At 54.0% G+C, this 68,876-nt stretch overlaps 2 protein-coding genes and 2 long non-coding RNA genes across 6 annotated transcripts; 1 reads left to right on the plus strand and 3 right to left on the minus strand.

Moving 5' to 3' along the window:
* Positions 1–7,940: 7,940 nt before the first annotated feature.
* LY6E (lymphocyte antigen 6 family member E) lies at positions 7,941–11,670 on the minus strand. Its single transcript, XM_047074259.1, has 4 exons — positions 11,567–11,670; positions 9,618–9,730; positions 9,070–9,189; positions 7,941–8,914 (listed from the first exon to the last, which is right to left on the minus strand). The coding sequence occupies exons 2-4, from the start codon at positions 9,667–9,669 to the stop codon at positions 8,694–8,696; spliced, it is 393 nt and encodes a 130-aa protein (XP_046930215.1). The 5' UTR covers positions 9,670–9,730; positions 11,567–11,670; the 3' UTR covers positions 7,941–8,693.
* Positions 11,671–13,984: 2,314 nt separating this feature from the next.
* On the minus strand, positions 13,985–17,913 carry LOC124507848 (uncharacterized). The gene is made up of 3 exons (XR_006961157.1): positions 17,423–17,913; positions 16,623–17,060; positions 13,985–15,426 (listed from the first exon to the last, which is right to left on the minus strand). It is a non-coding gene; the product is annotated as an uncharacterized LOC124507848 (long non-coding RNA).
* A 21,153-nt stretch (positions 17,914–39,066) lies between these two features.
* LOC124507850 (uncharacterized) lies at positions 39,067–60,216 on the plus strand. 3 transcript variants are annotated; one of them, XR_006961159.1, is made up of 6 exons: positions 39,067–39,200; positions 57,811–57,881; positions 58,362–58,556; positions 59,268–59,363; positions 59,956–60,051; positions 60,177–60,216. It is a non-coding gene; the product is annotated as an uncharacterized LOC124507850 (long non-coding RNA). The 3 variants fall into 3 exon arrangements; XR_006961160.1 differs by lacking the exon at positions 39,067–39,200 and adding an exon at positions 51,267–51,608; XR_006961158.1 differs by lacking the exon at positions 39,067–39,200 and having other exon boundaries at positions 56,731–57,881.
* LOC124507849 (lymphocyte antigen 6H-like) lies at positions 39,433–41,009 on the minus strand. Its single transcript, XM_047074260.1, has 4 exons — positions 40,899–41,009; positions 40,691–40,747; positions 40,357–40,476; positions 39,433–40,059 (listed from the first exon to the last, which is right to left on the minus strand). Exons 2-4 carry the CDS (start codon positions 40,740–40,742, stop codon positions 39,803–39,805), a joined length of 429 nt encoding a protein of 142 aa, XP_046930216.1. The 5' UTR covers positions 40,743–40,747; positions 40,899–41,009; the 3' UTR covers positions 39,433–39,802.
* Positions 60,217–68,876: the final 8,660 nt, after the last annotated feature.

Raw genomic sequence — 68,876 nt, forward strand, 5'->3', positions numbered from 1 at the left:
TGGCACCAGCCGCTCCGGACCCCGTGCGCTCACTGTGAGCTGCCCCCGCCTATGTCTCTCCAGAGGGCGGTGCTCACCCTTCCCCGAGCTCTGGCAGAGCCCGTGTCCTCCCTGCAAGATGTGGGCTGTTCGTACTGCCTGGGCTGGGGGAGACGGAGCTGGCGGTCGGGGGCCGAGCCCGGGTCCTGCCCTGCCCTCCCACGCCACAGCCTTACAGTCCTGGGCCCGGCTCGACCCCCGGCAGTCTCGAAAGCCTGCCAGACGCCTCTCCCTCCACCTGTGAGGGGAAGCCCTGTGACCATCACCGCCCTGTGGGCGCACACGTGGGCTCAGACGAGGAAGCCACTCGAACGTAGAGCCTGTGCTCGCTTTCTGGAGAGAGCACCACAAAGCCCCGAGGTGGGGGATGTATGAGCCGGGGGAGGTCCTGGTCACAAGGAGCCCAGCCCCTCAGCCCTCACAGCATCTCTGGGGACGCCCACCAGCCAGATGGAGGGGCAACTCTCCGGGACTCAAAAGCAATAGTAGGTCCAGTGACGACACCTGTGGGTGAATCAGGAAAAGGAAGAGGGGTGTGGGCAGGTCGGGGCTGGAAGCAGAACTGGGCGCTGGGGGCTTCTGGCAAGGCTTTTCCTCTGTGCGCCCTGTCTTCCCCCTCTGGGCAGCAGGTCAGGTCACAGCCCTCAGGATGGCAGCTAGGGTTCTGGGGGACCGGGGGACCCAGAGCGAGGACGTCCATTGGCTCAAGGGCCAAGCCAGCAGGAACAGAGGCGGCAGCCAGAGGAGGGGGTCCTCACCGCCAGCAAGGCAGGTGGGCCAGTCGTGTCCCCACCCGCCGGGGGCAGGCTGTCTGTGGCCTGGATCAGGCCAGCTCCTCTTGGTAGGGCCTCCCTCCAGCTGTGACTGGGCGGGGCAGTCCCAGCCCTCACTCCCTCCTGACTCGCTCCATCCAAGCCTGAGGTGAGGTCAGAGCAAGAAACGCTTCAGCCACAGCTGCCCAGGCCCTCCCTTCCCCGACCCCCTCACAGGCCTGCTCCTCCACCCCTCCCTTCACCCGGCGGGCATCCAAAACCAGTGGGAGAGTGGGACCCCGCTCGCCACCTGGGGTGTGATGTCTGCAGCATCACCATAACAAACAGCCCCGGCCGGCCTGAGACACAGAGACCCGGGCTCCAAAGGCCGAGAAGCTGCAGGGGCGGGGCGGGGCGCAGGCGCGCGCTGAGGCCTCTCCCTGGCGGGTGGACGCCTCCCCTCCCCGTGTCCTCACGTGGTCGCCCCCCCAACCCTCGTGCGTGTCTGCGTCCTGGCCTCCCCTTTTTGTGGGGACACCAGCCTGGATCAGGGCCCCCAGTGCCCTCCTGTACCTCAGTCACCTCCGCAAAGGCCCACCTCCGAGCACAGTCACCCTGCGGCCCTGGGGGTGGGACTCGGGTGTGGCTCCGGGGACGCGGTTCGTCCTGTGACTCAGGAGACGGCAAACATGGGACACGGCTGTTTGATGGCAGCTCTGTTTGTAACGTCCCCCCAAGTGGAAACACTCCAGACGCCCTCCACCAGGTGGGGGTTAAACAGCATGCCGCGGACCCACATCGGAAGCGGCTCCGCAGGAAAAGAACTGTGTCATGGGGGGCGGTTCTCCGGGGCGGCAGGCTGCGTGGAAAAAGCCACAGGCTCTGTGATTCCATTTCAGTAACACTGCCCTGCACCCCACGCTCACAGCAGTGTTATGCAATAGCCAAGACATGGGGGCCCCGGCGCGTCCCAGGATGGACGAATGAATAAAGAGCATGCGGTGTATGCCGGGGAGGCGGGGGGTGTTAACTGGGCCACGAAGAAGGGGAGCCTGCCATCGGTGAAGCGCGCGTGGGCCCGCTGACACAAGTCTGAGGACAGATGCTGTCACACACCGCGCGCTCTCACTTGTGTGTGGAATCTGAACCAAGAGGAGGAAGAGAGACGAGAAAAACCAAACTCGTGGAAAAGGCGCTCGGCTCTGTGGTTCCCGAGGCGGGGCTGGGGGAGGGGAGCGCGGCCTCAGGCGCCGAAGGTCAGGTGCGCGGCCCCCTGGGGCGGGAGCGCCCGCCCCGCCAGGAGGAGACACCGGTACCCGGGAGCCCGCGCGGCCGGCGATCGGCGGCACTTGTGAGTCAGGCCCGCACACCTGACGCCCGCGCCGCCTGCGCGTCAACCGCGTCCCCATAAAGCGGCCGGGGATACGCGACACCGGAAAACACGCCAACCACCGCGCCCGAAGTGACCCGTTTGCGGGGACGACGAACCGCCGAGAAGCTGCAGGGGCGGGGCGGGGCGCGCGCGCGCGCTGCACGGCGGCAGGGGCGAGGCCGGGCGGGTCACGCCGCGGGTCCTCGCGCACGAGGGCCTCTCCGGGCTCCGCAGTCTCCTGGGACTGCGGTCAAGTCAGAGTAAAACTTTCACAAGAAACAACAAAAATCCGAGCTTCCTGTGTTCTGTTTTTCCTGGCAATGTTTTTTATTAGCTCTAGATGAATGATTTACCTCTATCACTTTAAATGTTCAAATTTTTCTATTAAAGGTGAGAGCCAAATCCTTGTGTCATGTTTTAAACCTCTGTCCATACTGTCGTCGTCTGTTTGGGCTGCGGTGACAAAACACTACAGTTTGGGTGGTTTATGCACGTCCCCCCCCCCCCCGGGACTCTGAGGTCAGGCCACCCCCAAGTTCAGGGCCGGGCCACCTTCCGGGCTCAGAGCCCCCCTCCTGGAGGCGTCGGCACCTGGCCAAGGGCTCAGGGGGCCCTCTGCAACCTCTTTAAAAAGGACAGGAGTCCCCTCCTTGTGTGTCTGTCACTCTTAGGGCTCAGGCGCCCCCCCTCCCCTACCGCCCTGCAGACCCCGCCTCCTAACACTTTCGCTGGAGGGTCAGGCTCCGGACCCCTAGGGGATTGGAAGGAGACGCAGCCATTCAGACCACAGCCTGCCGGTTCTTCCCATTGCTGTATTGCCGTTTCCCCCTCTTTTTCCCCTGACCGGTCTCACCAGCGTTACACGCGTTGCCAGTGTTTCCCAATAAATAACTATTTTTGGTAAGCCTGCTTCCTGCATCCACGGCCTCTGTATCCTTCAGGTGTGCTCTTTATTTATTTTTCCTTCCTCTTTCCTATCTTCCTCCTTTCTTTCTCCTTTATTCTATTTTGGGGGATTTATTCTGCCTTCTTTCTATAACTTCTTTCGATGTATGCTTCATTCATTAACGCTGAATCTTTTCTTGTTTTTATTTATTTTTTTTAATTTTTTTCAACGTTTTTTATTTATTTTTGGGACAGAGAGAAACAGAGCATGAACAGGGGAGGGGCAGAGAGAGAGGGAGACACAGAATCGGAAACAGGCTCCAGGCTCCGAGCCGTCAGCCCAGAGCCTGACGCGGGGCTCGAACTCACAGACCGCGAGATCGTGACCTGGCTGAAGTCGGACGCTTAACCGACTGCGCCACCCAGGCGCCCCTCTTTTCTTGTTTTTAATACATGAAGGTAAACCCATAAGTTCTAAGCGTGGATCAGCTATTTCCATGGGTTCTGATATACAGTATATCTGTTACCATTTCGTTAAGGTGTGATATGATGCCCGTTTTGATTTCTTCTGTGACCCATGAGTTATTTAGAAGACATATCTTTCATTTTCAGACGCAGAATTTTCTGTATTCTTGTTAATAGTTTAAAGCACAATTGCATTGTGATTGGAGAACCTGGTTGGTATGATGTTTCATCTTTTGATCATGTAATTATATAAGATTTATCGTTTTTTTTGTTGTTGTTGTTGTTGTTTTAATTTAACGTTTATTTATTTTTGAGACAGAGAGAGACAGAGCATGAACGGGGGAGGGTCAGAGAGAGAGGGAGACACAGAATCTGAAACAGGCTCCAGGCTCTGAGCTGTCAGCACAGAGCCCAACGCGGGGCTCGAACCCACGGACCGCGAGATCATGACCTGAGCCGAAGTCGGCCACCTAACGGACTGAGCCACCCAGGCGCCCCAAGATGTATCGTTTTTTAAAAGATTTCATGAGTTGCCGTGATGGTCTGTTTTGCTCCAAACTATGTAGTCTCAGGTTCAAGTGTCTCTGTGGACAGCACATGCTGGGTGTTTTCAAAACTGCTCAACCTCTGTGCTTTCATTGGATCATTAAATCCATTTACATTTAATAAAATTACGGAGACACGTGGGTTTTAATCCACCATATTACTGTGATTTTTTTTAATGATCCCTCCTTGATGGATCTATGTTCCTTTCTTCTCTTTCTCTCTTTGCCTCTTTTCTTGGTGATTTTGGGTCTTTTTCAATTTTCCCTTTACTAGTTTGGAAGTTGAGATTCTCTTTCCAAGCGTGTGGTGCTGTTCTGGAGGCGGCACGCATGGAGATGTCCCCGACAGGAGGGACCCTCTCTGCACCCCCCGGGGCTCACTGTGCTGATGGGTGCTGCACAGCACTGACTATGTCGTGACTTTCAATTCTCCCTGTACAGACCTGTCTCCCATACGACACATTTATTAATCTTTTTACAAAATCAGTGTTCATTTAGACTTACCAGTGTCTTCCTCATTCCTGGGTCTAGGACTTACAAGTGGTATTTTCCTTCTGGCCCAGGAACATTTCTTACACTTTCTTCTAGTGCAAGGTGAGGGGAACTCTTGGTTTCGTTTGTCTGGCAATGGCTTTCCTTCAACTTTATTCTGATATTTTTGCTGCACAGAGAAATCTGGGTTACCATCTAGGTCCTTTATTCTGCTTCCATAGTTGCTGTCAAGAACTCAGGTGTTATTCTCAGTGTGACTCCTTAGTAGGTGATCTTTTTCTCCAACCCACTGAGAGATGCCAAGGACGGGGTGCGGGGCAGGAGGTGCAGTGCCCCGCCGGCCTGGACCACGGGCACCCCTGGAGGAGCACAGTGGGAGGAAGCCAGAGGACAGTCAGGATCCCCTCCACCTCCCAGGCCAGCAGGTGCAGACCCAGCAGCCAGGGAGGGGCAGCCCAGGGGGCAGGGGCCAGGCACACCCATGCACTCCCCAGAGAGCCCCCCTCTGTGGGCAGATGCAGGAAATCCGGGGTCAGAAGACAAAGCTGAATTTGGCTACCCAGAAACAGGGTGGGGAGGGGCATCCCCAGGCACCTGGGCGCTGAGATTGGGGAGCCTGGGCTCCTGGCCAGAGCGGTGCCTGGCCCGACAGCCCTCGCAGGGCTCCTCGCTGCAGCCTGGACAGATGCCAGGGCCCAGGAGAGCCTGGGGCAGGGCCACCCAGCAAGGTTCCTTTCCCCAGCCCCGCCCCTCCCCACCCTGCCTACCTTCCCCCAGCCTGCAGGAAATAGAAACTCAAAGCCCCAGGCTCCTCCTCCCATCCCCTCTGCACCTCACCCAGCCCCACCCTGCCTCCCTCTGCTCCCACACTCAGCCTGCCCCCCACCAGCCTCCCATCTCCCCAGGCAGGGGCAGCAGGAGCCAGGGGGGCCACCATTCTCTGACCCCAGCCCTACAGGGACTTGGCCCTTCGACCCAGAGCAGAAGGAGTGCTGGGCCTGAGGGCTGTCCACCCAGGAGGGCAAGTGGCTCCAATACCCAGCCCAGGGTATAATACTCTTACCAGGAACAGAGCACAGGGCAGATATCCCACCACTGCCCCCAGCGTCCAGTCCTGACCACGGTTTTCAGGTTTCAAGTCCACTTGCCAGCTCCCTCGTGCCCACCCCACCACTGCCCACCTATCTCAACTCAGCGTCCAGCTACTCCAGCAAGGTGGCCTGATTTACTGTTGAGTGAGCAACCCAGCGAACAGATTCTACCTGGGGACTCAGAGCTCCGGGGAATCGTCGTCTGTGACAACGGTTGCCAGTGTTTCTGGGGGACATTCTGATTTCAAGCTCCTTGAATTCTTTTCCTTGTTTTAAAATTTTTTATTTTTATTTAATTTTTTCAAACATTTATTCATTTTTTGAGAGACAGAGACAGAGAGCAAGTAGGGGAAGGGCCGAGAGACTGGGAGACACAGAATCCAAAGCAGACTCCAGGCTCTGAGCCGTCAGCACAGAGCCCGATGCGAGGCTCGCACTCACAAACCATGATATCGTGACCTGAGCCGAAGTCAGACGCTTAACCGACTGAGCCACCCAAGAGCCCCTAATTTCTTATTTTTTAAGTAATGTCTACCCCCAACATGGGGCTCAAACTCACAACCCCGAGATCGAGGGTCACATGCTCTACCGGCAAAGCCAGCCAGGTGCCCCTTCTTTCATTTTTAATGCCAGTCTGACCCACTCAGGTGAATCACATACTCCCTGCCCACTGAATCTCAATCAGGCTGCCCTGGTGGGCTTCTAGATCCTTCTGCAAGGCACTGGTTGGGACTGGGTCTTCTTCCTCTTGTTGCCCCACTGGGGCAGATCCCTCCTCCTGCCCTACTTGTCTGGGGCTTTCCCTCCCTTGGGCGCAATCGTCGCATTACCACTTGGCTGTGCATGTAGGTTGGCTGTCCCTTTCGGTGGCCATGAGGATGAGGACACATTTGTGCATTTCAGTGCCCATGGCCGATCTCCGGGATCCCTGGAGACGGGCCAGAATCCTGAGTCCCCACACTGACCACTGTCCCACCCTGCCAGACAGTGTTCCGGGCACACCAGGGTTCTGGCCAGCCTCGGGGCAACCTGGGTGGGGAGGCGGGTGTGAGACACGAAGTGAAGGGACTCCATGTTAGAAAGGCTCCATGTCCGTTTCTTTTCGGCCCCAGTTACTCATGCATGTGAGTCAAAGAAGCCACTCCCACTCCAAGGGAGAAGCAAGAAAATTAATCATTCTGAGTTTCGTCCTAGCCCCCAAACACCTGATAACGTCTGAAAGGACAGGATCCCAAACACATTCCAGAACATTAGCTTGGAACAAACCTGGGCTGACACCAGCCGTCAATACCCCCACCTTCAGAACTCTTGGAATAACAGCCGTCGCTCACCTGACACTGGCCTCTGATGGGACTCGACCCTGCATCCCTGAAGGAACACACACCCCGGACCCCTTTCCAATACGAACCCCTGACTCCCCGTGACGAGGAGACTCCCTCTCCTTCCCGAGTCCCTGAGCCCCCGGCCACTCCATCCCTCAGTTCCTCCTGGCTCCCGTTTGATTTCTATCCTGCATGAAACCTAGGACCCTCTCAGCTGGTCCCTCAGGGCCCCTCTGGGTCCTCAGACCCGGCCTGTCACATCGAGCGGACTCTGACCTGCCTCTCAGGGGCGTCCTGACCTGGCTTCAAGGCACCTTCGTCCTTATTTCCTGGCCAGCCACCCCCCTCCCCAGCCCCATCAAAGAAGCCCCAGGGGGTGACCATAGACCCTTCCCCAGGAGCAGACCCCGCAGACCCCAAACACATGGCCGGCAGAGGGTAAGTGAGCACGGGGCAGGGGTGGCCAGGGGTTTCAGGAACAGGTGTCTTGCTCACCCACTCACCAGGCCCCTGCCTGCCCAGCCAGGTTCTCCTGTGCCCACCTCGACCCGACCAGCCCTGGTATCCCATCCCCAAGTCCCAGAGACCCAGGTGCCGGTGCCCACCCCACGTGCCTGCTCCTACAGGCCCTCACCTTCCCTGTCCAGACCCATTCCTCCCTCTGGAGGGTGCTGCCTTCCTCCCAGAAGCAGACTGACCTCCCTCCCTGCTTCCTGTCCTAACCTGTCCCGACCTGTCCCGCCCGAGGATGAACTTCCCACACGGCCCTGCCTCGCCCAGCACAGGAAGAAGTGGAGGACGTGGGGTGGACGTTCCCTTCTCAGCCTGGAGGGCAGCCAGCTGTGAACTTGGGAGAGCCCTCTCCCTGCCGTGCACCTCAGGGTGGGGCCGTCCGGCAGGGAGCCCCCCCACACTAGGACCCTGCTGGGAGGGGGACTCCCAGACGAGCAGCCACAGGCTGTCACACCCAGGGCAGGAAGGGTTGGGAACACGCGTTTATTTGAGGCACCGAGGCAGCAGACAGACTCCAGTAGGGGGTGGAGGGAGGGGGTGGGGGCCGCGGCTGGAGTTGGGGGTGGGAACCGATTCCTGGGTCCAGCAGTCAAGCCCAGACGCACTGGAACCCCGTCTTCCAAAAGGCTCCCCTTAAAGTGGGGCGTAGAAATGCCAGAGAAAAGAAGTTCTGGTGTGGACTCGGGGGGCTCGGCGGCTGCTAATGCCGGACCCCTGGCACTTATCCCGCACACACACGGGCCCGGACACGGCCACACACTCGCACACACGCCACAGGGGCACCCGGCACACGCGTCCACACAGCTGAGTTTACACAGTCACCTGCGGCAACAGCACGCTTGCCCTTCTGGGACACAGTGGCAGAGAGCACATCTTCCACACCACCTGGGGGCAGACACAGCCTGGACGGGGCAGGGCCTGGGGCTTACGTGTGCCTCCTAGAGTGTCCCCAGGACTCAGTTCTGACTCTGGGACCCTCAGGCTCCAGCCCTCATCCCTTCCCAGGTTCCCCGAGGAAGGTCACGTCACTGCCTGAGAAATGAGGGCAGCCGGCCCCTCTTAGGGCAGGTGCAGGCCCGGGGGCCTGACCAGGGGGGGACCGAGGGCGGGGAGGGCTGGGAGAACTGGGATCAAGCAGGGTGACGAGTCAAAGGAAGAGGGGCCGGGCCTTCCTTCCTGAGCTGGGGGAGTCTGGGCCGGCTGCAGGGCCCCGGCGGTCAGGGCCCAAGCCGCTGCAGGGCGGACAGCAGACTGAGCAGGAGCCCGAGGCCCAACACGGCGGCACTGGCCCTCAGCCCCCCGCCGGCCGTGCTGATGTTGCACAGGAAACTCTGGCAGCAATAGGTGCCCACAGACGCCACGCCGAGGTTGATGCTGGGGCTGGGGCAGATCGGGGAGCAGCCCTTGTTCAGGGTATGGCCGAAGTCCACCAGGTTCCCTAGGCGGGAAGACAAGGCTGTGAGGGTAAGGGCAGAGGGCAAAGGCCCAGGAAGCGGGGAGAGGCCGGCCGCCGGCACTCACGGATGCCGGCGGAGGCAGGCACCGGGGCTCACCGATGCCCAGATCCCGGCAGAGGCAGGTACCGGCACTCACCGATGCCGGCGGAGGCAGATACGGTCACGCAGTAGTTGTCCGAGTCCGAGCAGATGGTTGGTTTTAGGCAGTAGAAATTACTGTTCTGATTCGTGCAAGAGAAGCACACCAGGGAGTGAGCTGCAGAAGAAGGGGGGCACGCTGTAGGTGACACCTGTCTCAAGCCGGGGAAACTTCCCTTCCAGTCCTGAGCCAACACCAACACCCGATCATTTGCCGATGCTAACAGAGCAATTATCACATTCCAGACTCTGGCTGGAGACCCAAAAAGACAGTGAATGACCGGGGACCCCGATCCTGAAGGGACTCCAGGGCCACCCAAGTGCACAGTGATAAGCGTGTTGGGGGCAGAACCCAGGCCTCCAGGGGGAGCAGGAAGCATGACCCCCCGCTTTGCTGGGGGAGAGGCTCTGCTAGGCCTCCTAGAACAGGTCCCACGGGAACTGGCCTGAAGGACCCCTGGGCACCGCTCAGGAGAGAAGGTGGAGAGAGAGTCCGGGAGGAAGGCCCAGCTCACCCACAGGCCTGGGGCCCCAAGGGCATCTCACCTTGCTCCACACCCAGAAGGGCAGCCAGCAGCACGGGCAGGAAGACCTTCATACTGGAGAAGACAGGTGTCCTGTCTGGGGGACTCTCACAAAGGCAAAGAAAGTGGCCCTGCCTGGAGAGACATCTGGTTGGAGGACCCGGGCTGCGTGCCCCACGAGCCCCTGGCCCTGGAGCCGGGCTGCCCCCGTTGTGCAGATGGCAGGGGGGGCCTGCCAGCTTCCAGCAGCAGAGCCAGCACACAAAGGGTCTTTCTGTTCCAGTCCTGACCCACCCCTCACTCGGTGCACAGTCCTCCTGGTTGGGAAGCCCCCCACCCCCAAGCCTGTGCTGCTTGCGGATGGGGCCAGCTGAGGGAGCTCATTAGTCTCAGGACCAAACAGAAAGGGAGGCCAAAAGAGTGGCCCCCTGGTCGTGGTCCTGGAGGAGAGGACATAGTGACCAGCGATATTAGCCAGGCTGCATCCAGAGCCTTCCATGAGCCAGCTCCATTCCTGACACGGGGTCTCAGGGGCCGGGTGGGTGCACGAGGCACACTTAGCTGAGCCCCCACCTCCAGCCGCTTCTGTGCTGAGGGCGCGGGGTGCTTTCCATTCTGTGTGTTATTCAGTGCTGAAGTCAGCGAGCCCACGAGTGTCTGCTCTTCCCCCATTCTGTGCCCAAAAAACAGGCTCAGAAGTCTGTGGGGGCTGCCCGGTGCCCTACACCAGGACCCTCTTGTGGGCAGGGACCAGAGGCAGTGGGTGGAGAAAGCACTCGGAAGGTGACCAGCTGGCGTTCTGGCTCTCCGTTCTGCAGGAGGCATGGTGTGGGAGGAGCTGCCTGGTGCCTTCTGCTGGGGACAGCCATGGGCGGGGGATGGGCATTCTAGGCCTGGGAGCTGGTTCCCAGGCACTGGGAGGAAGGAGAATATCAGAGAGAGAACAGCACCCCCCCCTCCCCCCAGCCTAGTCCTGGGTCTGGGCTGACATCTTGGGGTCAGGGACAGGAGCTGCAAATGCCCAGAAACGGTGTCATGCCCGGCGGGGGCTTGACCCCAGATCCAGACAGTTCAGGGAGGAAGGAGCCTCCCTCGTTCCCTCTTCTACAAAGTAGGGTTTGTGCATGGAGAAGCCCTGAGCTGTTCTCAAGGAAGCTCTGGAATGCCCGGCCACCGTCCCCACTGTCCACTGCCAGGCACCCAATCAAACAGGCCCCACTGGGCTGAGTCCAGGCACTGGCTGGAGTGGATGGACATTAGCAGGGTCCAGCAAAAGGAGCCCTGAGAATGACCAGTGGGCTTCTGGGACAGCGCCATCTGGGACCCAGACAGCCTCCCCCAGGCTCATGGGCTGATTTCTGACAAAGCCAGGCATCCCGTGACCGGGGGCCAGCAGAGGAGTAAGAGCTAGTCCTCGCCCCCAGCGACGGGAAGGGGTCAGGTGGATCAGCGTGGGGGGCGGAGGCTCCCGGGCACCTCACACGCTTGCATAATCTTTGGCAGACAAGAAGCTTTCACGCCTCCCCTGGGTAGGCTCCAGTTCCAGGGGTCCCCCCCCCCCCGGGGAGGCCAGTGCATTCTCCCCATCCCACCGGCCCGCCAAGATCCCAGCCCCCTTCCCAAGTCAGGAAGGCTGCCCCTCCCCAGTCCCCTCGGGAGCGATGGTGGGGAACCTGGAGCTGGGTGACGGGCCCCATGCCCGCGCAGCTCTGGGTCACCCAGCCAGGAAGGGCGCCGGGTGGCGGTGTGCGCCCGCTCCAGCCCGGATCTCGGGGGATATTCGGGAGGACTGGGGGAGGGGAGTGGAGGCTCAGCCCCCTGGCACGGGGCCCACCCCTAAGCCCCGACTCCCGGCCTCCCCCGGACCCTCCGGCGTCTCCCCCGGCACCCTGCTCGCTCCCCCTACGCCCTGCCGGGCGCCGAAGGGGTCATCCCTGCTTCCCCGCCGGGATCCGGGCCCCGCCGACTCACGCGGGGCAGACGCAGGTCCACGGCCTCGCCGAGCTGCCCGAGCCTGGCGCCCAATCGCACGACACTCCCGGACTCCCGGCAGCCGAGCGGGCGGGGAACGGCGGGCGGAGTCGGCGCTCCGGCGGGCGGGGGGCGCAGGGGCGGGCAGGGGGCGGAGTCGCCGCTCCTTCGGGCGGGGGGCGGAGTTATCTTTCCGGCGGGCTGGGGGCGCGCGGGGGGCGGAGTCGACGTTCCAGTGGGCGGGGCGGGGGCGGAGCCGGCGCTCGTGCGGGCGTGGGGCGCTCGGTCGGCGCGCGGGGGGCGCGGTCGGCGTTCCCGCGGGCTGGGGGTGGGCGCGAGGCTGGTCGGGGTCGGCGTGCTTGCGGGACGGGCGGGGGACGCGCGCGCAGCGGCAGAGTCAGAGTTCCCGCAACCGGGCGGGGCTGGCGCGCCCCCACCCGGACTCCGAGCCCTGGCCCAGGGAGGTGTCGCTGGCCCGCTGGACGCAGGCCGCTGGACATCGCGGGGCAGCCGGGCGACGCTCCGCGAGCGTGTGTGGGCGGGGGCGGCCCCTCTCCGGGAAGGCTGGCGTCGCTTCTGCCCAGTGCGGTGGGAGCGTTTCCGACCCTGGGGCCGGCTGAGGGCGGCGAGGAGGCAGGGACCTTGCCCCTGGCACGTCGCGCCCTCTGCTCCGGGCTGCCTGTGGTCCTCGGCTCCCGGCCTCGCCTCGGGGCTGAGCCGTGAGCTCTCCCGTGGGTGGGGGAGAGAGGTCGGAGGGGGGCAGTGGTGGCGGGCCACAGGGATCCCCGGCGACGGTCCATCTTTGCTCGTTCTGGACCCCTTTATCCTCTGGGCGCAGGGTCGCTTCTTCTGTGGCTGCGCCACTGGGCCAAGACACTCCGCCAGGATGCTCTCAGGCCCCCAGCTCACTCTGCAGCCGGGGTGGGACGGGGGGGGGGGGGGTCCGTTCCCAAAGCCAACCTGATCTGACCTCCCGGCCAGAGCCTAGGGGGCCGTTAGAACAAAGCCAGCATCCTTAGCCTGATGGCAAAGCCTTTCATGGGTCCTCTCAGTAGACAGTCCCTGGCTGGACCTGCACCACCCGCTCTGGGCAGCACCCCCTCCCCCCCGCCGTGTCCCTGCATCCTGCCTGCCATTGGCCAGGGAGGGAGACCACGCACAGCCCACGGGGAGCTGAAGATGCTGTGTTTTGCCCACAGGCCAGGGCTGCCTGGCCCTCCTCGCCTCCTCCCTTTGCCGGTCTCTTCCTCTTCTTGTAGAGACCTGCAGTTTGCTGAGTCTCTGCCACTTTCTTGTTTTTGAAATATACTTCACACATTCACAACACACTTCCGGTGGGGAGCTATGGCACCTGGCCTTGTCTCTCGGCCTTTCTCGGTGGCACCTCGGTGCCAGTGGAGGAGGGCCCCAGAGGAAGAGGCTTCTTAACTTTATAGTTGGGGAGGGGAGGGGGAAGGAGCGGAGGGGAGGGGGAGGGGAGGAGGAGGGAGCTGAGACAGAATGGCAGAGTGGCTGGGATGGGGCTGGATGGGAAGAGGGACCCTATAATGGCACCGGACACGCGGGAAAGGTCTGGGGGTGCATTAGGCACCATGTGAGTGTGCAGGGCGGGGGTATGAGTGGATGTGTGGCTGGTGTGTATGAGTACGCATGTAAGTGTGTGTATGTGTGTGTGTGTGTTTGTCTTCACAGTGTCAGGATCAGGGTCAGACCTTGCCTGGTTTTCTGTAACATCCAGATGACGTGGGAGAGATCAATTTGGGAAGACTTTGGGGGCTCTTTCCTTGGAGGCTGAAGGTGGGGCTCTGTGTGTGTCACAAAATGTCCCCAGCCAAGGAGTGGTGGCATCTGTGGGGTTCCACGTTCCCCAGGGACATGCAGTAGGTTCCTCTTCTGGGTCTGACCTCTGGAGGGCAGGATGGGGGCCTTGGTGGCACTTTCTCATCCTTTCCCCGTGCAGCGCCTTGCTGGTATCTTAGTCTCAGCTTTGGGCTTATCCTGGAAGGGGGAGTGTGAAGTTCCTTTGGCACGCAGGGCCCGTTCCCACCTTCCTGGAAGGGAATTGGATGAATCTCGGTCCCCACAAGAGGCATACATGTTATCTTGGCCCTGCCCATCCGTTTGGGCATGGGCCACTTCCTTGTTGATTCCCTCCAGCAGGTCAGCCCTTGAGGACAGGGGAATCCGTGTGCCCAGCACCCAGGCCACCTCTGGCCCATGGCGGGTGCTCACCCATGGTGAGTGAAAGCAAAAATAGGCTCTGCCTTGATACAGGACCCTGTGATTCAGAGGGCTCTTGTGTGAACAACCGACTCACAAAATGTCCCCAAGGTCACTGCCACACGTCAGCCAGGAGACTCCAATGTCCTTTGAAAAATGCCAGACTCAAATCTGAACACACGTGGCCAAGCCAGGGGGTTTGTGCAATGCCGGATGATATAATCTGTGGGGTCCTTTGGGAAACCGGGGTGGGGAGGCCAGGCTGGCTCCCTCCAAGCTTGCTCTCAGTATGTAGTCAGTTGGGCAAGTCTGAACAGGTGGGCGTCGTGGCCATGCCCTGGAACCCATTCCTCCTGAAGGAGACCCCGCATCCAGGGGCTTGGCATACCCGGGAGCTGCCGGCCAGAGGGGTTCCTTGGGCTCAAAGTGATGGCAGGAGGGTTCCTCTAATAGGCCTGCCCACCCGCCTCCCCGCGGCAGGCTGCTCACGCTCCCTCCTTCAGTCCAGAACTGTGGGAGCCTGCTTCGTGTACATTGGACACCCACCGGAGCGGTCGGGTGTGTATCCACCTGCCCGAGGGTCTGGCTGTGCCTGTGACACCTCTGCCTCTGCTTCCCTTTCTTGGGCTTGTCAAGAACTTTGAGTTTGCAAACTAACTGTACATTTCCTGGGTCAGCTTCCTCTCCCCTACCCCACCCCCAACCCCAGCACAGACTGCTTTTTCTTTCCCTGTCCTAGTTCGCCCCACCTCTGATTGGGCAGACGCTGTCCTGAGGAGGGCCCAGTGGGCAGAGGGAGGCGGGTGCAGCCCCGGCGAAATGGCCCCCCACATGGGCACTCCCTGTGAGCTGGTGCCTTCTCACCCTGCAAAGGGCCCGGGTCCCCACTGCAGCTGTGCCTGGCCCCGGCATCCAGCACCCCACCACAGGCCTGCCGGCTCCAGGGTCCCCACGCTGGCCGGGTTGGTCCAGAAGGCCCTGCTGTGACCCCTGAAGGAATGACCGAGTGAAGCGGTGGGAGAGTCCACACAGCACAGAGGCCCAGATGCTCCAGGACGGAGTGGCGTCCACGCAAGTGACCCAGCCCTCCCGCAGTCAGGCACATTTAGTTTTCCAGCCTTGGTTCCCGAAGTCCCTGGCTGAGCCCAGAGAGAAGGAAGGCCGGCACTGGTGAGTCCTTTGGAGGCCTCTGGTCACCGCTGCTGACGGAAGCTTGGTCGGTGCCCTGGGAAGGTGGCATCCCCCAGCTGAGTAGGGGAGTAGGAAGGCCAGCAGGCAGGAGCAGCGGGTGTTGTGCCTCTCCCAGGGTGTCCGTGAACCTTTCCTACGTGCTCTCGGGGGAGTTTTCTCCTGGCCGGGACTGCTGAGGCTTGGGTTATGGGTTATGGGCCCTTTGAGTTTGGGGTGGGGGGGGCGCACATTTGCTGCTGGATGTCTCCCGTCCGGTCCAGGGTCTGGACCCAAGTGCGAGCGTGGTTAGGCAGGTCCCGGTTGGGTCCCTGGCCCAGGAAGGCGGCGTCCCGAACTGGGAAGGAATGGTGTCCGCTGCCCTCACCAGTGCAGAAGAGGTATCCATAGGGCCACTCTCGGGACCTGAGCTAACAGGAACCTGGCTTGGGGTGCTGAGTCTGCAGAGGCGGCTGTGGGGTGCAGAGAGCGCGTAAGAGGTGCCATTTTCCGGCATTCTGCCATCTCATTGGAAGAGGGAAGCACCCAGCCCCCGCCCCCGGGTGTGTCGGGCGGCCACGGCTGTCTGTCTGCGGGTGCTGTTCCGAGGCTGCTGGCGGGTGCTGTTGGCCTCCTTGGGCCCCAGCATCAGCCTCTCAGTGGCCCCGTGCTCCCACCTGGAGCTGCCCACCCTGCCCCGGGGCCTGGGGACTCCTACTGCTCAGGTCCCTGCTTAGGGGTCCTGTGGGAAAGTGTGCAGGCCCTGCACCCCCCTCCTGCCACCTTGTCTCATGTAAGGGCAGAACCCGGGCCGGGAGCCAGCCACGGAGGTCTTGGGCTGGGCCCCGCAGGCCTCTACCACTCTGGGGCTCTAGCTGGGTCGGAGGCAAGGCCACGTGTGGCAGTGGGGCCTCAGCGTGTGAGGAGAGCAGCCCAAGGGACCGGCAACTGCTGTGTGGCTCTGTACCCCTGCCTTATCTCTGGGGGCCCAGCTCCGCATCTCCCAGTGGAGCCTCACACACCCCTCTCAGGCTGGCTCCCACTTGTCTCGGAGTCCAAAGCGCTACTGTGATTTCAGAGCATCTGCTCCAACCACAGGCTCCCACCTCAGTGCCTTTGCACATCTGTTCCCAGTCCCGGAACAGGAAGTCTGCTCCAGGCCTCCTTGGCCTGCACCCTTGCTTCTCTGCTCAAGTGCCCGTATCGGGGCGCTCTCTCCCCTCCTGCCGGGGTGGTCCCTGCCGCTCCCCCCTGACATCCAGTACTGCCTGGGAAGTGCTAGGTGCTCGGTGAATACCCAGACGAGTACATTTGAATGGAAACACAGCTTGAAAGCTGGGGTTGTGGGTAGAAAGTCACACCTAGAATTTAGAAGTGTGATGTTTGCAGAAATAGCACTGCGGGGGTGGGGGTGTGGGGGGGTTGGCAGGAGGGAGCGCTGCAGGAAGGGGTGTTGGGGCCACAGTCCGCGGCTGCTTCACACACAAGACTGCAGGCTTCCTGGAGGCACAAGCCAAGACCCTCCTCAAATGGCCTTGTGGCCAGCTGGGTGGAGCCTCCGTGGCTGTGCCTGCGGAACGCTGCACGTCCGCAGACTCGGAAGAGCTCTCGGATGGCGCGTGGGAATCAGTCGCGGGATTTGTCACAGAGCACCGAGAAGACCCCTTACCTAGATGATGGCTGTCCCAGGACAAGTTAAGGATCTTCAGAGTGAAAACTTTCTCTTGTCTTTTAATTTCTCCAAGTTAAGGACACAGGGCAGTGGCCGACGGAGAAGCTGGGGTCCGAGAGGCCCACGGGGGCTGGGGACCCGGAGGCTGATATTTGTTGACGGTTGATGGAGACACAGAGGGCAGGGGCCTCCCTTGCAGCAATGCCTGGGGAGCTCCCCACCGAGCGTACCTGGAAAGACACTGCTGCCTATTTGGCTTTGAAAGGTCCTGGCCTGGCCTCAACTAGGCAGTGATTAGCCAGACCCCGCGTCCCGCCGAGTTCTGGGCCCTCCAGTGGTGTTGCGTAGCCCTGGTGGGGGCCTCCTGCGCAAGGGGGGTGGCCTTGGGAGGCTCCCTCTGTCACCAGCCTTAGGGCCGTATCCCAGTCCCCGGTGCTAGACGGGAGCCAGGGTCACAGGGGGTCATCAGCATGGGTCAGAACACTGGCCCAGAGGACTGCCCGCCCCCCACACTGCCCCCCTTCTAGCCAGCTTCCCCCTCCCTCCGCCCGCCTGTTCTCCCAGCCCCAGGGGAGCCCGGCAGAACCCGGGAGCCTTCCTCCCCTCCGCACCTCCAGGAAGGCCCTGCCCAGAGGGACCACCTCCAGCACCGCCCCCTCCCTCAGCCCCCACCCCCACCCTTTCCCTTGCCTCTCCCTCCCCCCCCCCCCCGACCCCTCCCTGTTTCCCTGCCGAAGGCTGTGGTCGGTCTGGTCCAGCTGGGTCTCCATTTTCCTGGACACTGTGAATTCACTCACATGGTCTGGGGACAAGCCAGCTTCATCCTTTCCCTGCTGTCCCTGCCCTGGGCCCCGGTCAGGACCCTTCAGGCTGGCCCAGCGGATCTCCCCAACTTGAGTGTTTGTGGTATGGGAAACAAAGTCAAAAGAAAAAAGTAAGTTCCCTTACTGCCTACAGCCCAGCGACAAGTCCTTGAAACAGGCAGAGTGGCATTCCTATAGGAGCTGGCTGCCTCCATGATGACACTTTGCTCAGGGCAAAAGACAATCTTATCCCGACCCCCCAGGGTCCTGTAAGTCCACTTTAACATATAAAAACTCCTTTGGAAACTTCCTTTATCTCTACCCCCCAAGATATATGCTGGCGATCATCCTCCCCACTTATGGCCCCTCATATACCTCTGAAGGACACTTACTCTGTCCCTAACCCCGGCCCAACCTGAGGGTATATAATCAGTCACCGGTCACAACCCCAGTGCAGCTCTTCCTGCCTACGGGTCCCGTCCCCGTGCTTTATTTATTTTTTTTTTAATTTTTTTAAAGTTTTAATTTATTTTTGAGACAGAGACAGAGCATGAGCAGGGAAGGGACAGAGACAGAGGGAGAGACATAGAATCTGAAGCAGGCTCCAGGCTCCGAGCTGTCCGCACAGAGCCCGACGCGGGGCTCGAACTCACAGACCGTGAGATCATGACCTGAGCCGAAGCCGGACGCTCAACGGACTGAGCCACCCAGGCGCCCCCCCCCCCCCGCCGTGGCTCAACGGACTGAGCCACCCAGGCGCCCCCCCCCCCCGCCGTGGCTCAACGGACTGAGCCACCCAGGCACCCCCCCCCCCCCGCCGTGCTTTAATAAAATCATCTTTTTACACCGAAGACGTCTCAAGAGTTCTTTCTTGGCCGTCAGCCCTGGAGCTCCCCCGCCCCCAACAGAAGCCCATCACTGGGGCGCCTCCCCTCTCACAGGAAATCTGCTTTGAGGTAGGCAAGGCGCCCTGGGGGGCTGGGAAGAGCCCTCCAGGGGGAGACCGGCTGCGTCCGCGGTCCCTGCAGCTCTGCCTGGTGGGTGCCAGGGGCCCACTTAGGTGGGAGAGTGTGTGTGGCTCTGAGTTTGTCCAACTCCAGCTGGCAGGCCGGGACTGACCCGCTGCCACCCCAGCTGAGGGGCAGGAACCAGCCATCCGTGGTCCCTGGGAGCCCAGGCAGCTGGGGGCTGGACGTGCCTCTCACACAGACAGAGCCTCACTCCAGACTTTGACTTCAACATGACCCTACAAACAGCCAGCGGGGTGGCCCATCAGAGGAGGCTTCCTTGGGCAGCTATGGCCTGCCTTTGGCGCCCTTCGGTGCCCTGTCTTCCCCCGAGCTGGCTCCAGAGCTCCATCCGCCTTGTGCCCCTGGGCAGCAGCCACGCTTAGCCGGCAAGGGCAGCGGCTGCGGGCCCCGGGAAGCCTCTCTTACCTTTTGCAGACTAGCCTATTTGTCAAGTTTCTGCGAGGAAACGCAGAAAACTCACCCCGCGGCGTACCAAATGGAAAAGGAGGTGAGCTGGGCTGTCCCCCGGCCCAGGGGGTAAGGATAGAGTCCGCCCCGCCAAGAGAGGGCGGGTTCCCGGAAGCCCAAAGGTCCCGCCTCGGCCCCTCTCCTCACACCCTGCCACCAACCGCCCCTCCACCCCTCAGGCCAACTCCCTGTGCCAGAAGGGAGGAGAAGGGAAGGGGAGGGGAGGGAAGGGAAGGGAAGGGAGAGGCGGGGGAGGGGGAAGTGGGGAGGGGAGGGTGAGGAGGCTGTCAATCTGGGTGCTTCGGAAGCAGACCCCAGGGAAGAGTGAGAGGTTCTGGAGAGGGGTCCTCAGGGGCTCTACGAAGGATACGGGAGGAGGAAGCAGGGAGGAGGGGGGCAAAGCCTTCTGGCCCGGTGCGGGGAGGGCAGGAGGGAGGCCTGGGAGAGGGGCGCCGCTCTGGAGGGCAGCTGGGGAGCGCCCTGTGGAGGAGCAGGTGGGTGTGGGGCAGGGTCCCCCAGGATCTTTGAGCCGTTCACACAGCTCATGACTTTGGGTCCTTGAGTTCCCCGACACCCCCGGAGCCAGGCGTCAGTCTGGGCCAGGGGTGGGATTCAGGCCGTGGTGGAGGCCGGCCGCAGTCCTGCCCCTTCCGGGGGGGGGGGGCACGAGCCTCCCCCACCCCTCCAGGAGGCTGGTGCCTTAGTGAGTACACCTTTCCACATTTGTGACCCAAATCCTATACATACATCTGCAATATATATATAAATCCTCCTATCCTTCCTGTGTCCGGGCACTCGGTATTTTCTATTCTACCCAGTTCTGTCTCGCTCCACTCTATTTTTGTATTTAAAAACATCTAATCAAAAGCCCCTATTACTGATGTCACATCAGCCTGGAAGGCACCACAAAAGCCCCTAGTTCACGACACTTATCTTTCAGAAGGCTTATGAGGCCCTTCTTAGAGGAAATCGAGTTGCCTAAGTAACGGAATGTTCAGTGCAGATGAACTTGACCTGAGCTGTGGAAGCGGCGCCTGGCCCCGCTGTGAAGTGCGGGTGGCCTCCTGGAGTCCCACAGGCGCCCCCCACACCTGGGGACCCTCCGAGGGGTCCCCTGTGCCCTCGAGCAGAGCAGGCGGCCAGCGGGCTGCAGGAAAGGAGCCCCGCGGGCGCGACCCGCTCCTCGGGCCTCCCAGGCTCCGTGTCAGCAGCGCCTCCCCTCGTACAGGAGCTCGGAGCCCGGGGGAGCGCTGACTCGGGTCCGCGGGTCCACCCGGAGATGGGCAGACGGGGGTCAACTCGCGGTCTGGGGCAGGAGGAGGGGGGCGGCGGGAGCCTCTTGGGCGGGGGGGAGGGAAGAGAAGCTGAGGGGTGGGGTGAGGCAAGGATGGGCAGACACAGCCGGGGAGGAAGAGGAGCCCAGGCCTGGGGGCGCCCGGACCACGTGCGCGGGTGGCGAGCCTGCACTGAGTGCGCGCGCGCGCGTGCACGAGCGGATGAGCCGCAGTACCGGAACGTGCCTGTAGGGGGAGCCAGGTAAGAAGACTTAGCCCACCTGTAGACTCTTCCTCTGCCCTCCGAGGAAGGGGGTGCACCCCCTACCGGGTGCAGCAAAGGACAGGGTTCCCCACCTCCCCTCTCTTACACCATTCGCTTGAGAAAACTTGTCCTTGTGAATTCTTTCGCTGCCCCTTGGAGATGCATTTCAGTCTCTCCAAGAGGGGACTTGAGGATGGGCTGTGAGAGCCGATGGTGGGTGCCGTCCCCCAGGCCTACTCCTTCGTCTGGAGACTCCGAACCAGGGGGCTGCCCCTGCGTGGTGGGTGAAAGGTGAGGTTGCCAGGGCCCTTGCCATCCCTCCCATGCACCCCCACTCCGGTTCAGTGCTGATTCAATAATGTAATTTGATGAAGTTTTGGGGTGATGGTGGAGTGGTCTGTAGCCGACGACCAAGAAAGAATTCTTGAGGACGTCTTGGTGCAAAAAAAAGTGATTTTATTAAAGCACGGGGGCAGGACCCGTGGGTAGGAAGAGCTGCACTGGGGTTGTGACAAGTAACTCATTATACACCCTCAGGTTGGGAGGGGATCAGGGATAGAGTCTCTAAGGTATTTTCGAAGCAAGGTTTCCAGGGCCTTGAGGGGCTAATCGTTGCTACGGAAACACCATTTATTACTGTTTCATAAACCTCACTCGTGAGGTTTCAGATGCATATCCAGGGCCATAAGCTTGGAGTATGATTGCCAGCATATATCCTGGGGCAGTTGAGACAAAGGAAGTTTCCCAAGGAATTTTTATATGTTAAAGTAGACTTACAGGATGGGGGATTGGAGGGGGTGGGAGGGGGTCAGGACAATGTTAAGCCAAGGTTCCCTTTTGTCCCCAGCAAAGTGTCATCATCGGGGCAACTGAGCTCCCAGAGGGAGGTCACCCTGCCTGTTTCAAGGACTTGTCAATGGGCCGTAGGCAGTAAGGGAACTTAGTTTTTATTTGCCTTAGTTTCCCACATCGCCATGGCAAGCACTTAAACCCCTTTCCTTTGTTCTTGGGCGGCCAGGAGTGTCTGAGGAACATCCCACAGATCCCACCGGGGAGTGTGGGAGGTGCCAGCCTGTATTTTGCCCTCAGCGACAACCCCCCCCATGCTCCCTCATCATATCCCCCTGAACAATTTTGACCCTTAAATCTTTCAGGTTGCTGAAGGTGGAAGGTCTCATCTTGTGTAGCTTCTTGCTGCTGAGAAGGGGTGTAGAGACGTCCCTACCTACATGGGTCAGTATTGGTCAGGTGGGGAATGCATGAAGGAATCACGAAAAGCAGAGGCAGCTGAATCCAACATGGACAGTAAAAGTTGGTATCTCTGTGGGTAAGGATCGTCTGTTGTCGAGAAGCCATTGCAGCGATGGAATCTCTGCACCAAGCAAAAGGACACGGGAGAAAACAGAAAAACATAACTAGAATAACTAGAAGGATTAGCTCGAATAAAAGTTCTTTGGTAGTTGACAAGAATCCTCCAGTCCAAGAGTTTAACCAATCGTCAACGGAAAGGGAGGGATTGCGTAAAACATCACTTTGAGTATTCGGGTCAGTTAGAAATCCCGAAATATTTGTGCGGTCGTCTGGAGCGCACACACAGCACTTTGTTTTTGTGAGAGTGTAAGTTCCACGTTGTGCAGCAGTTAGAACATCTAATGCCATTCTATTTTGTAGAACCGTTTCATGCATTTGAGTTATTTTAGTATTTAATACTATGATGTTAGCTTGAGAGTCATTTAAGGCCTTCACCGTGTAACAGACGGTATATTACCATCCTATAGACTCTGTTTTGTTCAGTAAGCAATCAGATCATTAATAAGAGGTATTGTTTTCAGAAACAAGAAAAGTAGAGGTTAATAGTTAGAGCAAACTACAAACCCAGGGCCTCCCTGTGCTGCCAGTGAGATTTTTAGATGTCTGGCTTGGAGCCTCCTCAGATGAGAGTGGCAACAGGCAGCAGGAATCAGATGGGTCTTTCTGGTTTGTAACTCAAGTGCCTGTGGTGGTCCTTTTGAATGGCCCATTGTAAGAAGGAATTGTTAGTACAAATTGGGAGAGGAGAATGAAAAGGAAAGATACAACATCATAAGAGAAGTTTGAGGTCTTCCACAGGCTCGAAAGACTTCCCGGGAAGTCTTTGCTCATTGACTTCCCGGGAAGGGGGCACAGGTTTTACTTAGATACGGGAGCCCATGAAGAGTGCCCCTCTAACTTACTGCAGTGGGAGGACATACTATGACCCAGTAAGGGCCTTCTCATTTTGGAGTTAAGTCCCCTGCTGTATTAGACTTTTAATCCTTTACATAAACCAGGGATGGGTTTCTAGTAACTGTCAGATCAGGTTTAGGGAGGACATGGTTTGCCTATTTAGAGATTTATGAATTAACCCAGCCTCAAGTGAATAATAAAGCACTGTGGTCTTTATCTATTGATAGGTCGACAGTGAGAAAAGTCTTTGCATACGGTTGTTCCAGGAGTCTATCCCACTTTCCAGTTGTTTAAATAATCCTATGCCCACGGGGTCTTATTATTACCCCCACAGAATAGCAAGCACAGAAGATTTTCTATACATGAAATATTGTGACAATTTTTCTGAAGTTTACATCAAGCTGTCTAGTTTAGGCCAACAGCAAACATTTAAAGACAATCAGAGCTGGAATTTAACATCCATAAAGATGTGTTATTGAAACAGCGTTTCTCTCTAAAAACCCTCATTTCCAGAGACAGCCAAATCAAGCCTAATTTGTTTGCAAAACAAGCCAGTTTTAACAAACTTGGCCTAATGATTTGCATAACCTCAGCAGGAATAGTCATTGATCATAGGGATCTTTTCAAGTTTGCTTTGCTGGAAACTTTTATAAGGAATCTCCAGGTTGAACTTTTAGTAGCCTCTCCAGGCCGGAAGCCAAGCCAAGTACTTCCATCGACAGTCCTGCAATACCCGTAGCCTTGGGCGAATTGCTCTCCATGAGGTCCCCAATGTATCCTGAAGTCCTTGCACCTGCCAGGAAGGGACATTTTTTACCCACCTTGTGAGGTTGCTGGGAACTCTGTAAGCGGTTATCAGGCCAACATTTCCAAGGGGCTTTATGGCTCCATGTTTCACAAAGTCAACCTTAGATCCTTAGAGCTGTATGGTCATATCTGAGTCTATGCATGACTCTCATATATGACATTCCAGTCAAAGCCTTGGTAAAATAACCAGTATTTCCAATGGTGTCCTGTTACAAGGAGAATAGATTCTTATTGAACTTACGCAAACAATTGTAATTGCCATGAAAGAAAGAATACTCTGAGAGTTTTTGAGTTTCAGAGGGTTTAGGCAGAGAGAAAAGTTCAGTGCTTCAGTTTACAAGTGAATATTTGATGACATTTTTTAGATATCTTAAGAGAAAGTTTAAAGAAAGTTTTTTTTTTTAATTTTTTAAAATGTTTTATTTATTTTTGACAGAGAGAGAGACAGAGCATGAGCAGGGGAGGGGCAGAGAGAGAGGGAGACACAGAGTCGGAAGCAGGCTCCAGGCTCTGAGCTGTCAGCACAGAGCCTGACGCGGGGCTCAAACTCACAGACCACGGGATCATGACCTGAACCGAAGTCGGATGCTCAATCAACTGAGCCACCCAGGCTCCCCAAGAGAAAGTTTCCTTAATCTGGAAGAGCAAACATTAGAGAACCAGCAATATTTCAAACAAGGGTCAAAAAACTATAATCTTCTTCAGTTCATTTAGTCCCATGTTCCTAACTCTTGTTTAATTTGAATGCAGCTTTTTAGTTCTGCCCATTTTAGTGTTAATCTTCAAGATACCAAATACCTGTATTTGTCCTAAAAAAAAAAAGGCCTTTTCGTGAATCTCCTTGAAGATGAAATATGTTTTGTGAGAGAATAAGAACAATTATAAATGACAAAATCTCAGAAATGGACATTGTTAAAGATCTGATAAGAGTTCATTATGATGCAATTGACAAGGGAATTCAGTTATTTCAGTGACACATAACACTTCAATAATCAGAATACAAGTGAGGGCCTTATACCAAAACCTTAAAACTTTAGGAATTGCATATATATTTGGGCAGTTACAGCATTTACCTGTGCAATACAACCTAAGGTTTACCATTGTACAATGGTGCTTTTTCCCAGTAACTCAGCACCCCAAATAAAATGCCTAATTGGTCGAAAAAATTTCATTTACAATTTAAATCTTGGAAGTTTGTTAAAACCTTAGAAAGTTGTAAAGCACATCCTAAATAGGGTTACAGATCATTAAAATCTTAATTTATTTACCCAACATGGCAATAAGAAATCTTAAAGGCAAATATGTGTCATTATATGTTGTTAGCAAAACCTAGCTACTTAAACATTGAGAAGTTTTAACTTTAACTAATCAAAGACCTGATAAAAAGGAAACCTAAGATTAAAAAAAAAAGGAGGAAACCTAAAGCTTTGGTTTTCCTGGCAGACAACAGACAAAAGAAAAAAAAAAAAAAAACCTTTGTTTACATTGTCTTATCAAGAGCAGATCAACAGTCCAAGAAAACTTTGTCTTTTGAACAGAGAGACAAGCAGAATTTCAACCTTAGGCCAGTGTACTTTTAAAATTCCATTCCTCGCAACCTTAGACCATCCTGAGCACACATAGAATTCATTTCCAAAGATTTCCCTTCATGAACCTTCTACAACTTTCCTTTGCCTTCAAATTTTGTCCCAAGCCATTTCTCTCCAAACAACCAGTCTCGTTTAGGACAAAATTATTTTCTTTAACCTTCAACCAAAAAAAAAATGTATTTCCATTCATTATATCTTTCTTACACATCTCCTACTTTCCTACATACAGGGTTGCTTTTCTTATTTCCATCCGTCTTAAGTATACTTAGCAGAATTTTAACTTAGAAACCTTAGTCCCCAAGGAAAACTTAGGAACCAATCATAAACTGTTACACCAGAATTCGTTAGATAGCAAATTCATGAATCAATTAAGCACAAAGCATGTTTTTCAACAGACCCAAATAGTCTTAGTTTCTCTGCAATAAGTCAAAAGCAGATAAACCTTATGTTTAGTAATCCATGCTTTAGCACTCCGTTCGGTTTGGAAAAGACCTAGATGTCCAAAGAATTTGCTCTCATTTGTCATGCAAACTTTAAAACAAAATTTTAAAGTTTCAGGTTACCAAAGACTTTGAAAGCTATCTTAACAATTACCCATGAAAACTTTGAGAGAGAACAAAATTAACCATTATTTTAAGTCATCTTTTTGCCAACAAATTGCAACAGAGATAACATGAGCTTCTTTGACCTTTAGTAAACCTTGGTAGAATAAAAGTTTCGTATTTAATGCTGATAACTCTAAAGATAGGTCTATCTTAATTAAACCAGCAAACTTAAATTAGTTTAAACAAATATGTTCAACTTGGGTCCACTTAAAAGACAATCTGATCCCCATTGTCCGTTTCTGCCTGGGACACTGGTGGGCAAATCTGAAGTGGGCGGTCCAAGGGGTGGTGTTCTGTCAGAGGCACAGATGCCACGGTTTTTGTTCTGCCAAAGTGGAAATAGACAGTCCATGTCAGGCTAGAGAATACAGGGAACTGGGGCGCCTGGGTGGCGCAGTCGGTTAAGCGTCCGACTTCAGCCCGGTCATGATCTCGCGGTCCGTGAGTTCGAGCCCCGCGTCGGGCTCCGGGCTGATGGCTCGGAGCCTGGAGCCTGTTTCCGATTCTGTGTCTCCCTCTCTCTCTGCCCCTCCCCCGTTCATGCTCTGTCTCTCTCTGTCCCAAAAATAAATAAACGTTGAGAATACAGGGAACTTCCCCGAAACAAATGGAGTTGCAGTGGTGGCTTGGGAATGTTCCTTAAAGTCCCCTTCCTGAGGTAGACTAATCACAGTTGGCTCCAATTATCGTAGTCATTAACCCAGGAGATGAATGAGGGAGAGGTCCTCACATCTATTAGGGGTAAGAATAGAGAGTCAGTGTTCCCTTTATTGGGATGGCCTGTGTTTCCTCCAGCGACCTGGATTTACTTGGACATCCAATATGTCTAAAGGGGGTCTATTAACCTGGTTTGTCCTTAGGCACATTCTGCAAGAGGCCCTCAGGTCCAGATCCTCATACCTCTGTCCATTTGCCCTGTTTGCCGAAGAAGAGATCTAACTGCTAGATCCTACTAAGGCCATGCAGGGTTACAGGGAATCAGTCCTTTCCTAAATTTTGCAATCCAAATTGTTCCCAGTGGGTTAAAAAGGCATCCCAAGGGACAGTCCTTGGGGACTGAGGAGAAGCTCCCATGCTCCTCCTAGAGAGAAAAGTAGAAAGAAAGGAGAAAGAAGGTCCATTACCCCTGAAACCGCCCCCCCCCCGACTCTTGGGTGGCATCCCATGGACAGGATATGTCAGAATTTCCTGGTGTCAAAGTGACCCAAGGCGTCCCTCGAACAAAGCCACTATGACCACCGACCAGCTGACTGAGGGTCCCTGAAGGGATGCTAGGGTCCCCCCGCTTCCCCATTGCATTCTAGACTACAGATGGGTGCCTGGCGTATGGACCAAAATATTGTACCCTGAAGCCCGTGCCCTAAAAGGCAGTGCCTGAAAGAACATGCCCTGATTACCTAGTCTTTGAAGAGCATGTCGTAGGAGCCATGCTTTAGTTTCTTGAAGATCTGCTGTTTTTAACCCATGGAAAACACTAGAAAAGTTTTGCAAGGGGGAATTACCCAATTTTATAATTTAAGTGGTAGTTAGTAGGGAACATTGACCAAAAGCAGTAAAGGCAGAAATCCATCATGATCTAAGCGAATAAAAGCACTAAATAAATAAAGGCAAGAATAAAGAGAGGGCATCAAGTTTCTGGGTCTTATTACCATTCTGGCCAGAGTACTAACTTCCAACCCAAAGGCAGGCTTTCTCCTCCCTGTAGAATAACCATGGGCTAAAGGATTGCAGCCTGAGCAATCAACATGAAAGTGTTCCAGAAAGACCATACTCCTCAGAAAGATGCTGCAATGAGTGTAAAGGAGGAAAAGAGCAAGGTCAAAGTCCAAATGAAAAGACTCATTGCCCCACGTTGGGCGCATATGATGAAGTTTTAAGGGGGGTGATGGGGTGGTCCGGAGCTGATGACCCAGAAAGAATTCTGTGTCATCAAGAATTCTTGAGGACATATTTTGTGCAAAAAAGGTGGTTTTATGAAAGCATGGGGACAGGACCCGTGGGCAGGAAGAGCTGCCCTGGGGTTGTGACAGGTGACTCATTATATACCCTCAGGTGGGGAGGGAGTCAGGGATAGAGTAAGTCTCTAAGGTATTTTGGAAGAAAGGTTTCCAGGACCTTGAGGGGCTAGGACAATGCCATTTATTACCGCTTCATAAAACCTCAATCATGAGACATTTCAGATGTATATCAGGGGCCATAAACCTGGAGTATGATTGCCAGCATATATCCTGGGGCAGTAGAGATAAAGGAAGTTGACTTACAGGGTCCTCGAGGTTGGGACAATGTTAAGCCAAGGTTCCCTTTTGCCCCAGCAAAGTGTCATCATGGAGGCAGCTGAGCTCCTAGAGGGAGGCCACTCTGCCTGTTCCAAGGACTTGTCAATGGGCCGTACTCAGTAAGGGAACTTAGTTTTTATTTGCCTTAGTTTCCCACATCGCGATGGCAAGCACTTAAGCCCCTTTCCTTTGTTCTTGGGCGGCCAAGAGTGTCTGAGGAATATCCCACCGATCCCACCAGGGGGTGGGGGGGTGGCCAGCCTGTATTTTTCCCTCAGCTAATCCTACACTCCCTCATCATAATTCACATGGCACTGTTTTCTGGGTTGGCAGGTTTTCTTTTATTTTGCTTTATTACATTTTATTTAAGTAATCTGTATACCCAATGTGGGGCTCCAACTCACGACCCCCACGATCAAGGGTTGCAGGCTTCTCTGACTACAGGCCAGCTGCCCCTTGGCACGAGATTTTAGTTTTAATTACGTTTCCCAACACGGCTGTTTTGCTGTCGGGCATGAATGAGTGTTCACAAAGGTCATCATGGCCCCACTGATGACGGGGCATAAGGCAGGCTGACACCCTGCAAACACCCCTCCCCAGGTGCTGTCCTTGTGACGCTCCTCGTGCACTCCCGGCTGCCCAAGAACAAAGGAAGGGAAAAAAACCAATGGTTAACCGATAGAGATCACAGTCCTGGAGGACTTGAGTCTCCATCAGTTTACAAACGTCTTAGTAAATTCCAAGAAGGCAGTCTTATCAATAGCCTCATCTCCAGAAAACTATATGATGTGGGAAACAAAGGCAGAAGGAAATGGCAGATAGAACTAACTCTCCTTAAAATCTGCAGCCCTTTGACAGATACTTAAGGCCAGCTGAGTGAAACATTTCTCCAGGAACTCCCTATGTCTTAATGCTAATGCTTTGCTAGAGGGAAGAACAACCTTAGCTTACCCATAGCTAGGCCTCCAGTACCTTCCGCCTCCTCTATAGCACAGGAGAGTCCTTCTACCTCCCCCAACCCCTTAGTATGTAACCTGTCTCTCCTCACAGCCTCACTGCAGCTTTCTGCCCCCATGTCCCCGCAGTTTAATAAAATCACCTTTTTGCAACAAAGACGTCTCGAGAATTCTTTCTTGGCCGTCAGCTCCGGACCCCCACCATCACTCCAAAACCCCACTAACACCAGTAAGGCACTGACTTCAGCTCCTGGTGATGTGGAAAATGTCGCTAAAGAGGACTCCCAAGATACTGGAGGCCTGGCTATTGTCAAGTTAAGGTTGTTTTCCCTCCAGTAAAGCATTAGCATTAAGACAGCAGGGAGTTCCTGGAGGACATTACACTCGGTATTCGCCTCAAGTATTTATTTGTCAGTGGGCTGCGGGTTATAAAGAAATTTAACGTAGGGGCACCTGGGTGGCTCCGTTGGTTAAGCATCAACTCAGGTCAGAATCTCCCCGGTTTGTGGGCCCAAGCCCCGCGTCAGGCTCTGTGCTGACAGCTCAGAGCCTGGAGCCTGCTGCCGATTCTGTTTGTCTTTGTCTCTCTGTGTCCCTCCCCCACTCGAGCTCTGTCTCTCTCTCAAAACTAAACATTAAAAAAATTTTTTATAGAAATTTTATGTTATTTACATCTCCTTCTTGCCTGTGTTCCCCATGTCACTATGAAGGAGAGGGTGGTGTTGGGGCTCCAGGAAACTGAGTCTCTAGGTTGCTGGAGATGAGGCTATTGATAAGACTGCCTTCTTCTTGTAACTTACTGGAGACTTAGGTCCCACAGGACTGTGATCTCTATCAGTCAACCATTGGTTTTTTCCTTTCCTTTGTTCTTGGGCAGCTGGAGGTGCACAAGGAATGTCACACGGACCCCACCTGGGGGGAGGGTTGCTAGGTGGCAGCTTGCCTTATGCTCCCTCATCATTTGCACACCTAGTTCCTGCTCCGGAGCCCCCTCGTCCTGGCTGAGCCTGGAAGCCCCTTTCTGGGACAAGCTGGTCCCTTCCACCCCCGGTCCCCTTCCTTTCCCCACCTGACCACTGACCTTGGCTCACTGAGTGCTGTCTGGCTGTCGGTGGGGAGGAAGGGTGGGAGGCTTCACCAGTCCCCCCAACCCCTACCTGGTGTGATTTGATGTGGGGTCCAGAGCTAACGGTCAAGAAAAAATTCTTGAGACGCTTAGTGGTGCAAAAAAAAGGTGGTTTTATGACAGCACAAGGACAGGAGCCCAGGACAGAAAGAGCTGCAGGGATTGTGAGGAGCGATTGGTTATATACTTTTAAGGGGGGGAGGAGGGTAGAGACAAAGGAAGTTTCTGACAGGATTTTAAAGAAGACACAGGATCCTGGAGGCCTGGCTTTCATCAGCTTGTTTTTTTCCTCTAGGGAAGCATGAACAGAAAGACAGTTGGGGAGTCCCTGGAGGAATGTCTTCCTCTGCCCCCCTCAAGTATCTGTCAGTGGGCTGCAGGTTCTAAAGCAAGTTAATTTTATCTACATTTCTTTTGCCTTTGTTCCCCACATCATTCCTCCCCTGAACAATTTTGACCCTTAAATCTTTAAGATTCCTGAGGGTGGAAGGTCTCTGAAACAGGGTGCTGTCGAAAAAACCACCAGACGCCGAATAGAAGCGAGGCAAGATTTTATTCACGGCCGGGCCAAACCTGATCTCCTGATCTTTTTTTTTTTTTTTTTTTTTAATTTTTTTTTTTTCAATGTTTATTTATTTTTGGGACAGAGAGAGACAGAGCATGAACGGGGGAGGGGCAGAGAGAGAGGGAGACACAGAATCGGAAACAGGCTCCAGGCTCCGAGCCATCGGCCCAGAGCCTGACGCGGGGCTCGAACTCACGGACCGCGAGATCGTGACCTGGCTGAAGTCGGACGCTTAACCGACTGCGCCACCCAGGCGCCCCTTGATCTCCTGATCTTAAGGAGAAAAGTGCAGAGAATGGCCCCGAACAAAGGCAGCCGTGAGCTTATGTGGATTTTAGCAAGTCAGAATACGTCATTATTTGGTTAACCAATTACAATTTACAGAATTTCATGGTAGCCAATTATATTGTGGCACACAGACGTTAGTTTTGGCGGGAACCTATCAATTTAAAAGTCTTTGTCCTGAGAGGGTTTAAAATGACCAATCATAGTTGGACACCTGAGATGCCGTAGGTGAGTACATGACGTTTTTCATGTTGGTCTTGCCTAGGCCAGATCTTGGTAGAGGGGGAGGGGAAGCGTTTTCCATCCTAAGTTATCTATTTAGCAAGCTGGCAAGGTCACAGAAGTGAGATAGGGCGGTTAGTAATTTCCGATCACCCTAATAGGGAACTACATAAGCCTTTTATCTCGACTATTCATGAAAGGTGACTTTAAGCCAAACTTATATACAATAAGCTTTCTGATATCTTATAAGTTGACCTATTACAGTCTCATCTTCTGTAGCTTCTTCCTATTGAATAGGGGTGTAGAGATGTCCCTACCTATGGGTCAACACTGGTCAGTTGGAAAATATGTGTCCTATCTCTATCTCTAAGAGTTACCAAAGGCAGAGGCAGCCATTCCAAGGTGGACAACATATGTGAACCTCCCTTGCGTAGAAAGGATCATCTGTCGGCTGGAAGTTATGGCAGGGAAGGAGTCTTGACCCTAGGCAGAGAGATGACAGAAAAGACAACAAAATATTATTATTTCAATATCATAATATTTTTATGAGAAAAAGAAGCCCAATAAAAAAGGCCTTTGATAGTTGACAAAAACCTTCCTCCAGTACAGGGTTTTAGCCAATCACTGAAGGAAAGAGAGAGATCATTTAAAGTGCAGATTTGAGTATTTATATCTTTTAGCAATCCTGTCATGTTTTTGTGATATCAGGAATGTATACACAGCGTTCTGTTTTTGTGCTAGCAAGTACATGTTCCACCTTGTTAAAATGCCATATCTAATGCCATTTTGAGAGTCATTTAAGGCCTTAATTGTGTGGCAGGTGGTATTAGCCATGATATACTCGGTTTTGTTTTGTAAGCAATCGGGTAATGAATAAGAGGCACCTTTATGGAAACAAAAGAAAAATACAAGTTCATAGTTGGAGCAAATTACAAACAGTGTCTTGAGTTTTGAGCGCTTAAAATCTAATATCTACAAAGATGGGTTATTGGAACACATTTTCTCTCTATAATCACCTTCATTTTTAAACAGAGATAACCAAATCAAGACTAATTTGTTTGTAAAACAAGTCCAGTTTTAACAGACTTGGCTTAATTATTTGCATACACTCAGCAAGAATCACGATTGATCACACAGATCTTTTAAAATCTGCTTTGCTGGAACTTTTTATGAGAAATCTAGATAGAACTTTTAGTAGTCTCTCTATTCAGAAGCCAAGCCAAATATTTGCCATCAGACATGCCTGAAATACCTGTAGATTTGGGGAAATTCCTCTTCATGAGGTCCCCAAACATCCTGAGGTTCTTGCACCTGCCAGGAAGGGACATTCTTTACTCACCTGGTAAGGCTACTGGGAACTCTGGAAGCAAGGTATCAGGCCAACATTTCCAAGGGACTTTATGGCTCCATGTTTCATAAAGTCAACCTTAGTTCCGTCAAGCTGTCTGGTCATATCTGAGCCTATGCATGTTGCTCTCAAATACGACACTTCAGTCAAAGACTTGGTAGGACAACCAGTGTTTCCAATGGTTTCCGGTTACAAGAAGAGGTTCTTGTTGAACTTAAGGCAAATAAATGTAGTTGCCAAAGAAAGAATACTCACTGACACTTTGTCAGTTTCAGAGGGCTCAGGTACAGAAAAAAGTCAAACATTTCCATCTGTTCACAGGAGAATATTTTATCCTATTTCTGTGTATCGTGGATAACTTAAGAGAAAGTTTTCTTAATCTGGAAGAGCAAACATTAGAGAACCAGAAATATTTCAAAAAAGAGTCACAAAACCATAATCTTCTTCCTCAGTTCATTTAGTCCCATGTTGCTGATTCTTGTTCAGCTTGAATGCAACTTTTTAGTTCTGGAAATTCATACCAAATTTATTTGTTGTTGTTTTTTTTTAAGTTTACTTATTTTTTTAAGTTTACTTATGATTTTGCCTTTAGGAATTGCATGTAATCTCAAGAATAGTTATACTATTTACCTAAATGCAATCTAAGCTTATTTGTTTAACAATGCTTCCAGAGTCACTTCCCATACCAAATAAAAAGACGGAATTAGTCAAAAAGACTTCATTTACACTTTACATCCGGGAAGTTTGTTTAAGAACCTCAGAAAGTTATGAAGCACATTTCTGAATAGGATTACAGATCTTTACGAAACTTAAAAGTTAATTATTTATTTAACGGAAGTGGATTTATTTAATCCAAAGGGAAATATGTAGGGCTATATAGTTGTTAGCAAAACTTTAACTCCCTTAATATAGAGAGGTTTTGATCATCTTAAGTAATCAAAGACCTGCCAAAGGCAAAACATAGAAACTTGGGTTTTCCCAGCAGACAAAAGAGAAAAGAGAAATTTATTTGCATTTTCTTATCAAGAGCAGACCAATCCAAGAAAACTTCGTCTTTTTAAGAGAAAGAAAACAGAATTTCAGTCTCACGCCAGTGTACTTTTATTTTTTTAAATGTTTATTTATTTTTGAGACAGAGAGAGAGCATGCATGGCAGTGGGCAGAGAGAGGGGTGCAGAGCGTCTGAAGTGGACTCCGCACTGACAGCAACAAGCCCAATGTGGGGCTTGAACTCACGAACCATGAGATCATGACCTGAGCCAAAGTTGGATGCTCAACCAACTGAGCCACCCAGGCGCCCCACCAATGTACTTTTAAAATCCCTCGATTTCAACCTCAGTCCTGATGATATATAAAATTTCTTTCCAAAGATTTCCCTCCATAAACCTGTATCACTTTTTCATTCAGAGTTGTTTCCCTATCTCCAACAGTCTTAACCACAGTTAGCAGAATTTTAACTCTTAGGAAACTTAGTCTCAGTGAAAATGAAGTAGTAACCAATTGTGAACTGTCAAAATAATTTTTTTTTAATAAATCTGAAATTTATAAATACATGCCACAATTTTCAAAACACATTTTTTCCATAGTAAAATCTTTCAATAAAGCACAAAGCATCTTTACCAATAGACCCAAGTACCTCTGCAATTGGAAGCCAAAAGCAAAAACCTGTGTTCAGTGATTGATGCTTTAGTATTTTATCTCACTTGGAAAAAACTTAGAGGTGTCTAATGAATTCATTCCAATTTATCATCCAATCAAAACTTCAAAGTTTCAGGTTCCCAAAGACTTTGAAAGCTTTGAGACAAAATTGACCTTCATTTGAAGTCACCTTTTGGGGAACAAATTGCAACAAAGATAACATGAGTTCATTTGACCTTCAACAAGCCTTGGTAGAATAAAAGTTTTGTATTTAATGCTGACTGATGTGGGGAACAAAGGCAGAAAGACGTGTAGATAAAATTAGATTTCCTTATAACCTGCAGCCCTTTGGCAAATATTTGAGGCAGGCAGAGTACGATTTTCCTCCAGGAACTCCCAACTGTCTTGATGTTAATGCTTCGCTAGAGGGAAAACAACCTTAGCTTGACACTATCCAGGACTCCAGGATCCTGGGGGTCTTCTTTAGCATATGAAAGTTGCTTTGGACACTTCCCCTTGTCTTTACCTCCCCCAACTCCCAAGTATATAATCAGTCACTCCTCACAGTCCCGGGACAGCTCTTTCTGCCCTTTGCGGCCTGTTCCCGTGCTGTAATAAAACCACCTTTTTGCACCAAAGACGTCTCAAGAGTTCTTTCTTGGCTGTCAGTTCCAAAACCAAACACCCCAACATTTTCCACATTACTGATAACTCTAAAGTCATGTCTATTTTAATTAAACCAACAAACTTAAATTAGTTTAAATACTGAATTTTGTTCCACCTGCGTCCACTTAAAAGTCAATTTGTTTCCCATTGCTAATTTTTACCTGGGACATCGGTGGGAAGTGTAAATCCAAGGGGGTGCTCTTTGTTCCTTGACAGTGAAGGGAGAGGAAGAAGCCAATGATGCCTGAGGCATGCAGGATGGTATAGGAGCCAGTTGTGCACGCCACACCCAAGTGATGAGGAAACGGGAAGGTGGGGAGGCAGAAGAGGTGAGGTGCCACCAACAAGGCTGGAGCCAGATAAAACCCCAGAGGGCAGAGAACGAGACTCCTGGTCCTAAAGCTCATCAGCTTGGAGAAATGAAAAGACAGGTTTTCTTTCCACCAACAAGTGGAATTTAGCAGTCCACGTCAGACCAGAGAAGACCAGGAACTTCCCTGAAACAAAGGGAGGTTCAGCAGTTGCTTGGGAATATTCCTTAAAGTCTTTGTCCTGAGGTAGACTAACCAGAGACAGTTGTCCCCAATTACCATAGCCATTAAGTTGGGAAATGAATGAGGGAGAAGCCTCCACACACAAGAGTCTCCTGGGTCTAATAAGAAGGAGGAACAGTAAGAGAGAGTCAGTGTCCCCTTCATCAGGGATGGCCTGTGTTTCCTCCAGCAACTTGGGTTTATTTGGAAGAGGCCAGTTTAGACAGTTATCATCCAATATATCAGGAGAGAGCTTTCTAGCCTGGTTAGTAGTCAAACACATTCTGCAAGAGGCCTTTAGGTCAGGGTCCTCATCTAAAGCTATGAAGGCCTGGACCAAGGGTACCTCTGTCCATTTGCCCTGTTTCCTGCAGAAGAGATCTAACTGATCGATCATACTGAAGCTGAATGTCCCATTAATGGGCCATTTCCCTTCATCTCCTAAGGAATACTGAAGCCATGCATTCTGATTACAGAAAAATTAGGTTTTTTCCCTTAAATCTTGCAATCCAAATTGTTTCCAGGGGGTAAAAGGCATCCCAAGGGAGAGTCCTTGGGGCCTGAAGCAGAAGATCCTATGCTCCTAGAAAAATACAGACCAGGTGGTGTCCCATGAAGGATAGGTCAGAGGTTCCTGGTGTCAAAGCGAACCAGGGGTCCTATGACCAAAATCGCTATGATCACCACCCTGCCCCAGAGGAGGGATGCTGGCATCCCCCTACTTCCCCGTTGCATCCTAGGCTACAAATGGCCGCTGGTGTATGGACGAGATACAGTGCCTTGAAGAACCTGCTGTTTTCAACCCATGGAAAACACTAGAAAAGTTTTACAAGGAGACATTACCCAATTCTGTAATTAGTAGGGAACAATGACAGAAAACAGTAAAGATAGAAATCCATCATGGTCTAAGTGACGGTCTAGCACATGGAGTCTTTACAGCCAACTTCCTAGGAAATGGTCCCCAGTTGGGTTTTAATTCAATCTGGCACTGGTTTCAGCCAGCTCCCAGTGGAGGTCTCCCAGCCAGAAGAGACTGGACCACAGAAGTGGAGTGGATCACATTTGACCAACGAGGAGGAAACCTCACACGAGGGTCTTGAGATTGGCAGCCATCCTGGTGACTTAGGTGGCTGTCCAGTGCCCAAGACAGCTTTGTATAAGGACAGGAATAAAGAGAGGGCATCAAGTTTCTGGGTCTTATTACCATTCCAGCCATGGTACTAGCTTCCAGCCAAAAGCATGCTTTCTCCTGCCTGTAGAGTAGTCACGGACTAGAGGATTACAACCTGAGCAATAGACATGAAAGTGTTCCAATGAGACCATACTTCTGGAAAAGCCCCTGAAATGAAAGTAAACAGAGAAGAGAGGAAGTACTCACCAAGTTTGCACTGAGGCTTGGAGTCCAGATGAGAAGACTCAGGCCCCACGTTGAGCGCCAAATGATGTGGTTTATGTTTGAACCCATGGGCGAAAGGCCAAGAAAGAATTCTTGAGACGTTTTGAACATGAAAGGTGGTTTTATTATAGCACAGGGACAGAAAGAGCTGCCGTGGGCAGAAAGAGCTGCAGAGATAGTGAGGAGTGACTGGTTATACACTGTTAAGTGTGGGGGGGGGAGCAGGTAGAGACAAAGGAAGTTTCCAAGAGGATTTTCTTATGTTGAGGAAAACTCATAGGATCCTGGAGGCCTGGCTATTGCCAAGCTAAGGTTGCTTCTCTCTCTAGTAAGGCGTTAACATTAAGACAGTAGGGGGTCCCTAGAGGAATGTCCTTATCTTCCGGTCTCAAGTGTTTGTCACTGGGCTGCAGGCTATAAGGAAGTTTAATTTTATCCATGTTTCTTTTGCCTTTACGAGGCACAGACCTTACATGTGAACCACCCAAACGGACCAGGGCAGCATCTCTGCCTCTTTGTCTTTGCCACAGACTGCCTGAGGCTCCCTGCGCCTCCCTCTCCTGGCCTCTGCCTCCACCCCTGGAAATGCCGGGCAGCTCTCTCAGGAAGGGTAGGCTGTGGCCAGGCTCTCCGTGACCTTGAGGGCTGACTCCTGCATTGTTTCTGCATTGGCATTCCCTTTCTGGCGGAGATTTTATCTCCTCGCTAGGAAGCCTCCTCCCCCTTCAGGGAATGGTCGGGGAGGTGGGGGAGGCCAGGAGCCCGGATCCTCTGGCTCTGGGTGGGCTGGGGGCGGCCCCTCGCCACACTGGGTGCCCAGCCTCTTGGCCTGCTGCCTTCCGGGCTAAAGGATCCCAGATGTCTTGGGGCTCCTCACCATCCCTCTGCTGCTCAGGCTGGGCCAGGCCCTAGAGGGTGGGAGTATAGTTCTGAGGAAGAGGGTACCGGAGGGAGGCCGTGGCCTTGTTCTCGCCCAAGGCCCACCCAAGAGTTCCACTGGTGTAACATGCCCTCCCCAAACACGCACGTAGCACGCATAACACGCACGTGACACCCACCCACACCCTGCACACGACACACACAACACACAGGCATACAATACTCACGCACACCAGAACCATACACCGCTCATGTGCAGCATCGCACCCATGCACGCACCACACATACACGTGCACGCTGCCCCCCGACACCTGGCAGGCCAGGAGGCCTTCCTGCCGAGTGTGACTGGCAGCTGGGCCGTGGAGGCAAGCAAGGCCATTCACCCATTGCACGGAAAGGAGAGCGGGGTGCGGGACAGGGGACACTTGGTCCTAACTGTGCGTAGGGTCCAGGCGGGATAGAACTGAATCCGGGACGGACGGAAAGAGCCACTCTGACTCAAGTCGGTCAGCTTTCGCCAGGCCACTGCTATTCGAACCCGTGCCCAGCGGCCTCCCTCAGATAGGAACACGTTCAGGGTGGGCTGGGGGCGATGGAGTTGGACCTGGGACCTCACCCCTTGTGGCGCCTGGAGACCCCGGGTGAGGAGGCTGGGGACCGGGCTGGGGGTGTAGTGCCTGTTCCAGGACTGGGCTCTGGCCCCCAGGAACGTCTGGTGTGCACCGGGGACCTTGGAACAGGGTCTGCATGCAGCTCTGTGAGAGTCAGTGCTGATTTCCTGTTTTTGACCCTGGTTATGTAAGAAGTTAGTGTGCGGGGAAGCTGAGTGAAGGGAAGATAGGAACTGTGTACTATTTTTGAAACTTCTTTGTGTGAACTGATTTCAGAATGAAAAGCTGAAACGTTTTAAAAGCAGACTGAGCCCTGCCCAGCCCTGGTCCAGATGGGACCCGGGGTTTCCTGGAGAAAACACTTCAGATGGATGAAAACTCAGACTGCAAATGGAGAACTTAACAATTTTAAGAAAAACCATAGGAAAATCTCTTCATATAGTAACGGAAAATATTTTGAAGTAACCCACTAATACATTTAAGAATATTAATGGTGAAAAAGTTTGCCTGTAATCATGATACAGCAGTAAAAAAAGACACATACTAAAATACTTTCAATAATCAGTACTAGTTATCAAGATGGACCGATTAAAAAGCCCAAGGAAATTAACTGGCCGGGAGGCCGGACTAGCGGCTCTGGCTGTGGCTGCTGCAGGGGGATGGGACCCGGTGCGCCCCGGGGGGGGGGGGGGGCCGGTCGCCAGAGAGAAGTCACAGGGGCAGGCCAGAGATGTGGGCCCAAGGTCACCCAGGGGACAGCGTGGCAAGGTCAGCAGTCTGGAGACTGGCCCACCAGCCGTGGTTCTCCTAACTCCTCTGCCCACAAGCACCCCTGTGCCCCACGTAGGCGCCCTGGCTCCGGAGCCCTCCCCCATCTCACTGTGGGTGGGGCGTGTAGGGTCAGGGTGTGTGGGTTGAGAAGGTGTGAAGGAGGGAAGGAACCAGCCCAGGCCCCCTCTTCCACCACCACCCCCTGCCTCTGCTGAGGATTCCCCCGGCACAGCGGCCACCAGAGGCCCTGGGAAGATGCCTCCCTGGGAAGTCCCAGGTAGGCCCCCGGCAGGGCTGGGGGGGAGGGGTCAGGGAGGATGCACTGGACGCTTCATGGGGAGGAGAGGAAGCCACCACCCAGCGGTGCAGGGCTGACCCCAGGTCACAGCCCCTGGGCCACGGGCGCTTGCCTGGCCGGGGCAAAACCAAGCGGAAGCCGAGCGTCCCTCCCAGGCAGGCCACAGGAGCCACCCACCCTGCCCCGGCGGGGCGAAGCAAGCAAAGAACGCTGGGGTGTCGAAAGCGTTTATTCTCTTTCGCTCTTGGCTGGCACACCATTAGCGGGCCCCAGGCTGCGCTGTGGGCTCCGCTTTCCTGGGGGCCCCCGTCCAGCCGGGGCTTAGCGGCCTCTGTATCTTGGGTCGGTGTCAATCGATGGTGTTTGCAAAACGGGACAGACTTGTTGGTGCGGCAGGGCCCTGGGCGCCTGACGCCGGGGCTGGCCAGGTGGGCAGGCAGGAAAGCCTGTGTGTGGGCGAGCGTGCAGGGTGCAAATATGTGTGTGTGGGTGCATATGTACGCGTGCGTGTGCGAGGCCGCGAGCTTGCTTAACGCGCAGGCTGCAGGAAGCTTCGGCGCGCCGGCCGGCCTGCGGGGTGCTCACGGCAGGGCCCGGAGGAAGGCGGGTCCTAGGCTGAGCAGGAGCCCTCCCGCCAGGGCCCAGGAGCTGCGCGCCATCCGGGCCACCCCGTTACAGAGGTCCTTTTCACAGCACGTCACCTCCTGCACTTCGAACTTAGTCAGGACCCCCTGGCTCAGGCTCTCAGGGTTGGTCATCTGTGAGAGCTGCGTCATAATCTTCGTGGCCACCTCGCAGGAGGGGGCGCAGCCCTTGTGCTGGGACTTTACCTTCTTTCCTGGGGGCAAGGAGGGAGGAGCGTGGCAGGCGAGCCCCCTCAGGTGGCCCGGGTCACTCATCCCCTGGGGGCACGAGGCCCTCCTCTGCCGCCGGAGTCCCATCCGGCCCCACCAGGCCCCCCCACACGCTCCCCCGGAAAGCCTGGGGGAGGCCACCCCTCAGCTGGCAGATGGGGACACTGAGGGAGGCTGGAGGAGGTCCCCTGCCATACCTGCGCCCATCCGAGAGACTGGGAGGCCTCAGGGCAGAGCTCCCCGAACCGCCCGCCCGCATCGTCTGGGTGCTGGAGACTCACCACTGCTCAAGGTCACGGTCATGTCACTGTTGAAGCAGACGCCGGACATGGGACATTGGATGGGCTGGCACTGGCTCGTGGTCTCCAGTTCCAAACAGCTGTAACACTGCAGGCTGAGGACTAGGCCGGTGGGGAGGGCGGGAAGGCTGGGTTTAGAGCTCCTGAGGCCAGAACCATCGTGGGGGGGCCGGGACCGTGTCCTGGAGGACAGACCCCTCACATGCACAAAACCACACAGCCTCTCGTGGTGGCGGCGGGGGGGGGGTGTCACCCACGGTCCCCCCCGCCACCCCCCACCTCCCGGCGCAGACCCCTCCGGTGCCCTGATGCTCACCACGCTCCCAGCACAGCAGGAAAACCAGCAAAACCAGCTGGAGGCCTCTCATGGCTCCTGGAAACAACACGTGTGGGAGGGACCCTGGGGGCACCCCAGGCTCAGGCTCCTACCTCCCAAGACCCTGGCCCTCCCTGGATGACCCCTCCTGTGCCTCCGCGGGGATTCAGACGGGGATACAGACGGGGCTCCTTCCCGCTTCACTCACCTACTAACGTCAGGCTCCCTTCGGGTGAGCGGGCATCTGGAGCCTCTTCTCTGGTGGCCAAAGAACTTGTTCTCCAATCTGTTGGTGCCCCACCCAGAGGAAGCCGGGGCCGGGCTCTCCTGTCTCCACCTCTTCCGGGAGCTCTAGCTGTCGGACCCCAGGCAGGACCCTGAGTCCCAGACCAAGAGGGGATGTCACTTAGCTGACAAGCAGTGACTTTGGGGAAATTCCAGAAGGAAGCTGGGTGCCCCTCCCTCCCCCCTGCCCCGTTTCTGGCTCCACCTTCAGAGGTCGTCCGTCTCCCTTCCTCCCCCCCAGTCCTCCCCACGCCCCCATCCCACAAGCCTGTCCTGTCCTGCATGCATCGTCCCCAAAAAAGTACCCCCCAAAATCACAAAAGCAAAAAGAAAAAATTTTGAACGTTTCAATACATTGTTTTTCGTTTTCCTGCTGCACCTGACTTCCATGTAGTAATGGGTGTCGAGCAGCTCATTTTTATGGCCTCTTCACCTTGTACATTGATTCTTTGGTTGAACTTATCATTTATATAATCTTTTAAAAAAATATTTATTAATTTATCTTGGGAAGAGCAGAGGAGGGCCAGAGAGAGCGGGGACACAGGGTCCGAAGCAGGCTCTGTGCTGACAGCAGTAAGCCCGATGTGGGGCTCGACTCACGAACCCCAAGATCCTGACCCGAGCCGAAGTTGGACGCGCAGCCAACTGAGCCACCCAGGCGCCCCTAAATTCACATGATCTTAAACATCCAGTAGACGTAACATTAGCTTATTTGACTGGCAAACTCAGATAGTTATCAAAACGTACGCTTATGTTCTACTTAGTGATGCGAACTCAGGAGACATAGCTGTGTGTCCTAAACCAACGATATCCGATCTTATTTACCCAAGATTTACCCAAATCACATAAACTTGAACAGCATTTGGTTGGTTTCTAAAATCCATAAGAGTTTTAGGGATATTTTGTCTATGTGAGCACTCACTGACCTCTAAGCAAATTAGAGCAATCCTCTCTACAAGAGTTTATAAATTATTTCGATAGTCTTATCCAGAGGCAGGAGAAGATCATATATACACGGCACAGTGGACACAGAAACATCCCGGAAGACACAGATAGATGCGGTATAGCTTTACTCCAAAATGTTAGCAGGTGAGGCATAAACAGAATAACAGAAAACTCCCTGGTTTATATAAGAGTTGGTTCTTACCTTCGCCCCACTTTCTAGTTTTCTCTGAACCGCGTTTCTGCAGAGGAGCCCGTGTGAGGTCACCCATCGGTGATTGTGGAACACCCCTCGAGGTTCTCTCCTGCCCCGATGTGTGGTCTCTCACGGGGGCTGTGGACTACACTTTGGTCGAGGTGCTGAGGGGTCGCCAAGCAGCCCTCCGGTGTCTCCAAAGTTCCTCTGGGCGGATAAAACTGTTTCCGATTAGCCTCTCAGCCTCAGTGGTTGTTGTCGGGGTCCCTGCGTCCCTGAGGGCCCCTGGGGGTGGCAGGTGGCCTCAAGTTGGAGCGACCGTAGAGGCTGAGTGTGGAGCGGAAGGGAGGCGGAGAGGAGGCCGGAGGTCACCGAAGGTCCAATTATCTTAGAAAAACTTGCCAACAGGGAGAAAGTGGACAGCTAGCCCCGTCGTGGCAAGTGTAGAAGTGTGCAGAAACAGGGGGCGGGGAGGGGCGTTCAATAAAGGAAAGTTCCAGCAGGGCCTCTGCCAAGAAAGAGCATCCTGAAAAGCAAGGGACTGAATTTCCATCAAGTTAGACTCCAGGGTCAAGCTCCCGTGTTCTGAACTGGGGCCGGGGTGGGGGGGGGGCTGTGACAGGCCCTGTGGTGGTGTCCCTCCCACCCTGCTCGCTCCACTCGATACCTTAGCCTTCAGTACAGGAGCCCCTTGTCCACAGGGGCCAGCTCCAAGACCCCCAGGGATGGCTCAACACGGATAGTACTAACCCTTGTATGCACGATGTTTCTTCCTGTGTGTACATACCTATGAGAAAGTTTGATTTACAACCGGGCACAGGAAGAGATTGGGCCCCTAAGTGAGAAGAAAAGGCAGCAACGAGAAGTATACTGTCGTGGAAGTCTCGAGAACCTGCGCTCTCTCTAAAGCATCCTGCCTGCCCCGGCCCTTCTTCTCGTGAGCAGGTGAGATGATGGAGTGGCCACGTGGCCCGAGGGAGCGAGGCGAGGGGGAGGACCATCCGCCCGCGGGCCACACAGGTGACGGAGACCGCGGGTGGTGGAGACTGGGCAAAGTGAGACCGCAGACAAGGGGACCGCTGCACCTCATCGTGTGACTGTCTGGAGACAGGGCCCTTCAAGAAGTCATTAAGTCATTAAGGGTACGTGAGGTCCTACGGGTGAGCCCTAATCCGATGTGACTGATGCCTCATAAGAAGAAGACATTTGGACACACGTCGAACGCCAGCATTGGAGGAGGTCATCGAGAGGACGTGAGGGCTGGCCCTGTCCTTGGAACGGGCGCTCTGCCAGCCACTCCCGCAGTGGCTGCTGTTCCAAGGACGCGGCCTTGACAGAGGAACCTGGCATTGAGATGGTCTGGACCAGTTATGGCCTTTACATAAACTTGGAAGGTGCGGCAGCCGGGCCCCGCCCGAGATCTAGGGGTCTTGTGGCTCCCAAGACAAGCCTGGTGTGTAAGTTCCCTCTGCTTATAAACCTCCTACCTACCAACCCGGCCTGCCTCTTTCTTCCACTCTCCCTGCCCTCTGTGTACCTGGGCCGGTTGGCAAACCAACAGCCCGAGATGAATGTTCACGGAAGACCACGCACGCAAACAGCTGTCCCCGCCACGCTTCTCGACTGGCACCCAGAGCACCGGCCCAGGGGGCGGACACAAGGCTTCAAAGATGTGCACCTGATCTTTGAATACGGGCAGGGGGCATCTGATCCTTCGGAGGGACGGCGCCGGGCTCTTGAAGAAGAATCACGCTGACACTTTCTCCAGTGGTAGCAAGATTTTATTCGAGACGCTCAACGTGCGGCAGTAGGAGCTGGGATGAGTGCCGGAGGCGGGAGGGAGTGAGCCCAGCTCCCTGAGCGGAGAGAGAGGGGAGGGCCTGGGGCATCTCGGAGAGGAGTCCAGGCCAGGAGGCTCTGGCTCCTGCCGCAGAAGGGCTTACGGTGAGTCACGGTCATGGGTGGAGATAAGGGATCTCATCCACAATCGAGTGCGGCAGGAGCCTCACCAAACTCCCTTAGCGGGGCACCCACGGGGCTCAGTCCACTGAGCGTCCGACTTCGGCTCAGCTCATAATCTCGTGGTTCGTGAGTTGGAGCCCCGCGTCGGGCTCTGTGCTGACGGCTCAGAGCCTGGAGCCTGCTTCGGATTCTGTGTCTCTCTCTCTCTCTGCTCCTCCCCCACTGGTGCTCTCTCTCTCTCTCTCTCTCTCTCTCTCAAAAATAAATAAACATCAAAAAAAATTTTTTTAATACATAAATAAACCCACTTAGCAGGATTCTTTGCTAAATGGGGGCAGTTCAGGCCAAAGAGAGGATGGGGAAAGGTGCAGGCCTTGTCAAGAAGAGGGCTCAAAAGATCCTGCCAGAATTTGGTTGAGGGTGGAATCTTGGTCAGATGGTAGCTGAAAATAAGCCGGCTGGATATGACTAGAGCCCCGCTCTGTCATTAATAACTAGTCCAGTCCATCATAATCCGGCCGGAAAACATGCCCCTGAGCAAGTGACTCAGGCGACTTCACAGGCCCCCACTTGGCCCCAGAAAGCCCTTGCTGGACCGTGGCCTCACCTTTTCTCTTTGCGACCCTTAGGGGACAGGAATCCTGACGTTAGCATGTCCCAGCCAGGAGCAATTGGCCGTGCCAGGGGACATCTTGGCCATGTCCAGGGTGTGGAGACGTGGGAGGAGAGAAGAGGGCTGGGTTTGGAAGGATGCACCCAAAAGGTTCAGATGGCCACGCCTCACCGCATCCAGGAGGCAGTGTGGACGAGGAGTGAGGTGGGAGGTAAGTTCTCAGCACCCAGCATGTGCCCCACCACCTCGAGGAGCCCCCCAAGCCTCGCGGTGGACGCTTTTCCACCATTTCCCAGCCAGGGCCTCGAGCAGACACAGCGCGGAGGGAGGGCTGGCGCTCAGAACCGCTGTCTGCCCAGGAGCGGAAGGAGCCGCAGACGAGCTCCCTCCTCCTGGTCTCTGGGGCTCTGTTCACCCCGCTTACCAGGCGAGCGTGGACTTGGGGGCGTCCACCCCGTGCAGTAGGCTGAGATCCGACTCTGTCTCTGTGCAGTGTGATGCTCAGATTACCCCAGACGTGGTGCTCCGAGCCCTAGAGCTGGTCTCTCTGTCCTGCCGTGTCCCCGTCCTGCAGGGGGGCATCCAGGCTTTCTGGCATCTGAAGCGTTCCCAGCTCCTCTTGCTCTGTTCTGGAACCAGCCCTGGAGCAGCTCTTCTCCCAGGAGCCCTGCTTCTTCTTGGCAGAGAGCGGTTCCGGGGTCAAACCGTAGACACGCTTGTCCCTGCTGGGTGCCGCTGTGAGTGCACAGACCCAGGAAACACAGGCCACCGCTGTCTCTCACCTGGACACTTGTGGCACGTCCGTGCCCTGGGCCCATCGGAACCGCGAGTTCAAACCAGTGTCTGCATGTGATCCAACACGGGGCGGGGTGGGGGGGGGAGCTCATTCCGGGCCGCCTTTCCCACAGGCTCTGCCGCCCACGATGTTCAGTCTATTCACTCTGTCCCGCTGCAGGTGGCCAGTCTCCATCTCCCCTCTTCTGGGTTGGACTGTGTTCCCCAAACAATCTGTCCGAGTCCTACCCGCCCGTGAATTTGACCTTACTTTGCCGTAGGGTCGTTGCAGACAGAATTGGCGAAGACGAGCCCCACCCGCCGCAGGGTGGGCCCTAAGTCCTATGTGACTAGTGTTCTTGTAAGGAGACAGGCGTGCAGGGAGAGGAGAGCCAAGCGACCACAGGGACAGAGACTGGAGAGACGCAGCCCGCAGCCAAGGACCGCGGAGGGCGGCAGGGGAGGTGAGGCGTGGGTCTGCCCTGCTGTCTTCAGAGGGGGCCCAGCCCAGCCTACACGTGGGTTCCGGATTCCCAGCGTCCAGCACTGCCACAGAGGACAATTCCAGTGTTGGAAGCCACCTGCGGTGTCGGTCCTTTGTTGCGGCGCCCCTCCCCCACCCATGCGCGCCCCCCATCGGATGCCCGTCGCTCGGGCTGAGGCTGCGGGGAGTTTCCACCTGCTGAGCAACCACCACCCCCCCCACCGCCCGCCATCTGGGGCCGTCGAGGCAGAGAATGGGGCTGTAGGGGCCGGTGGACTGTCCCGGTGACCGAGGGATAAGAGCTTACAGCTTCACTGACGGAGCAAGAGTGGCGAACTGGATGCCCTGGGGTCCCTCCCTCCTCCTGTTCCTTAGGCCCGACAGCCCCGGGCAACGGGAGAGCTGAGAGGGGGAGCCCCTGCATCTGCCAGCCTGCAGCCGCGTGCTCACATTGGTGGGGGAGCAGAAGCAGGGGCCCTCACCCCCCCCCCGGGGGCTGCTCACCCCCACGCCCCCATCCGCCCACCACGGTGTCTCCCCAAACGCGGCGCAGGCCAGCTGCTGGGGGCTGGGGTCGGGGGACGGCGGAACAGGGGGCTGGAGAGAAGGGGGCACTGACCTGGCCTTCTGGGGAGCCCCGGTCCTCGGGTGGGCTCTGCTGAGACTGGGACAATTAAAATGCACCAGGAGAGAGAGGAGTCGGCTGTTTCAAGCCCGGTGTAAAGGAAGAAAAGAAAGGAAGGGTGTGAAGGAGGAAGCGGGAAGGCCCCCCTCCCCGCAGCCCCAGTATCCGCGATCCAGGGACCTTAGCTCAGGCAGGTAATCCCTACCAGGCCCCAGTCACACACCCGTGTCCACTTAGCACCTGTTCTTAATGAGCAGTGTGCCAGCAACTGGGGGCACATCAGGGGAAAAGGACGCTTCTGTGCCGTAAAGAGACCTGGAAGGCAGCAAGTCGGGAGTGGCTCACAGGTAACTCCCTGTGCCCAGCCCCGGAGGTGCTCTGGAGCGTGGGGGGGAGGGAGGGGTTTGTGTGCAATTTTACATGTAATTTTGCAACTTCAAAGGTCGTAACTTCAAGGTGGAGAAAGGGATTCTTGAGCAAAGACGGAAAAGGGAGCGAGTGGTTCGTGCACAGCGTGCATAGAAAGTTCCAGAAACAGCAGCGGGGGGGAGGGGAGGAGTGCAGGCCAGTGTCTGAGGGGGCCGCCAGCCGGAACAGAGGTCTATCTCTAGGGCTCTGAGGGCAATACCCACAGGATTTCCTTGTGAACAACCGATAAACTCGATAAACTCGGTGAAGAAAGACTGGGCCCTTGCTGAGGAAATTCTGATTGTTTTTGCGCAGACAATGGAATGTTCTATAGCCTGTAGCCACTAAATTAAGCCAGAGGTCCTTCCCCCTACCGGTGGGATATGTGTGCGCCCTGCTCAGTAGGGCGGGACCTGTGTGCACACAACGTGTCTGTGTCTTAGGAGGTGACACCCTGCGGCTCCGTTCCCTCTGAGGTTCACTTTGGCTTTTTAACATTTTTATTTTCACGTAACCTCTATACCCAACGTGGGCTCAAACTCATGACCTTGATGTCTAGAGGCGCAGGCTCCACCAGCTGGGCCAGCCTCGGGAGGAGACTGTGAGGGTTACTTTTCTGAGCCCTGCCCCCCATTTCTAGCTCAGCTTGGGGCCTTTCACTAGCCTTGGTGATTGAGCCCCTTCCTGGGGTGGGGGGGGGGAGCACTGCCAGGTCGGGGAGGGGGGAGGGGAGGCCAGGCGGTGGCTGAGGTGGGTGGGCCACCTTGGGAGGGTATCGGCTCTGGCAGGCAGTGAGGACTACGGGCTTCCAAAGCCAGGGCCAGGAAATCATACTTGACCTGGAAAACACTGGGAGCCTCTGGACGCAAACTGAACCAACCTTTTGGAATCTCTGACAGTGTTATTCCAGCCCAAGTTAGGAGAGCTGGTCCAGGAGCATGGGGTTCACAGGGAAGAAAGCGCCCCGGAGAATGAATGGTTGTTACAGGGTTACGCTCGTTTTTACGTCTTGTAGGAGCTCAACATGATACATTAGCATCTGGGCAGGAAGCACAAGTTCTGTGTCAAGGAGCACAGAGTGTGGGATTGGCGCACACGTTAGGGACAAGACGGTTTTCCTGTAGACTACTCATTCACAGCGTAGGTGCCATAAACATGGCTTTTGGTTTAAACAAAGTTCATGCACGGTCACGCTGATTTAGAAAGAAATCTAAAGTGGCGTCCCCCTATTATTTTCTTGAGATAGAGTTCATTGTCAAGTTGGCTAACGCACAGTGGGCTCTCGGCTTCGGGAGTAGAGGCCCGTGATTCATCGCTTCCATACGACGCCCAGTGCTCATCCCAACAAGCGCCCTCCTCGATGCCCATCACCCACTTTCCCTGCCCACCCGCCCCCCGCTTCAACCGTCAGTTTGCTCTCAAGAGTTTCTTATGGTTTGCCTCCCTCCCTCTCTGTTTGAAACTTTTCGCCCTTCCCCTCCCCCATGGTCTTCTGTTAAGTTTCTCAGGATCCACATACGAGTGAAAACATATATCTTTCTCTGCCTGACTTATTTCACTCAACATAATGCCTTCCAGTTCCATCCACGTTGTCACAAATGGCAGGATTTCATTCTTGTTCATGGCCAAGTAGTATTCCATTGTATATATAAACCACATCTTCTTTATCCATTCATCAGTTAACGGACATTTGGGCTCTTTCCATACTTTTGGTATTCGTTATTAGGTATTTTGGTTATAGCGCTGCTGTAAACATTGGGGTGCATTTGCCCCCTTTGAAACAGCATACCTGTATCCCTTGGATAGATACCTAATAGTGCGATTGCTGAGTTGTAGAATAGTTCTATTTTTAACACTGGTTTCCAGAGTGGCTGCACCAGTTTGCATTCCCACCAGCAGCGCACAAGGGTTCCTCTTTCTCCGCATCCTCGCCAACATCTGTTGTTGCCTGAGTTGTTAACGTTAGCCATTCTGACAGGTGTGAGGTGGTATCTCAGTGTGGTTTTGCTTTGTATTTCCCTGATGATGAGTGACGTTGAGCATTTTTTCATGTGTCGGTTGGCCATCTGGATGTCTTCTTTGGAGAAGTGTCTATTCATGTCTTCTGCCCATTTCTTCACTGGATCATTCGTTTTTCCGGTGTTGAGTTTGAGAAGTTCTTTATAGATTTTGGCTACTAACCTTTTATCTGATATGTCGTTTGCAAATATCTTCTCCCATTCTATCGGTTGACTTTTAGTTTTGCTGATTGTTTCCTTCGCTGTGCAGAAGGTTTTTATTTTGAAGAGGTCCCAGTAGTTCATTTTTGCTTTTGTTTCCCTTGCCTCCGGAGGCGTGTTGAGTAAGAAGTTGCTGCGGCCAAGATCAAAGAGGTTTTTGCCTGCTTTCCCCTCAAGGATTTTGATGGCTTCCTGTCTTACATTGAGGTCTTTCATCCATGTTGAGTTTATTTTTGTGTCTGGTGTAAGGAAGTGGTCCAGGATCATTCTTCTGCGTGTCACTGTCCAGTTTTCAAGCACCGCTTGCTGAAGAGACTGTCTTTATTCCATTGGATGTAATCTTTCCTGCTTTGTCAAAGATTAGTTGGCCATATGTTTGTGGGTCCATTTCTGGGTTCTCTATTCTGTTCCATTGGTCTATGTGTCTGTTTTTGTGTAAAGTGGCATCCCTTATATCTCAGGCCTTTAGAGAGGTTTTTCTCTTATCAGAGCACCAGGCAGAGGCAGTGGTGGGCTATCTGTGTGCCCTATCTGTGTTCCTGGTAAAAGTAACTTAAGCTTCTAATCTGAATCACCCTGCCTGCACCTGCACTCACAGATCACCATGGTCATACCGTTTCCAGAAGTGGGGACCGAGGCTGGGTATTGGAGCCACTTGCCCTCCTGAGTGGACAGCCCTCAGGCCCAGCACTCCTTCTGCTCTGGGTCGAAGGGCCAAGTCCCTGTAGGGCTGGGGTCAGAGAATGGTGGCCCCCCTGGCTCCTGCTGCCCCTGCCTGGGGAGATGGGAGGCTGGTGGGGGGCAGGCTGAGTGTGGGAGCAGAGGGAGGCAGGGTGGGGCTGGGTGAGGTGCAGAGGGGATGGGAGGAGGAGCCTGGGGCTTTGAGTTTCTATTTCCTGCAGGCTGGGGGAAGGTAGGCAGGGTGGGGAGGGGCGGGGCTGGGGAAAGGAACCTTGCTGGGTGGCCCTGCCCCAGGCTCTCCTGGGCCCTGGCATCTGTCCAGGCTGCAGCGAGGAGCCCTGCGAGGGCTGTCGGGCCAGGCACCGCTCTGGCCAGGAGCCCAGGCTCCCCAATCTCAGCGCCCAGGTGCCTGGGGATGCCCCTCCCCACCCTGTTTCTGGGTAGCCAAATTCAGCTTTGTCTTCTGACCCCGGATTTCCTGCATCTGCCCACAGAAGGGGGCTTTCTGGGGAGTGCATGGGTGTGCCTGGCCCCTGCCCCCTGGGCTGCCCCTCCCTGGCTGCTGGGTCTGCACCTGCTGGCCTGGGAGGTGGAGGGGATCCTGACTGTCCTCTGGCTTCCTCCCACTGTGCTCCTCCAGGGGTGCCCGTGGTCCAGGCCGGCGGGGCACTGCACCTCCTCCCCCGCACCCCGTCCTTGGCATCTGCCTGCACTAGACCCACTCTGCTCTCTTATGGTTGATTTTCGAGGTCCCCCAGCCTGCTGGCCGGTGGGCCCAGGTGGGACCGAGGACATCTCCTGATAAGCGGGGAGAACAGAGCTGCAGATGGGGACAAAACAAGACCCGGGAATGACAGGACAGCTGTGGCCAGCGCTCAGGCCTGCTGAGACCTGACTGCCCCAGCCAGTCCCCCCGCAGCCCACCCAGGACGGGTGGCCTGAGGGGCCATGCCAGCAGGCCAGCCGTGCGGGGGCCACTGTGCTGTGCTCCAGTCTGTGGAGATGTCTCACATGGAAAGAGCGTGCCTAACGTCCCCAGGGAGGCACTCTGTGACATGCGAGGACGCTCTCTCCTCACTTGGGGTCCCAGAGTATCACCTGGTTCGGTTTTTCTGGAGTCCCTTTATCCGCCCTCCGTGTGAGAAGGTGCAGTGGAAACATCGGAGCCTCTAAGGAAAAGGCATAAGAAATTGATTCGGGGTGTGGGGGCGGGGAAGGCACAGAGAGGAGATGGGCTGGGGGGTGGCGGCAGGCAGGGGGGTGGGGAGGAGGGCAGGATGTGGGTGACAGCCGATACCACCTGACCTCGGCCCACTCGTCCTCCACAGCCAAGAGGGGCTATAAGGTTGGGGGTGACCATCGGGAGCCCAACAGAGACCAAGAGAAGATTGACGTTGGGTGTTGACCCCACGGGCTCCCTCCTGCAGGCTTTCCTGGGACGCTCCTGTCACCTCTCCTGAGCAGCTCCCCCATCCCCTCCCTCTGCCAGCTTTCCAGCCTGGGCAGCAGACAGTGGACATCCCTGCAGCCAGCCCTGGAGGGGACACCACGTGGCTTCGCTAGGTCCTGCCCCGCCCCAGCACCTTAGGCCAGTCTCTTCCTATTCTTCTGATCTGGATGCAACATCTGTTTCCTGCTGGGAGTTTGGCTGAGTCGGTGGCTTTGCTGAACTCTCACCGTGGGGGAGGGACTCAGCCTGGCAGCCTTTCATCCCCTCCCCAAGCAGAAGGTAAACTGACCCCTCCTCGAAGGGTCTCTGGGGGAGTAGAGCAGAGCTGGGCCCCGCAAAGACAGTGACATGGCAGGTAGGGGTGCCCGCTTTCCCCAGCCGGCCTGGGTTCCGGGGGGGGGGCCACACTGCAAGTAGCTGACCCAGGGCCTCGCCCTCTGGGGTTCTGGAAGCAGAGGTCTGAGCTTGGCCTAGGGTTGTCAGCCTGGCCTGGACTCAGGCTGCCCTCCATTCCTACCCAGTAAGTAACAGTGCCCCGGGGCCGACAGTGGGACTCTGAGGCGCCAGGGTCCTGCCCCCTGCCGCTCGCACCCTCTTGTGGCCCCTTCCCTTTGACAGCAGGCAGGACCTGAGACCTAAAGGCGGTGGGGGTGGCCGATGTCTGTGATTACATTGCACGGACTGAAGCCCCACCTTGAGGGCAGCCGTACGGTCTCACCCGCTTTGCGGAAGGAAGTTACCCTATTGTGCCACAGAGAGAGTCCTGGGACAGGGGACGGCGGGTGCCCTCTGCTCGCTATAGTATCAACATCTCCTGTGGGTGAGGTTTTCCACCATGGTTTTGAACAAGGACCCGGGGAACGGCCTGGGTGTAAGTTACTTGTACGGAACCCCCTGCCCCCGCGCCCAGCCATGGAACGAAAGCTTCCTGCACCAGCCCCAGAAGGAGACCCTGCGTGGAGAACTAGCTCCCCGTCTCCTTGCTTTCTGCAAGTAATAAACTGTTCGCTCAAACCAAGAGACTTGGGCTGCTGCACCCCAAGCGGTGGGCCCTTTGCCCCTGGTGACAGGAGGGGTGCTCACGCCCTGAGTACGAGCCCGCAGGACCCCCTGGAGACCCAGGCCCTTCCTTGCTTTGCCCGAAGGGTCCTGAGTTAGCCAAAATAAAGGCAACCCCTTCGTGCTTTTGGGGGGAGCCAGTCGGTAGATGAAAACAGACAACCATAGTTCTTTGAGAACAATCTGGGCTCCGGGCCTCCTGGCACCAGGAGCCCACAGCAAGCACAGGAAGTGAGGTGCCTCCTCAAGACAGACTCCTCAGACTCCTGGGGGGCCGGGGGCGGGCAGGGAGGAGAGAGCCGCAGCTCCCCCACCAGACGCCTCTTTCTTAACTAAGCTTGTGCTTGCTTGCCCGAAACCTTTGGCTGTCTTTCAGACGCCAAGAAAGTTGGCTCTGACGGTGTTTTGCCAGTTTCTTGCGTGTGTCTGTGGGGGAGCAGGCCCGGGAGCCCCCACTCCACACTCGGCTCATCCATTTTAAAGGCTCTCGGGGCGCTTCTGAGTGTTGGCCCTTCCGCGGTCGGCATGTGGCAGATTCGGTCTCTCAGCGTGTCTGTCGGTGGCTTCCGATTTTGTTTACGGACAATTTTGGCTTTCAAAAGATTTTATTTTTATTTTAAGGCCACCGGTTTCATCGATGTGCTCTGTGGGTGGATTCTGACTCATGAGAAGTTCCTTCCTTCATCCCAGGCCTGCGTCCACACACGATTTCACATTTACATCTAGGACCCACTTGGAGTTTACTCCTACGACGCGATAGATCTAATTCTGCCATTTCGCAAATGTGAGGCGTAAGGGAGATGATTCGTTTTCAGAGATAATAAAAGCTGGGCTGTCCAGTTAACAGGAGGTTTACAACCGGCTGGAAATATGTACAACCTCCCCCCGCCCCCCCAACACAATGGAGTCCCAAACCTTTAGACACTTCACTTCCTGGTTCTTCCTCCCCTCTCGGTTTAGCAGGCTTAGTTTCACGGTTTAGCTTCCCGGACTTGGCGATGAGCTTTTGCGTAGAATAACGGGAGGAGGGACTGAAAGTCTCTGGTCATCTCAGGCAAGCTACATTTGTTCCAATCAGACTACGGCTTACTTCCATGGGCATAGGCGGGTTTCGGGACAGGCTGTAACCTCTGCAGTACCCAGCCAATGAGGAATCAGGGAAGCGACTTACCTCTGTAGTGCTCAGCCAATGAGGAACCAGGGGAGGGGCTTGCCCGCTAGGAGATAAATTGTCTGCTGTAACTGCCCTGAGTGTGCCTGTCCATCAGACACTGCTCCTGCAAGAACGTTCATTAAAGCTTCCCTTCACTGTGCTCCAAATCTCCGCGTCCCTCCTTTGATTGGGTCCGTGGGCTTATTTCTTACACCAAACACCTGCCTGGTTGTCCCATTACAAATTCCATCCTTCCCCCAGTCATTAGAGATGAAATCCGGTGGGTAGAATTCTAAGATGGCCTCTGTGCTCACACCTGTGACTCCGTGCAAGCCCCTCCGTGTGAGTGTGAAACCGGGAACTTGTTTCCACAGAATACAGGAAAAGTGAAGGGACTGGACAGGTGCATGAAAGGTCCAGATGGGTCGACTCCATGATAATCCCAAAGGAGACAGCCTTGGTGGGCCTGATGTAATCAGGTGAGCCCTTCCCAGTCTGCCCCACTGTGTGGCCTTGAAGAAACCCACCCACCTACCACGGGATCTGCAATTGCAAGCACACGAATTTTGCCTGTCCTGGCTTTTTAAATTCAGCATTATGTTTGTGAGGTTATTGTGCTGATGAGTGTAGCAGTAAATAATGCTTTTCAAGACCATGTAGTGTTCTATTTTGTGACTATGATGACACTTATTCACCTGTTCTGTTGTCAGTGGACATTCAGGTTGTTTATAGGTCTGAGTCTCTTGGAAAATACAGCTCCGAACGTCCTGGGCATTTATCTCACTGGACTTACTTCTCTTTGGCACACACCTGGGAGTGGAACTATGGGTTCCAGGGTATGTGTGTCTCTAACTTTAATGCGTGACGCCAAACGTGTCTCAAAGTGCCGTCGTTGTACCAGCGAAGCGTGAGCCCCAGTTGTCCCTCGTTCTCAACAACACTGGGAATCTTCAGTGCCTGCAACATTAGCCATTCTGGTTTGCATTTCTTCCTTTCCAATACGTTTTATTTATTTTTATATACTTTTAATAATTTTCACTTATTTTTCTAGATTAATGGCATGGTTGAGCACATGACATTTTGGGTCAGTTTTTAAGTAAAAATCCAAAGAAATGTGGATGCTGATGCTTGGTATCATGTTCTACATAGGTCTGTTAATTTTCCACATTTTTTTTTTTTTTTACAGATTCGTGTATTCTAATTGGGTTTTGTCCACTTGTTCTATTACTTATTTAAAATTTTATATAAAATATCTAAACGTGATTGCGGACTTGCCTCAACTTTCAACCTGCTGTCTTTCCCTTAAACATCCTGAAGCTGGTATTAGACGTGTGCACACGTGGGACTGAGGTGTCTCTGTGCTGTGTTGACGCTTTATCACTATGAAGTCTCTCTTTCGTGTCAGTCACAATGCTCGGCTGCCGGTGTACTTTCTGTGGCATTGGCACGGCAGCAAATCTCCTGGGTGACTCTCATCGTGGCCCATCCGTGTGCATTCTTTGTCTTTCTGCTGTTCTGTATCCTTATTTTTTAGGTTTTTTTTTTAATGTTTATTTATTTTTGAGAAAGAGAGAGCGTGAGCAGGGGAGGAGCAGAGAGAGAGGGAGGCACAGAATCCGAAGCAGGCTCCAGGCTCCGAGCCTTTCAGCACAGAGCCCGATGCGGGGCTCGAACCACAAGATCATGACCTGAGCCAAAGTCAGGTGCTGAACCCACTGAGCCACCCAGGTGCCATCTGCCCCTCCCCCCCCGACCATATCCATATTTTTATTTTATTTTTATTTTTTATTTATTTTTAATTTTTTTAACATTTATTTATTTTTTTTCTTTTCTTTTTTTTTTTTAATATTTTTTTCAACGTTTATTTATTTTTGGGACAGAGAGAGACAAAGCATGAACGGGCAAGGGGCAGAGAGAGAGGGAGACACAGAATCGGAAACAGGCTCCAGGCTCTGAGCCATCAGCCCAGAGCCTGACGCGGGGCTCGAACCTCCGGACTGTGAGATCGTGACCTGGCTGAAGTCGGACGCTTAACCGACTGCGCCACCCAGGCGCCCCAACATTTATTTATTTTTGAGACAGAGAGAGACAGAGCATGAACGGGGGAGGGTCAGAGAGAGGGAGACACAGAATCTGAAGCAGGCTCCAGGCTCTGAGCTGTCAGCACAGAGCCCGACGCGGGGCTCGAACTCACGGACCGCGAGATCGTGACCTGAGCCGAAGTCGGCTGCTTATCCGACTGAGCCACCCAGGCGCCCCTCCATATTTTTAAAATGAGAGTTATTGGGGCACCTGGCTGGTTCAGCCTGTGGAGCATGTGACTCTTGATACTTAAAAATAAAATCTTTTTAAATAAATAAATAAATAAAATACCAAGTAAAATAAAATGAGAGTTGTAACCAGTTTATTCTTTTCTATCTGGTCTGTCTGAACGTTTTCGCCTGTACATGAGGGTGGTCAGCGCGCCCGCACTTGGTGTGAGAACTATACTCTTTTCTTTTTCCCAAGTGTTTCTTTTCTGTTTCCTGCATTCTTTTGGGCTTAAGAAATGCTTTCCATATTTCATTTTCGCTTCTAGAGACAAATTTCTTATGATTCTTCAGGGGTTACCTTGGAGGTGACAGTACACATCCTTGCCCTGCCGTGACCGACCTTGACTTAGCATGGCCACCCCACCCGAGGAGTTCAGGACGTGCACCAGACCACTTTGTCTACACCATTCCATGTGCTTCCACCATCTTATCCCGCAGACATGTTATAAACTCGGCCATTGTTGCCGTCGTTGCTGTTTCACACCAGAAATACTCTTTTCTATTTGTCCAAATAGCCATCAGTTCTGCTTCTCTGACCTTCCTAAAGCTTCCTCTTCCCACGTGTAGGCATTTTATTTATCTTGAAGAACTTCCTTCCTTATTCTTTGTAGTCTGAGTCCCCTGGCAATGAATGTGTCACCTTGTGTATGAAGCCCTTTTGTTTTCTGTATCTCAATACTATCTTTACTTGTCCAGAGGTCAGGGGCGCCAGGGGCGTGTGGGTGACTCAGTCGGTTAAGCTCCCGACTTCGGTTCAGGTCATGATCTCACAGGTCTCACGAGTTCGAGCCCCGCATCGGGCTCTGTGCTGACAGCTCAGAGCCTGGAGCCTGCTTCGAATTCGGTGTCTCCCTCTCTCTGTGCCTCTCTCTCTCTCTTTCAAAATAAACAAACATTAAAGACAGAAACAAAGTCAGGGTCACCAGATTTTGTCATTCATCACTTTAAAGATGCAGTTCCATTTTCTTCCGGTTTTCACACTCGTTGTAAGGAGTCAGCTTTAGATCCTAATTGTCGATAGTGTTTCTCTTTCCTTGTGAACAACAGCAGTGCCGTCGGCTTGAATAGCGTGTCAGACGAGCTGCGGTGATATTGTTCCCACTTACTCTGCTTGGGGTTTTCTGGGATTGATGAATCCGTGCGTTATCCTTCATCGGTTGTGAAAACTTGCCTTTTCATGTGTCTCTTTACCCGCTGTCCATCACCCTTCCTCCCGCTACTCCAGTCTTGTGAAGGTGGACCATTTGGCTGTGCCTCGTGGACCCGCAGCTCTGACCTGTTCTTTCTACTGCTTTGTTCTCTCCAAGCATCACTTGGGCTATGAGTGTTGTCCTGCCCCTCCCTACTTTCCGACCGTCTTCTGCTCTTGAATTCACCCAAATGAGTTCTTAACATCAGATGCTTTATTTTTCAACTCCAGAATATACTGGTTAGTTTTATGTGTCACTTTTGCTGGGCCACAGTACCCTGATGCCGAGGTCCCACCCCAGCAGGTCCGGGGGTTCCCAAAGGATGAACGGCGTCGGCGAAAACAACAAATGGACACGGACAACGGCAGTGGGTTCGACTGGCCGCTTTATTGTGGCAAGCGTGGCATCATATTTGTTAGCAATTTTCTTGTGGCGTGCATTATCTATGTTTCTCGGCATTACCTAATTCTAAAAACGTTCCTTTGTGTAATCACCCATTAAGGAACAACACAGTTATTTTCTTGTAAATTTCCCTCCTGCCCTTTCAAGGTCATCTAGCTCTCAACACCTCAAGTGGAACGTTTACAGGGACGTGACTTCTTAACGGTTCCTTTGAACCGTTTGCGGCACAAGGAACAAAAGCGTTCGCTTTGGTCTGGGTGCCGGGAGGGAGCCAGGAGGGCCCTGGAAACCCACGCCTTATGCGCTCCCAGAGAGACAATGTTTACCTGGGAACTAATGAGCCATTCTGTACCTTAACCCGCCAGGTCCGGTTATCATCTGGAATGCCTCCTGGGGGCCAAGCGGGCCTAGGGGTTGGAGCAACTTGTATCCATAGGTACATTCCTTTGTTGCCGGAGTGGGGATTTCGAACCCATTCGTCCCCCTCCTCGGCTGGGAAATATATGGGCCCATCCTTCCTTTGGGTAGAGGAGTCTTTCTAGGGGGTGGCAAGGGCTGGATGCAGGGCCGCATAATTTCCCCGCGGAATCTTATGTCTTTCCCCAGAGGTTCTTCTCCCGGGGGGCCTGTCGTGGGCAATCCCAACCGACAAATCCCCAGGCACTTTCATCGGTAGGGGGGCTGCCCCGACCAACGCTAAGGCCAAATTACATAAAAGCAGGAGGACGAGAAGCTTCCCTTCTGGCGGGCCGCCATGCAGCCCCGATCCGTCCACCGCCCGGGCCCTGCCATCAGGCTCCTTGGGTAGCTTGGCTTCCGGCACCCTGATATGTAGCCCAACACTATTCTGGATGTTTCTGGGAGGGTGTTCATAGATAAGATTGACCTTTCAGTTGGTGACATTCCAATAAAGCAGATTGCTCTCCGAAACGTGAGTGGGCCTCTCCCAATCAGTTGAAGATCTGAATCGCATAAAAGACTAACTTCCCCCAAGCGAGAGGCAATCCTGCAGCAAACAGCCTTCAGACTCAACTTGCAACATTGGCTCTTCCTGGTCCCCAGTCTGCCAGACCACCCTGAAGACTCTGGACATGCCAGCCTCTGTGACTAGGTAAGCCACTTCCTTCAAATAAGTCTTGTTTTGTATATATAAACATTCTATTGGTTCTGTTTCTTTGGGGAATCCTTCTTTTTTAAAGTTTATTTATTTTGAGAAAGAGACAGAGAGAGAGAGTGGGAGGGGCAGAGAGAGAGGGAGAGAGAGAGAATCCCAAGCAGGCTCACACTGTCAGCGCAGAGCCCCGTGCGGGACGTGACTTCACAAACCGTGAGATCTTGACGTGAGCTGAAATCAAGAGTCAGACACTTAACTCACTGAGACACCCAGGTGCCCCTATCCGGAGAATCCTAATACAGAATATCCGCTTGATTTGTTTTATAGAGTCTTGCTCTCCGTCAAAACTCCCAGTCTGTAAATCTCTTCTGTTCAACTTTTCCTCGATTTTATTGAACACGGTTGTCCTTGTTAAAGTCCTTTTCCGCTAACTCCATCATGTGGACCATCTGTCGGGGTGTGGATGGCTTTCCCGCTTTTCCAATTGGTAACATCCCCTGCCTCTCGGAGATCCAAGAACTTTTTATTGCACGCTGGGCATTGTATAGATTAGAACGCTGGAGGCCACATATATGCGCACTCCCTCCTTCCCGGATCCGTGAGCGCCAAGTACTAATCGCATAAACTCCATCACAAGTGGAGCTTGGTCGGGGCTGGGCTGCACTTGGAGAAAGACTCCCATAACCTCCCATTTCTCCCTTTTCCCAGGCAGGCCCCCCACCCCAGCCTCTGGCCGAGATCCTTCTGGCACGGTGAGCGCGAGAGACCCGGCTCTGCCCGCTCACTGTGTCTTCTGCTCTGCTGGTGAGTCTCTCGCGCGCAGCTTCCAAATCTGGCCCTTCTCTTCAGAACAGGATCACACAAGCAGGCTCCTTCCTGGGGTGGGGGTGGGGGTGCTTCCCAGAACCGGGAGGCTGTTGGCGGTGCCTGCAAGGGCGCCGCGTCCTGCGTCCCCACCTCTGCAGCCGCCCGCACAGAAGAATGTGTTTGCAGCTCTCCAAGTTTCTAGCTGGCTGGGAGATGGTCACTGGTTTCCCCTGCCAAGCCGAGTCTCTGGGCCACACCCGTCCCCTGGCGGCGCCCGGGGTTGGCAAACAGCCCCGGGGAAGGAAGGCGCACAGCGCCAGCCCACCTGGCGGCGTTCCCACCTCTGGTTCCCGGTCCCTCGGTCCCTCGGCTGTCGCTCCTGTCACGGCTCGCCAGCGTATTTTAGATACGACATTTGCAGTCTGGCTTCCCCCTGGCCCGGGGGAAGGCTTGTGACCACAAGGCCCACGTCACCCTCCCGCACGTGGAAGGCGAAGCCGCTCTGAGGGCTGCGGGCTTGTAGGCTCATTGCATCCCAGTTCATTGGGATCGTTTTCCACATCTGCCCTTCTTATTACTCATTCTCTAGGATTTCCAAGTACACTATCATCTTGTCTGCAAATGGAGCTGACCCTACTTCCTTCCATTCGAGTGCCTGTCATTGTCCAATTTTCCAATTGCCTGGGTCAGTACTTTAATAGAATTCCAGATTATGATGGGAGCGTTTCTGGTATTTTTCTTATAATGTAAGATGATAACTTCAGGAGATTATATTCTTCTTGAATATTTATTTTTTTATCTTACGGACAGAGAGTATGTGCCAGTAGGAGAGAGGGGCAGAGAGAGAGAGAGAGAGAGAGAGAGACCATCTCAGCCGGGCTCCACACGCAGCACAGAGCCCATCGTGGGGCTCGATTCCACGACCCTGGGATCATGACCTGAGCTGAAATCAAGAGTCGGACGCTCAACCGACTGAGCCACCCAGGTGCCCCCTGAATATATATGTTTTTAGTGTTTATTTATTTTTGACGGGGGGGGGGGGCTTGTGCGCACAAGTGGGGGAGGGGCAGAGAGAGAGAGGGAGAGGGAGGATCCGAAGTGGGTTCCAGCTCTGCCCTGACAGCAGAGAGCCTGATGCAGGGCTTGAACTCACAAACTGAGATCATGACCTGAGTGAAAGTTGGACACTTAACTGAGGATCTAGGCACCTCGAGTATTTTTAATCAAGAAAGGATATTTAACTTATCAGAGGTGTTTTCAAAGCCTGTAGGTTTTCTCCTATAATATTTATTTTCATATCTATTAATATGAGGAATTGTAGTTTTTAAATATTTATTTTATTTTTGGGAGAGACAGAATGAGCAGGAGAGGTGCAGAGACAGAGAGAGAGAGGATCCAAAATGGGCTGTGAGCTGTAAGCACACACCTGATGTGGGGCTGGAACCCGCGAACCACGGAGATCATGACCTGAGCCAAAGTCGGCAGCTCAGCGGAGACACCCAGGCGCCCCGATATGAGGAACTATATTAACCAATTCCCTGACATTTAACTGTCACTGACTCCTGGGATATAACCTACTCTGTCATACTGTATTACTGTCTTAATGTGCTGGTGGATACTGCTTGTTAATATTTATTTAAGATTTTTGCATCGGAGTATCTAAGAGATACTGGGTCTGTGATTTTCTGTCTTTCCACAATGTTTATTAGGTCAGTTCCCAATGCTTCGTTCTTGGTATTAATTATTTTGTGTATTTGTACTGTTTGTCTTTTATCGATTAGGTTAGTTGCTTGTCTAGTTATTTTAATTTTCCAGAGAACCGAAGTTTTAATTTATTAACGAAGGCCGGGGGCGCCTGGGTGGCTCAGTCGGTTAAGCCTCCGACTTCGGCTCAGGTCATGATCTCGCGGTCCGTGAGCTCGAGCCCCGCGTCGGGCTCCTGGCCGATGGCTCCGAGCCTGGAGCCTGCTTCAGATTCTGTGTCTCCCTCTCTCTCTGCCCCTCCCCCGTTCATGCTCTGTCTCTCTCTGTCCCAAAAATAAATAAACGTTAAAAAAAAATTTATTAACGAAGGCCGTTATGCTGTCTACTCCGTTCCCTTCCACTGTGACCCTTCCACTTCCCTTCCCTGTTCTTTCTTCGGCTGCCTTGTTTTCCTTCTCCGGGTTGAGTTGGGGATTTGATTTGTGTCCTGTCACTCCTTTTCCTTTTCAATGAAACCAAAGTTCGGGCTTTAAAAGCTTTTTCTATAGCGTTCATACTTGAAGGACTTCTGACTGCACAGCAACTATTTGCTTCAAACGTATTTTCTTGACTCTGTTCTTTTTATCATTTCTGCTTCGCTGTGTCTTGCTTGCGGCTGAAAAGTCCCATGTCAGGCTCTCTCTCCCCTACGTACACCTGGGGGCCCAGGCACTGAAGATTATTTCCGTATCTTCCAGCCCACCGCTCCCACCGGCCCCCCACCTCCCCTGCCTGCCCCCCGCCCTTGGCTCGCACCTGCCCCGGCCCCCCGCGGAGCGCCCACGCAGGTGTCTAAGCTGCCCTGGTGCTTCCTTCTCGCTCGGCTTCATCCGTCCTCACTTCGCATCTCCCTTTCTGTTGTCCACCCGTGTCTCGCGGCTCCGAGTGTCTGTCGCAACGTGTTGCTTCCTGTCTCCAGCTGTCTTACTTCAGCTATTACACCTCCGGGCCGCGTCACAGCTGGTTTTCAGAGACGTGTTCAGCCGCGGGTTTCACGCTCCCTTGGGGTTGTCTGCGAACAAGGCTGCCCTCTCCCGGCGGCGCGGGGAAGTGCAGCGCCTGTGACTGCGGTCGGTCCGTCCGTCGGGTCTGTCGGTGGGAGGGTGGGAGGGTCCGCGCCTCCGAGATTGTGCTTCTTCCGGCGGCGGCGGCGAGTGCTTTTCCCTTCTTAGCTTTCTCCACATTTGCCACCAAGCCTGCAAGGGTCCGCGCCCCAGGAAGGGATGCGTTTGGCTGCCCCTGCGTCCCTGTCCACGGCGTGGGGGGGGGGGGGGCAGTCCTCCGGCTACCAGGTCTAAGTTGTCCAAAGTAGCCACGGAGGCGCCACCCCTCTCCTTCTGGGGCTGGCTTTTGCCTGTGGCCGTCGCCCTCAGACTCTCCCTTTCTTCCCTTTCCTCCCCCTCTCCCCCTCCCCCCCAACCTCGGTCTGCACAGCAGGTGCCCAGGACCAGACAGCCCTCCCAGAACTCTGCGGCTGTTCCTCCCCAAGGACATTTGTGGCATCGCCCTCATCTCCGGGCGCGCTGAGGTCATGAGAAAGGTGGGGTTCTGTTGCCTTTCCGTTGACCTGCGTTCCTTTCCTCACTAGGAAGAGGACGCAGGCTCGGGTATAGGCAGCTGAAATTGTCCTCGGGCATCCCACAATTCAACGTGGGTTTTTTAAATTTACGATTCTCAATTTGTTGTTAGTATATGGAAAAACGGTTGGGTTTTATATGTTGATCCTCCAGCCAGTGACCTTTCTGAATTCATGTGTTCGTTCCAATAGTTGGTCTGTACCTCATACTGGACTGTCTAAATTCAAAATCATAGGGCGTCCAAGTGATGGCAGCTTGACCCCATCTTAAATAGCAGTGGTGACAACAGGGGAGAAACAGTGGTTCCCCACCATCACAGGTGCCCCTTATCAGATCGGAAAGGCCCCTTCATTCCTAGCTCACTCAGAGAGTTATCGTAAATTGTGTTGAATTTAATCAAATTACTTTCTTTTTTTTTTTCCAAAGTTTATTTATTTTTGGGACAGAGAGAGACAGAGCATGAACGGGGGAGGGGCAGAGAGAGAGGGAGACACAGAATCGGAAACAGGCTCCAGGCTCCGAGCCATCAGCCCAGAGCCTGACGCGGGGCTCGAACTCCCGGACCGCGAGATCGTGACCTGGCTGAAGTCGGACGCTTAACCGACTGCGCCACCCAGGCGCCCCTAATCAAATTACTTTCTGCATATATTAGAAGAAAGTATGTTTTCTTTTTTGGGGGGGGCACTGGTGATTTCCTGATATTATTCTTAGGATACATTTTCATTAAATTTTATGGGAGATTGCCCTGGAGTTTCCATTTCTTATAATACTTTGTCCATTTTTTAAAAATCTAGCTTATGCAGCCTCTGAAAATTAATGAGGGAGTGTTCATTTCTTGGTTTCCTCTGAAAGAGATTCTGGAAGATTGATATTATCTTTCCTTTGATTGCTTGGAAGAATTAACCAGTGAGAGCATCTAAATCTGAAGTTTTTCTTTGTGGGAAGCTTATCTTCAATCAGCTTTTTGAAGTACCATTTGAATAAAATGTAACCGCCCACCACAAGCAACCTGTGGAACCTGTCCTCATGCCCAAAGGGGTCCCTGGCACCTCCCTGCAGTCAGCTCCCTCCTCCAAGCCCTCACCCCTGGCGATCACTGATTTGATTTCTGCTACCCTCTCATTTGTGCCTTCTAGAATTTCATATTAATGGAGTCGCACGACACACGTGGTTTTTTGTCTTCCCTTTTTAACTTCGTGTGTTTTTGAGATTCACTCGTGTCATTGCATGTATCTGTTGTTTACCCCTTTACATTTGTTTATTTTTTTTAAAATTTTTTTTTTCAACGTTTATTTATTTTTGGGACAGAGAGAGACAGAGCATGAACGGGGGAGGGGCAGAGAGAGAGGGAGACACAGAATCGGAAACAGGCTCCAGGCTCCGAGCCATCAGCCCAGAGCCCGACGCGGGGCTCGAACCCACGGACCGCGAGATCGTGACCTGGCTGAAGTCGGACGCTTAACCGACTGCGCCACCCAGGCGCCCCTAAATCTTAAAGATTTTATTGGCTTTATTCGCCAATTCATGAATCGCACAACCTCCGATCTAGCTGATAGAAAGGAGCCCTGAGGAGCGTCATGAAATAAGGCTTTTATAGGCAGAAGAGAGCAGGCCGGGCAAGTTACATGGCAAAATGCGGGTCGGTTGTGACAAAGTCGTCTTCCTTTAAGGGACAGCAGAGATCTGTCAGGCAGATCCCCTCACTAGCAGCTGACCAGGTAATTCCAGATTGACTGGTTTGAGGTTCCATTCCCTGGAGAGCTGGGACTGTAATTAGGTCCCAGGTGCCTCAGTGACTCTGGGGGCTGTTGTCTTGTATTTACCACCTTGTTAGGTAGTATTCTCTCTCGTGGATATACACACGTGTGAATAAAACTTCTATCCAGGTCTGTTTTCATTCCTTTGGGGTAAAAGCCCAGGAGGGTGACGGCTGGGTCACAGGCAAAGAAGAGTATGTCTAACTTTATAAGAAACTGCCAAACATTTTCCCAAAGGGCTGCAGCTTTCTGTGTCTGCCCCTGGCACCTCCGGAGAGTTCCAGCACTAGGCATCATCTGTCTTCGACCGTAGCTGGTTTTGCAGGCGTCTAGGGGTACCCCGTTGTGGTTTTAATTTACATTTTCCTGATGGCTAACATCTTTTCGTGAGCTTTTTGCCGTCTGGATTTCTTCAATGGTGAAGTGTCTATCCAGATCTCTTGTCCATTTATCATACGGTTGTTTCCTTTTTATAAAATTGTACGCACCGTTTTAACATACACAGATATTTTTTCCTGGCTTTGGGTTTCAGTTTTATTCCCTTAAACTATCTTAAGAGCAGAAGCTTTTAATTCTAATGAAGTCTAATTTATACTTTTTTTTTTCCCTTTAGAGATCATGCTGTCTGTGTCCTAAGAGACGTTTATCTAGCCAAAGTCACACAGATTATCTCCTGTACTTGTTTCTAGAAGACTGTGAGTGTTGGCTCTTATGCTCGCATATTAGACCCATTCCACAGATGAATGCTGGGTGATTACATCCAGCACCTGAGGAGCCACATGTATGCTTAGAGATATGTGCTGAGATTTACTCTCCTAGGGAAGCTTATTCCAACACCACTTACTGAAAAGACAAACCTTTCCCCGCTGAATTAGCTTGAGGGCTTTATAAAAACCAATTGAGTGCATAGGTGGGGTTTGTTTCTGAACCTGCTGTTCTGTTCTTCTGACCCACGTGTCCATCCTGATGCCCAAAACAATATTATTGTCTGAATTACCGCGGTCTTACAGTCAGGCTTAAAACCAGGTAATGTTGGGGGCGCCTGGGTGGCTCGGTTGAGCACCGGCTTCAGTTCAGGTCACGATCTCACTGTCCGTGAGTTCGAGCCCCGCGTCGGGCTCTGTGCTGACAGCTCAGAGCCTGGAGCCTGTTTCGGATTCTGTGTCTCCCTCTCTCTCTGCCCCTCCCCCATTCGTGCTCTGTCTCTCTCTGTCTCAAAAATAAATAAACGTTAAAAAAAATTAAAAAAAAAAACAGGTAACGTTGTACCTCCCGATTTGTTCTTCTCTTTCAAAAATGCTTTTGGGGACGCCTGGGTGGCCCAGTCCGTTGAGCGTCCAACTCGCGGCGTCGACTCAGCTCACGATCTCGCGGTCCATGAGTTCGAGCCCCGCGTCGGGCCCCGTGCTGACAGCTTGGAGCCTGGAGCCTGGAGCCTGCTTCCGATTCTGTGTCTCCCTCTCTCTCTCTGCCCCTCCCCCACTCACATTCTGTCTCTCTCTCACTCGCAAAAATAAACATTAAAAAAAATGAAAAATAAATAACATGGGTTTTTGTCCGTGCTTGTAGCCACCTTCGATTTTGTCTGGTCTCCAGAAAGGGTAGAAGGGGGGTCCCACGTGCAGACTGCGACTTGAATAACCACCAAGCAGCGAGCACGTCCGCAGGAAGGGTCAGGTGACAAGCGTCCTTCCAGGGACCTGGAGCACTGAGCCCTGGGCCGCTGCTCCGGATGTGTGGTCCAGCGGAGGTTATCTTGTCCCTTCCGCTCAGCTACCTCAGCCTGCCCCTAACCATCCATCAGCGCTCAGTCACCGTGGTCTGGGACAAAATGGAGTCCTGAGAGGTGAGGGGCGAGTGTCCCTAGCCCGCTGTAGGACTAAGCCTACGGATGCGCAGCCTGGGCTACCACCCAAGGCTGTTCCTGGAACCTGAGCGGGAACCAAGTGCAGTCATGGGGGGCCCAGAGAGCATGGCCAGGTCCCCGGAACATACTGAGCTGAAGCTGGAGAGAGCGTCAATGCAGCCGGGATCCCAGGACCCTCTGGACGGGGCAAGATGCCCAGTGTGATCCCAGGAGCGCCCAGCTCTGCCCCTCATCTCGGAGCCTTTCCGGGCAGCATCTGGCCTCGGTGGGTCTGCCGGGCCCACAGCCGTGCCCTGCTGTCTCCACTCTGGGGGCACAGCCAGCGCCCAGGCCCAGCCCGGGATGGTGTTCGAATGGCCGTCATCTGGAGAAGTTGGAGCCGGCAGGCCGGGCACGTCCGTGCTCGGGGCACAGCAGGATTTTTCTCTGTGCCGCTGACAAGGGAGGGTTCAGAGGGCCCTCTCCGCCGGGCAGCCACGTGGTCACAAAATGCTTCTTGGGAGAACGGAGTTTTATCCAAACCCCTGTCCCTACAGGGGCTTGTACATGCCAGTCTGGGACAGGCCTGCAGGCCCCCAAGGGTGGCCCTAACTGCAGCGATCTTTGTCAGGCCTTGGGGGCAGAGGCTGACAGTTGTGCAGGACAATACGCCAATACCCGTGACACTCTGCGCAGGGGTTGCAGGGGGAGAGAGCACTGGGACTAAATGGTTCTAGAACCAGAATTATCTTTTCCCTCGTTGAACCTGAGCCTCAGCACAACACAGGCCCCTCTGTCCCTCCTGGGGACCAAGGGACATAGGCCTCACTCAGGCTCTTGATTTCTGAAAGCCCAGAGATCTGGGCAATGGGGCCCTCCCCCTGCCCCTCCCTTACCAACAGGGCTCTCGGTGGAAAGTGACCAGCGTTCCCTGCGGGGAAGCAAGGGCGACCAGTAACTGGGATAATATGGGCGCTGATGGCTGTGTGGCCCAAGCACGTCCCTCTCCTCTGTGACCAGGACGGCGTACAGTCAGCCCCGCTCCAGGGGTACTGGCCTCACTCCTCCTGGACCCCGCCACCCTCACCCCCCTGCCCAGGGTTTTGTGGATTTCACAGTCCCAAATTCACATTCAATTCCGTCCCAGCTTGGACAGACAAAAGAATAAACATAATGAATGGTTTCCTCCCCCCCACTTCTTCCGTCCTCTCTAGGCCCATCCCCAAGCCGGGCCCCCACCAGGAGCGACCGGACGGGCGGAAATGACAGGAGCATCACCAGATAAAGGACCTGAGGCTCCCCGACCGACACCCCTCACCAGGGCTGCACCTGGCCAGGTGGGGCCCTAGGATGTGCCCCAGGCAAGGCAGGGAGGGGACGGTCCTGGATGGACCACTGCGTGGACTGGAGGGGAACTGACCCCAATGGGCTGCACACCCTCATTCCTAACCAGCACACTCTGCCTGCAGCCATCACTGGGCCACCTGGGGGCAGGGGGGCAGCGTGGTCTGAGGAGGGTACAGAGGCCCCGGGAGCCCAGTTCTGGGAGGGGGAGGCCCTTCTCCACCACCTTCCACATAGCCGCCACCCCTCTCACCTCCTGCTAGATTCCCGAGGGCGGGGAGGCTGGGCTCACACCATCCAGGTTGATCCAGACCCAGGGCCCACACCCTGCCCCGCTTGGCACGATGCTCAAAAGGATACGATTCAGGAAATCAAGGCAGGAGGGAAAAGAGAAAGGAAACACCAGGGGAGACTTTGCTGACAGGACGTGGTGAGGCCACCTGACACCCAGCTGAGGCCCCCCTGGGCATGAGGCACTGCCCCTCTGGGCGGCAGCCTCAGGAGACAGGGGGCAGGGGACTCAGAGGAGAGGGCAACATTCCTGAAGCTCCAGGCTGTCTGGTGATGAAGATTCTGTTTGACCAACCTCCAGTCAGGCTCCAGAACCTTCTCCTGGGCCTATATGCGTCCTCCTGTGACCTCCAGTTTTAGCAAAAGCAGCCCCCACCCTCCACATCCAATCGCTCCCCACAGCTGACCACCTTCCACATCTGATCAGTTTCCTCATCCTGCGCTCGCGTGCACATGCATGCACACACACACACACACACACCCCAGCGAGGTCCGACCACCTGGCCTGCCCTCAGCAAGAATCCTGGCAGGTGGGTTCAGCCCGAACGCCTCTGCCCCGGATGTGCCCCGGATGGGCCCTGGCCGTGCCCCGGACGTCTCCTCCTGTCCATCCGCTCACCCGCAGCCCCTGCTGCTTTCTGATGGAGACAGTCTCCCCTCCCACGCGTGACCCCAGCGCCCTGGTCCTCGTGCCTGGGCAGACAGCCCTTTGAATAAGTCTAACCGGGCTTTACCAAGTGCCTGTGAATGTTGTGTCTTTACCGCCGGCTCCAGCAAGAGCGGGCTCCGGGAAGCGCAGGGCCCACAGAGAACACGGTTCAGTCCTAGGCTCTTGCAAACAAGGATAACGGGAAAGGGACACAGGAATGTCGGGAGGGATGAGCTGGGTGGGCAGGGTCCCGGGCTCTGTGCTGGGAAGGGCCACCCTCCACACCGTGTCCAGATCTTCCCC

This window comes from Lynx rufus, unplaced genomic scaffold (genome assembly GCF_022079265.1).
Source record: "Lynx rufus isolate CCGP_SWC_20201006 ecotype Redwood Valley unplaced genomic scaffold, mLynRuf1.p SCAF_12, whole genome shotgun sequence".
Lineage (NCBI taxonomy): Eukaryota > Metazoa > Chordata > Mammalia > Carnivora > Felidae > Lynx > Lynx rufus.

Bases quoted from the DNA above. Each gene is read 5' to 3' on its own strand.
- LY6E (XM_047074259.1), bottom strand. From the start codon at position 9,669: ATGAAGGTCTTCCTGCCCGTGCTGCTGGCTGCCCTTCTGGGTGTGGAG. The intron at 9,190-9,617 runs GTGAGATGCCCT...CTTCTTCTGCAG, and splicing joins CCTTCTGGGTGTGGAGCAAG to CTCACTCCCTGGTGTGCTTC. The intron at 8,915-9,069 runs GTGAGTGCCGGT...CTTCCCGCCTAG, and splicing joins ATCTGCCTCCGCCGGCATCG to GGAACCTGGTGGACTTCGGC.
- LOC124507849 (XM_047074260.1), bottom strand. From the start codon at position 40,742: ATGAGAGGCCTCCAGCTGGTTTTGCTGGTTTTCCTGCTGTGCTGGGAG. The intron at 40,477-40,690 runs GTGAGCATCAGG...CCACCGGCCTAG, and splicing joins CCTGCTGTGCTGGGAGCGTG to TCCTCAGCCTGCAGTGTTAC. The intron at 40,060-40,356 runs GTGAGTCTCCAG...CCTTGCCCCCAG, and splicing joins GACCGTGACCTTGAGCAGTG to GAAAGAAGGTAAAGTCCCAG.